The sequence below is a fragment of the Lissotriton vulgaris genome, chromosome 3_1, assembly GCF_964263255.1.
Source record: "Lissotriton vulgaris chromosome 3_1, aLisVul1.2, whole genome shotgun sequence".
NCBI lineage: Eukaryota > Metazoa > Chordata > Amphibia > Caudata > Salamandridae > Lissotriton > Lissotriton vulgaris.
In genome coordinates, this window is record NC_141689.1 from 1,849,194,912 (window position 1) to 1,849,267,000 (window position 72,089).

Here is a 72,089-nt window from a genome sequence, read left to right on the forward strand (position 1 = left end):
TCATATCATCAAAATAGATGACGGTCAATTACATTTTTCGTGGCGGCCATCTTGTAGTTTGTTAATACAAGGGTTTTCACAGTGTTAAAAAATTACGAAAGATAAAGTGCTAAGTGCAGAATTAAAAGTGTTTGACAACAACAAATATTATTACCATAGAGTGCACACTTTTGGTATTTCATATTAGGTACCATGTATTTACAAATAAGTTCAGTCCGTTTGGGTTCCTACCCATTCGTTGTGTGGGGGTGTATCCCCTAATTTTTATCACAGACGTCTGTGCAGATATTTTTTACATATATAGTATATTACATTATAGAGCCCTATAAGTCCTATACAAATATTTACAAGTATTATCTACACAGCAATAGAATAGTTCAATTACAGTCCTTACTTTGAAGCCCTGTATGGGCTCGTATCCAAAGAATGTATGGTACCACTTTTTACATATTCATATATTTACAAGGCATTCATGGGGAGCAAACATACATATTTACAAAGCTTCAATTGTTGGTTCTATTTACTTCCAGGATGTTATTGTAGCTTCCTGACAGAATATTATTGTCAGTGCTCTAGATCAGGATATTTCAAAGGTGTACCCACATTTCTGCATCATTATTAAGACCCCACGGTGTCATGGTTTTGAGGTCCATAATATATCTGGATTCCATGATGCGGAGGGCTTTCTCCCTATTCCCACCAGGTTCTGAATGTGAAATCTGAGCTATGCAGTAATAATTGAGTAGATCCCTGTTGCTACCGTGGTATTCAGCAAAATGACGGGCTATCGGATAGGTCTTGTCATTGTTCACGATAGCCCTCATGTGTTCCAGGATTCTCATCAAAATCTCATGAAAAAAATTATATATATATATATATATATATATATATATATATATATATATATATATATATATATATATATATATATATATATATATATATATATATATATATATATATATATATATATATATATATATATATATATATATATATATATATATATATATATATATATATATATATATATATATATATATATATATATATATATATATATATATATATATATATATTACCTACTGGCAGTCGCCAGTAGGTATATATAGTTAGGATTTTTTCCCTATGGGATTTCTGAAAATTCTATGTCTAATAACTTTGGCGTTTGTGGACGGAATCGGCTGAAATTTTCAGGAAAATGGCACATTTTGTTTCTGAGCAGCTCCTAGAAATTTGGGGGGGGTTCGTCAAGGGGGGCCGAGAAAAAAGGGGGGTCCCAAAACGCGTTTTTCTCATGTTAATTTCCATAGGGCGGTTGGACTCACTTTTAGCCCGAACGGCTGAATGGATTTCCACAAAACTTGGCAAAATTGTAGGGACTGTTAGCCCGATGTGCCTTTGCTAGGTCTCAATATATGTGCTTCAGTGGATTTTGAGAAATTAACGTTTAAATCAAGATATATATCTGTAACAGCGCTCCGGGCAGCGATCCCGTTCGCGTACTTTTCGCGTTTCGGAACTTTGCGCACGGAAAGCTGATTGGCTTTTCGGTGTCTGTCAACATTCTAAACAGTCCGGTGCGGCCGCCATCTTGTCTCTCGGTAGGATCGAGAGACAAGAGGAGGCCAAAACAAAGGGGGAAATTTCGATAAGGGGGCATAGTAGATCCTCCCTGACCCCCTAGGTTTTATGTGGAGGTTGTAAAAGGTCCCTGCAGGGCAAAAAAAAAAAAAATATATATATATTTTTGCGTGGTGAGCGCCTAATACGCGAACCGGGAAGCGTTCTGGGCAGCGTACTATAAGGATAAAAGAATGATAGACTTTTCTAATACTGTATGTTAATTATTTGTTGTTTTTGTTGGGTTTTTTTTGTTTTCTTTATTTTTAATTTTTTTTTTATTATGATTGTGTTTCATACTTTATTAAACTTTCTAACATTTCATTGTCAGAAATGTCAAAATTGAATATAGGGTGTAACTTTTTTTCATTTTGAAGCAGGTTGTCCACTGCTTCAACACATTGTAGAAGTTCGTGGTCTCTACTTTCATCCATAAAGTCATCAATTTTGTCTTGGCTGCTCTCCTTCAGTTCAATTGAAAATGTAACTTGTTGTTCGCCTTCCATTTTGCCTGAAATTTTGAATAAAAAAATATATATTAGTAGAGATAGGGCACTGTTGGGATTAATTTTAGATAGGCAGTTTTTATCAGTGAATTTTTCTTTTGGCAGTGTATAGTATCAGAGTGGAAATATGACTATAAAAAAGTGTATGTAATTTAACGAAGAGAAGCCTAACTCCATTCATAACTATAACAGAGAAGTCTATCTAAATCCATAACTACTACAGAGGGATAGTGTATATCTATCAGAAAAAGTCTACCATATCAAGTTATAGTGCACAATATACTTCAGTTTTAAAAATAACAACTTACCTTCAGAAACAAGTTGAAGTGTTAGGTAAGTATTGAAATGTGATGTACAACAAGAAGTAGTAGTCAAAATGGCTGTGTTTTCTTCTCTCCCTTTATATATATTCAGGTATATAACCAATCAAATATCAGGTAATAAAAGTAGAAAATGAAAGTAACATTTTCATTGGTTGTCAATTCCAACACTTCAGATGTGTTTTGTGAAGTAATTTACCTCAAGGTATTTAGAGAGGTCTACAGGCTTAATGGCTAAATGGAATTTCAATCAAATTTGTGAAAATGAAAGGGATTGTTATGTAGTATAAGCTAATCTATATTTGGTGAGAGTGTCTCCAGTCCTTTTTCTGTGAATTACTTTCCCACCTTTTTTTTTGGACCGCTTCCCGGGAAGCGGTTTAGTCCGCGAACTAGAAGCGTAACGGGAGTCCACCATTTTGTGTTTCGGTCGAATTAAGATATAAAATGGAGGGTAAATAATGTTCAGAAAGGGTAGAAGGGGACACAGTATAAGTATTTTGACTCCCCAGGTTTTCTGAGGGTGGCTGAGGAGGACCATATGTGCGGAGAAAAAACATTTTTTAAATAATTTTGGGCGGTTAGCTTCCAGTTCACGTACCGGGTAGCGCTCTTTGAGCGTAGTTTGTTGAAAATTACAGAAATAAGTTAGAGAAAAGTATTAATTGTGAGTGATCAGATGAAGGGTAGCTCTGAGAAGAGCTTTTGGGTTTATGGTACATTTAGGTACTTATAAGTAGGTACCAATGCACAGTCTTAAATTCAGAATGAAAATTCTGTTGCCCTCATCTGAGAAGTGAACTCCATCTCCTCTGTAGATATCTTGCATGTAGTAACGCAAGTTATTATTGTACAGGGAGCCCATTCCATGGTCTCTCATGAAAGCTGAAACAGATTTGTTTACATGCTTCCCCGCTTTCTCAATTTGTGGACCAAATTGGTTGGACCACCTCCATTTCTGTCTTTGGCATATATTGGAATATACCAAGGCAGTTTGAGGAAAAAGTGCCATTAATTGCTCAAAGGTGTCCTTTAAAAGCATTTCCAGACCTACTCCTGTTAAAGTGCCCAAATCATTACCTCCACAATGCACTATTAACAGGTCAGGTTTTGGCAAATGCATAAAGGTTTTCACCAATGGTATCAATTGGTGACATTTTAATCCTCTTTGGCCCAACCATTTAATTTCCACATCTTGTAAATTGAGGTTGTGTAAATTTCTGTTGTCAGCATACCTTTGAGCCCAGTGGATGTAACTATGTCCAACAATCCAGACCTTAAACATGGTGGGAGAAGGTTGGGCTGCAGTCAGATGAAGTGTGGTAATGAAAGGGCAGTTGAAACAGTAGGAGTTTGTAAAGAAAAAAAACTGTGGATTTCCAATGCTAATGATTAATTAGCAGTGATTGGTGCATTTCCATTTCTGAAAACAGAAAGTTAGGGTGCATGGATGTGTTCTTTGAAAGATGTAATTTGAATGGTCAAGGAAGAAACTTTTAATGAAAGATTGCACTGGATACGCAGGTGCACTGAGAGTTCAGAGTTCAATTGAAACATTGTTGTGTGAATTTGCACACATGAGAGGTCTTCCAGGAGGTCGTTGCTATGGAAAAAAGGCAGAGAGGGCAGAGGGGGGAAGGGTTTTGATTTGAAAAAAGTGAGGGAAGAGTTATGATTGGCTAATATGAGAGATATGTGAAATGAATATCTGTATTTCTGTGCTTTCAATAGCTGCAGCCTCTGGAGTGCATCCTTTTTCTTCTGCTGAAGACAATTTGGTGTATTTCTGAGACTGTTTTCAAAACTCAAAAAGTATTTGCTAAGGTGAGAAAAGATTTATTTATTTTAGATAGAGAATAGTATGATTTAAGGAGAAAATGATGAAGAAAGCTGTGTTTTAAAACTGTGGCTTTGTCTGTAGTGATATAGAAATAGATTTTGTTACTTTGAGAAATTGTAATTGCATATTCGGTGTAGCATTCTGGCATGCAGTAACTCAAGTTATTGTTGTATATGAAGCCCATTCCATGGTCTCTTATGTAAGCTGAAACAGATATGTTGGTTTTAAAAACCATTTTTGAAATCAATTACATTTCTGGATATGTACTGCTAGAGCTTCATAGGTTGTTTTGGGTCATATTTATAAGGCATTTGAGTGTCTTTGATGTTATTTTTTCCTTTTTAAATGGAAAGCATTCCTCATGGGGCAAGTGTCTTGTAAATATGCTCCCACCTGCGCTTGGCAAATTTAGATTTTGATTATGGGAGTTACATAGCCATGTTAATAATGTCGAAAAAATGGTGCTAGGGCATTCCAGAAAACGCTTTCATGTGTCTCAAGGACATTTTCAGTCATTTCCTCTTGAATGCAGGTATACAATTGATTTATATGCTGTGTTTAAAAACGATTCTTTTCTATGATGTTATTTTTTCCTTTTTAAATGGAAAGCGTTCCTCATGGGGCCCTGAGCAGTTCTTAGTCATGTTATTTAATGGGAGGTGGATAACATGGCTAAGAGCATTTGCTGCATAATGCATGAATATCGTTGACTTTTCAGCGATATTCATGCATTGCGGCCGTTTTTTTTCGCATTTGCGAGCAGTTCTTAGCTATGTTATCCAATGGGAGGTGGATAACATGGCTAAGAGCATTTGCTGGATAATGCATGAATATCGCTGACTTTTCAGCGTGATATTCATGCCTTGCGGCCGTTTTTTATCGCATTTGCGATAAACCTTGCTAAGGAGAAAATGATGAAGAAAGCTGTGTTTTTAAACTGTGGCTTTGTCTGTAGTGATATAGAAATAGATTTTGTTACTTTGCGAAATTGTAATTGCATATTCGGTGTAGCATTCTGGCATGCAGTAACACAAGTGTGCTTGGCAAATTTAGATTTTGATTATGGGAGTTACATAGCCATGTTAATAATGTCCAAAAAATGGTGCTGAGCAGTTCTTAGCCATGTTATCCAATGGGAGGTGGATAACATGGTTAAGAGCATTTGCTGGATAATGCATGAATATCGCTGACTTTTCAGCGATATTCATGCATTGTGGCCATTTTTTATCGCATTTGCGATAAACCTTGCTAATAGCAATGTTTATCTACGATAAAAATCGCAGATGTGCGGCGATAAATTTTGTCTCTAAACAAGTTATCGCTAGTTGTTGGTAATATGCCCCCGGGTTTTTGTTTGCAGGAATCGGGATGCGGGAGAGAAGCACTGAAATCTGTAGTCTGACGTCTGAATCGGGAGGGTTGGCATGTCTTGATTCTCTACAGCTAGGGCCATAAACTACGGGGCATATTATCAAGCCTGTGCGCTAAAATTATCGCCGCTTTATCGACCGAAAACGGCCGATAAAGCGGCGATAATGGGCTTGATAATATGCTCTATGGATTTCCAATCGAAGCACATGCTAGATGTGAAGACATCTAAAATGGGCTTCGATTGGAATTCCACAGAGCATATTATCAAGCCCATTATCGCCGCTTTATCGGCCGTTTTCGGCCGATAAAGCGGCGATAATTTTAGCGCACAGGCTTGATAATATGCCCCAAAATATTTTATCGCACTGAGAAATTGGTGGTCAACACTTCCTGATTTCCTTCGAATCGAACGTTAACAGACGTCACGCAGCAAAAAAAAAAAAAAAAAGCTCACGCACAGCCGCTGGAACACATGTATCAACATATATGAGACTCCTCAGCCACCCTCAGAAAATATAAGGGATTAGGATACGTCTCCCGCACCCCCTTATACATAGTAATTTAATTAAAACAAAGCACAAAATGGTCTCCCGCACCCCCGTATACCTAGTAATTTAATTAAAACGAAGCACAAAATGGCGTATTCCCGTGCAGTTTGCGGCCCAGTTCGGTGTTTGGGAAGCGCTTCTACCGTGAAAAATATATTTTTTTATTTTCCCCAGGGGACCCTTTAAAAATCCCAACAACATTCCTAGGGGGTCAACAGGGGTATACCTTGCCCCCTTTCATTAAATTCCCCCTTCGTTTTTCACCTCTTCTTCTCTCTCGATCCTACCGAGAGATAAGATGGCGGCCGCTCCGGACTGTTCAGAATGTTGACAGACACCGGGGACCCAATCAGCTTCGCATTGCAAAGTTCCGTTTCGCAGGTGGGAGCGTATTTACAAGAAACTTGCACCATGAAGAACGCTTTCCATTTAAAAAAGAAAAATAACATCATACACACTTATAAATATGTCTTATAAATATGACCAAAAACAACCTAAGAAGCTTTAGCAGTACATATCCAGAAATGTAATTGATTTCAAATAATGACTTACTTCATTGGTAGGCCTTCACATGTATTATTTCCTTTGTTTTCTTAAGTGAAAATCTTATCTGCAAACATGTGTTGGCCTTACCTCAAATAAACAAAACAGGCGATGGACTGAATGAGGATCAATGATACACTTTCACCCCAGTCAAAAGATCTGGGCCTAAATAAACCTGTAGATAGGCCACACCTTATCGTTATTCTGAATTAATCATTTAAAATATTAGGGAGAGATTTATGACTGTTGTATGCCTGTTTTGTAGCACTGTGTGTCATTTTTGTGATGCAGTGCTGGTGCAAAAGATTTGCTATGTTAAATAATAAGTAGGGCATTAAGTTTTTGATGACTGTTATTCATTTACTGTTTGGTAATAGTGGTTATTAACATTTTTTATTATATTTTTCAACAGATTCAACTGCAGATTCTTTCATAGTTTGGAAAATGCCTACAAAAAATAGAATTAGAAAGGCTAGAAAACGTCAAAGACAGCACGGTGATGTTTTATTGCAGCAGTCCTCTTCCCTAAATACTTATCAAAACACCAAGAAAGCTCCGGGTAAGAGCACAAAATCTTTCTTAAAAAATATTTGTAGTAAAAAAAGTATTTATCGCCAAAATGTTTCAGTTCAGAAAAAGAAGAGTAATTTAAATGGAAAGGAAAGACCCATGAAAAATGTTACTGGTAGAGGAAGAGATAACTCTGTGCATGATAGTAGAAGGAAAGAACAGTTTAGGGACATTCGAAAACGAATGTTCCGTAATAGGATAATAGTTAATTTAATAAAAAATATTAAGAAATGCAAACAGAAAGTGGCATTTTATAAGAAGAAGAAAAATGCAGAGAAAATTATTGATCATGCTTTTGAAATTAAGCGAAAGTTGTTTATTTTGGTAATCAATAGAATTAGGAAACTAAGCAAGGTAATTTCTGATTTCAAAACAAACAGTAGATGGAAGAGAGTAGTAAATCGTAGCAACTTTTGTGAAGTTTTTTCCGGAGAATGGATGCATAGTTCAAGTTCTGAGGCATTTTTTAATGAGGAGAGTTATTTTCAGGATAATGATTTGGTGCATGCAGTTGACACCAGTGGTCGAGCTTATGAAGTGAAGGATGGTTGTCCAGTTGAAAAAGAAAAACTTGTGACAACAGAGACAGAAGAGGCGCTAAGTGATGAGGTTTTAGGAAGACGTCCTAAGGGTCCTGTGTACATTTGGAAGTGTAGTTCTATTTGCAGTGTGCGACAGGTTTCCATCAATTTGCTTTGTGATTTTATACGGACATTTAATAAGAAAAGTTTGAAGCAGAAAATGAAGTTGTTGCAAGATTTAGATCCTTGCAGAGTGAGACAAATGACAGGTTTGCGTGGTCATTCACTGGCTTGTCTTTCCAGGAGAGTATGCCAGAGTGTTTTTCATCATTTCAGGATGCTAGCAGTGCATCATAATAAAGTGAGAAAATTAGTGAGAATGTTGTATTATGCAAAGAGTCCAGCAATTATGCTTAAACAATTATGTGCTGCTCTTTTGCATGGTTCTGAAATAGATGTGAAGAATATTTGTGAAGAAATTGAGTTTTGTTACTTTAGTAGTAAAGATGAGAATGTTCAAATTGACCCTGAAGTAGAGAGTAATGTTGAAGATAATGTACAGGTTTACAGTACAGATAATTTTCAGAAAGAAATTGCCACGTTTCAGATGAAATCAAGTGAGAGGCCTAATTTCACTTGTGTATGTTGTCGACGCACTTATTATAAGAATCAGACTAAGGTAGTGGATTTATATGCAAAAAGTGAAAGGGAAAATAATAGTGAATGGAAGGATTTTGCCACATACTTGATGGTAGAAAATTATTTTGATTTGGGATCGGATCAACGTGTGTGTACTTATTGTTGTAATAAATTAAACCAAAACCAGATGCCTGCTAGGGCAGTTCATAATAATCTGGAATTGGTTGAGATTCCTTCTGAATTAAAGGATTTAAATACTTATGAATCTATTTTGATTCAAAGTATCCATCCCTTTCAGGCTATTGTAAGAATGGAGCCAAAGACAGGGAAGTTGCCTCCAGCAGATTTACAGAGAGGATTAAAGGGAAGAGTTGTTTATTTGCCTCTAGATTTGAATAAAAACATTAACACAATTGGAGTAGAAGAAGTGGAAGAGGAACCTCTGGTTATCTTGGTTAATGGGGTTCCGACAAAGAATAAGAAAATATGGCAAGATTTAGTGGATGTTAGGAAAGTCAAAAAGGCAACAGTGTATTTGAAGAAAAATAATAAGTATTATAAGAATGTGTATGTTGCAGAAGAGGAAGTAAGTGATGAAGAGGATAGCGATTTGTGTGCTGGCCAAATTGAGAAAGTAGAGGCCTCTAAAAGTGAAGAAATATATGAACATTATAGTGTTCATCCTTTGCATTCCAAGGAAGTCATGGGGAATGCTATTGAGTTGTTTCAAATGAAACAAGCCAAAGGGAGTCCCATTAGTGTTTGGGAGGAAAGTTTGGAAGCTCGGTGTTTCCCACAGCTATTTCCCACAGGTCGAGGAGGAAGATATGATGAGCGATCTCATCAAATTCCTGCGTCTGAATACCGGACTTTACGATTGTATGCAGAAGATCCTAGGTTTCGTCAATGCATTCCCTATTTGTTTCATCTCCTGTTTGAAAGCGATCTGTCTGGACTGTCATATGCAGTGAACCACATCTTAAAAAGTGGTATACAGATGCGAAATATCTCGGCAAGGGACTTTATGCATAAAGTCAATGTCCAAGATAGTATTTTGGATTCTCACTTAATTAATCTCATGGCGTGTCAGCGTGGTACTAATGAGTACTGGTACCGTCGTCATGGTGATTTAAAATGTATGCTGAGGAACTTAGGAACTCCGACATGGTTCCTCACTCTGAGCTGTGCCGAGTATGGCTGGGAAGACTTACTTGAAGTTCTACGAGAAGCAAATGGAAATATTGAAAACATTGAATTCAAGACACCTGGAGAACTGTGTTCTTTGGATCCTGTGAATGTATGCAGGTACTTCAATCATAAATTTGAAGCTATGATGTCTTTCATCACAAATAAGAAGAATCCACCTCTTGGAGAGGTGTTGGATTTCTTCTGGAGAAAGGAGTACCAAGCAAGAGGTGCTCCTCATATACATATGTTATTGTGGATCAAGGATGCACCTAAATTTGGAACAGATCCGGATCACTTAGTGATGAATTTCATAGAACAGTATTCTACGTGTGCTGTTCCAAATGCAACGGAGAAGAAAAGCCTAAGAGAACAAGTTCTACGTTTCCAAAGCCATCGTTGTGGAAAGTACTGTCGTCGTAAATTCAGAAACAAGGACAAGTTCTACACCAAATGTCGTTTCAACTTTCCACGACCGGTGATTTCTAAAGGAAAAGTGAACAGTTTGATGTCTTCACTACGACATAATGTGACGAGGAAATCACCCAAAAATACATACAATTTGAAAAGGAACGAAGAGTCCAAGTACATCAATGACTACAACCCAGTGATTTTGTCCATGTGGAATGCTAACATGGATATACAGTTTGTGGGTGACAACTGTATGGCTGTGGCTCGGTATGTGACATCTTACATCACCAAAAAAGAAAAGACAGAACTGAAGGATATGTGGGAGGACATTTCCCATGAAAAGAGCCTCAGCAAGAAGTTGTACAGTTTCAGTCTGAAGATGTTGTCGCATCGAGAAATCGGAGCTTACGAATGTTCAGATCGATTGTCTTCAGCAAGTCTCTATGCCAAATCCAGGAGTATTGTTTGGGCGAGTCTTGGTCTTGCTGCAACGCGAAATCGGGTTCTAAAACCTGTCCGGGAAATTGAATATTTGGCAGAAAAGGAACCAAACAGTACCGACATTTTGAAGACCAACATGTTGGATACATATTATCCAAATCGAAGCAGTCACCTTGAGAATGTTTGTCTATATGAGGTTCTACAAAATTATATATTCAAGAGGAACATCAAAGAAGATATTGAGAAAGGAGTGTATGCTGTAATTGGAAGTGAGGGATGCCTGGTCAAGCAAAGAAAATGCCAATTAGTAAACCATCGAAAATTGAGTGGCGAATATCCAGAAAAAAAGGAGTTTTTCTATTTAGCACTTTTGCAACTTTTCAAGCCTTGGCGTGCAGAAGAGGAACTGCTTGGAGATTTCCTCTGTTACGAAGACTCTTTCACTGCTGCTAAGGAGACCATAGAATGTCCTGCTTTTCCCAAATATCAAGAAATGCTAACTTTGGAAATTGAGCAGGAAGCAACAATTGCAGCCGAGATTGCCAGAGACAGTTCTCAGGACAGTCAGAGTTCTGTTTCATTGAGTCAAGATCCACTTGGAGGACCTATTATCGAAAATGAAGCTGCCACTGCTATGAATGAAGTGGAAAGAGCCATGGCACATGCTCAGGAGGATTCAGTTAACTTAGAAGACTTGGAAAAACAACTCAACGTTGAGCAGAGGAAAATATATGATGAAATAACCAAGCAAATTGAGCATGGATTAAGTCATGAGAAGAAAGAGTGCTCATGTACATCGTTGAAGCCTGTCCGACTGTATGTGAGTGGAGAAGCGGGAACAGGAAAAAGTTTCCTCATTAAAGCAATTTCATGCTATCTGCAGGAAAGGACTGAGTCATCGCTGTCTTGTGTTGTCACCGCTCCTACTGGACTTGCAGCACATAACATTAAAGGTATTACTTTGCATCGTCTACTGATGCTGCCGGTTGAGCATGACAACAAATTACAATACCACAAGTTATCTGGGGATGCTTGCTGTGAAGTTTCAAGAGTCTTGAGGAAAATGAAACTACTTATCATTGACGAAGTAAGCATGGTTTCCAATGTCATGCTTGCCTTTGTGCATTTGAGAATGCAAGAAGTACTTAAAACTGAATATGATGTGTTATTTGGTGGCAAACACATCATTGTTTTCGGAGATCTTCTGCAGCTGACACCAGTAAAAGGACAACCTGTGTTCAAAATACTCACGCATGAAGATACCAGGAAGTGCCTAGGGAGCATTGGCAACGTCAATATATGGTTAAACTTCAATTATGCTGAACTGCATGAAAATATGCGTCAGGCAAAAGATGAAGATTACAAGAATATTCTACAAGATATTAGAATTGGAAAAGTGACCGAGCATGGGAAAGAAGCTTTAAAAGCACGATTACTTTCAAATTTATATCCCGAACAAGAGATTGTGGCTGAGAATATTTTTCAGAAAATTACTGAGAAGAAATCCGGAATATGTTTGATGCCAACTCTTGCAGAATGTGCCATCTTCAACAACAAAATGTTGAATTTAGAAAAGCAAGAGATTGTGAAACTTGAAGCTATTGACAAAATAGAGCATATGGGAGCAACAATTATTTTGTCAGAGAATTTGAAATCAAAAATGGATTCATTAGAGAAGACTATATCTAAAACAGCGGGTTTTGAAAAGACTCTGAATGTGTGTTTAAATTGCCGAATCATTTTGAGAAGGAATTTACATGTTGAAAGAGGTCTGGTAAATGGATCAATGGGTAATGTTGTTGATTTTGAGAAATACAAAAGTAGAGATGGAATTGAATTTTTAAAAACTAAATTTGATGGCATTGAGGAAGTACAGGTAATTGGTCGTTGTTCTGCTAGGTTTTTGCTTGTTAAAGACTTATATGTTCGCTGTAAACAGTTTCCTGTTTGCTTGGCATATGCGGTAACAATCCATAAATCGCAAGGTTTAAGTGTAGACAGTGCATTGGTGAATATTGGCAGTTCTCTGTTCAAGGAGGGTATGGCATATGTGGCATTGTCACGAGTTAGAACTTTATCGGGATTGTACTTGATTGACTGTGATGTCACAAACATTTGTGCGGATCTAGATTGTGTTAAGGAATACAATAGGTTAAGAAGAGAGTATGCGCCACATTTGCCTCAATATCCTTTGTTTGAGAAACGTGTGGTAGGCCGGAAACGTAGAAATATCAGTAATAGTAGGGAGGTTGTAGCAAAAAGACCAAAAGTCGATGAACCGAAAATTGTTAGCAGAAAGAAAGTGGATTCTGTTGAAGATGTTGTCGGTTTTCAATTTTAAAACAGTTCTGGAGTCAACTGCTATGCAAATGTAGTGGTTAATGTTCTCTTTTCACTAGAGAGTTTAAAAGAACAGATTCTGTTGAATTCAGAACAAATTTTATGCTGTTTGTTGAATTCTGTTTTCTAGAAATGTAGCACTGATCGTACAAAAGTAGAAAGTGTGTCTGAAGTTCGTTATCTGTTAGATGAATGTTCAGGTCAAACAGACTTCTCTGAAAATAATCAGCAAGATTGTCAGGAGTTTTTAATGTATATGCTTGATGTATTGCAAGATGAGGGTGTAGATGTAGATCACCTGTTTGGGCTTCAATGGCAGCATGACTGCGAGAACTGTAGGGTATCAAGTACTACTAGTGTAGACTCAGAAAGATTTATATATTTAACTTTGCCAGACAGTAAATCAGTCTCCTTTAATAAGCTAGTAAATGCAGCGGATCACAACATGGAGTGTAGCCAATGTAAATCTGAAATGATGTCAACATTATTTATACGTAGATATGGACAGTATGTCCTTTTAATGATCCAACGATGTAGGCCTGATGGATCAAAATTGTCAACTTTAATAAAAAAATTTGTGGCTTCTCAGCTTTCAATATCAGGAAGGACTTTTGTAACTGTAGCAATTATCTATCACGATGGTCCTTCAACAACATCAGGACATTATACAGCTTATTTAAAGGCTCGAAATGGCTGGTCATTCTGCTATGATTCCGTTGTAACTTTCAAAAAAAAATTGCCGTTTGACCTTAAAAATTCTTACCTGCTGTTTTTAAAACCAAAATTTTAATGAAAGAATCTCGGGATTTCCTGTGAAGAATTGCAAAAGGTTCATGAAGTAGAGGGAATGTAAGTCTGCAATGCTGTCTAGATTATTGGTGCAAAACTTTTAATTATAATGTCAATTTAAAAATCCAACTATATAAACCTGATGCAAGTAAGTCTGCTTCATAGTAAGCAGTATCAGTGTCATAGGAAAAGAAGAACATGAGTGACAAAGAAGGGTAAGATATTAGTAGTCCAGGATTGTGAAAATAATCTTAAATGTATTCTTTTTGAAAGTTGCGAAAATAGAAAATGTCGGGATTTGATTGGAAGAATTACAAGACTTGCGAATCGCGGCAACATGATTTGGCCTAGTGGAAACATGTGATAGAATGAGAGAAGTCTTTTCTTGTATGTAACATATTTTTCGAATCGATCGAGGTTTTCTTTCAGAAAGTGGCGGGCTGAAAATATTTATAGCACAACAGAGTGGAAGCTGTTCATAGGAGATCCTTCGACGTCATTGAAAGTAAGTTAATTTTAAGGAGTTTTGAATTCAGATTTCTTAGGTTGTATGGGTTTTTTAAACACAATCATTTTGATTGTGGTTTTTTTTCCCCGCTGTTACATGATGAATACCTTCAAGTCACTGATTTAAGTGAAATTTGATACATTCTGAGAACAGCAAAAATAAACCATTTAACATGTATAATTAATGTTCTGCTTTTTGTACTTATGAAATACATTTAGAAATGTGAGGTAGATATGGAGAAACTGAGTCTTCTGTAAGTGTCAATTTTAATGCTTACAGTGCTGTACTTCTGTGTACTGTTTTTTTTTGAAAACTGAATAGGCCTCACCTTAAAGAAACCTCTTGAAAGGACACATCTTATTTGCATCCTGAAACAATCATTTAAAATGTTAGACACAATTTTATGATAGCTTTACATCTCTTTTGTGCTGCTATTGCATCACTATTGTGAGACATCAGCAATGCAAAAGAAGCACCATGTTCCAAAATAGGCCTCATTTCTTCAGCATGAAGATACTGTTACTTTAAAATATATATCTTTAGGATTGTGCACGGGGCGTAGAGAAGCAGAGGCTTCTGTCAGTGTCAAAGTTGTTTAAAAACTGTTTCTTCTTGATCCTTTTCCCTTCTTTTTTCTAATTTTTAAATACATGTTCTAATATTTTTGGAAATGTTTGTTCTCTCTTTTACAGATTGAAAGTATGAAAAATTTTCTTTTAAAGTTAACAAGAATTATAAGGTAAATGTTTTGTACTTTTTTAACCCGCATTCCACTGCTGATGATGTCACTGACTATGTTATGAATGATGTAAGAAGTGGGCATGTTTTACTACAATGGTAGGTCTTGACATCTATTATCTCCTCTGTATTCTTCAACAAGCATTAATTTTGATATGCAACCCTGAGTACGGTTCACTTTAAACAAACTTTTAGAGAGGACACACCTTATCGTGACCCTCAATCAATCATTTAGTCTATCACATTTAACATCTATCAGTTCTCCTGCTTCATTTCTTTAATCTTTACTTTCCTGTGTTTGCTACTTCTCTCATTCCTTTCTCTATTACTTAATTATTCTACTCCTTCCAGTATTTTTTCACTCCCTCTCTTCTCATACTTCTTCATTATTATTCACTAATTCTGTCTCTATTAATGTTACTGTTTCTGAATGATCTCCAAAATTTTTTAAAACAAGAACAGTAAGTATAAGGATAGGAAACAGACATTTATGTTACAAGAAAGACAGCCATAGTAAGTAAACAAAAGATACTGTTACTCGCAATCCACTGCTGATGATGTCACTGACTATGTCAAAAATTATGTAATATATGACATGATCAGAAGTGAATTGCGGGTAACAGTATGTTTTCTTTACTCCCTATAGCTGTCTTTTTTGTAACATAACTGTCTGTTTCCTTTCCTTATACTTACTGTTCTTTTTTTAAAAAAATTTTTTTTGGTTCGCTCATAGTTCGCGTACCGGAGTGCGAACTAGGAGCGAACTAAAAGAAATAGAGCTTGGCAGAGTTCAAAGACTTCTACCAATTTTTTTTTATAATGGGAAGGTAGTTCTGAAAAGAACTTTTTTTTGGCTTTTTGTTATTTTAATTTTTTTTTATTATTTTTCTGAACATTTATTATATTTTTTTGATTTTTTCAGAACATTTTGTTTTTTTTTATTTTTTGGGGGGAGGGGGGAAACAAAAATGATTCATCGAAGAGGGCTCAACAGGAGCAACAAAAAAAAGAAGAATTTATTTTTGGGGGCGTTTTGGACATACATGATTTTTGATTGCTCTCAATCTAAGAGTTATGCTACTTTCTCGGTAGCATAATATTTGATTGCACCACACGCACAGTTGTTTCACTTCCCCCATGTCCATTTGAATATTCGGGATCAACTCCCTTGCTTCTGGTCCCGAAACTTCTGGCACGACTGATCTTCTGGCTATTGCTGGGGAATTTTGTTGTTCGTCCCGAAGCTGAGCAGCACTATAATTATTTGGGTGCCACCTACTCATGTGCCTGTGCATTGTAAAATTCCCAAAACTATATTTTTTGTCCGTCCCCCTTGAAAGGCGATCATCACAGATACGGCAGAAGACATATCTGGCGTTCACTTTCTTTTGCCCTGGTGGAATTTTAAAAAATTGCCAGATGAAATTTTCCTTCCTGTTGTACCTCCTGGGCTCCTCTGGCAAATATTCAGGCTCTTCCTCCTCTTCCTGATCTTCCTCTTCTTGAAAGATTGGTTGAGTAGGTGGTCCTTTTTTTCCATGAGGAGGTGGAGGTGGTGGTGGGGGAACACTACCAGAAGCAACAACTGAAGCCATTTCTCTGGAATGTAAAAGGGTCTTTCTCTCACCAAGATGAAAGTCACAGTGAGGAAAGAAGGAGGGGTTTTCATCATTTGGGAAAAGCCAAAGTTCTAAACCAATGAAAAGTGTTAATTTTAGATCACATGACCTAGTATTACATCATTAGGAAACCAAAAGTGAAATGAACTAATGAAAAGTGTTATTACCGAGTCACATGACCTGCTGTCTTTACGTTTCGCGCTTTACGCCGCTATCCATTCCGCTTCCGGGTCCGCTAACTTGGCGCGTCGGATAACGTATTACGCGACAACGCAAAACGTCATGATAACGTAACAGTTACGCTTAAGGAACAATTACCGGCTCGCGCACCAAGTCGCGGCTTTGAATTGAGCTAACGGGAAGCTGACCGGTTCGCGGACTAGGAGCGGAACAAATTTTTTTTTTTTTTTTAAAATGTATAAAAAACATGTACAATATATTTTATGATTTAAAGAAGAATACATTTTACAGATACAAATATTAGCTTTCAAAAAACCATTGAAATTCAATGAAAAAACCATAGGTTATAGTCCATATATAGTTAGGAATTTGCATTTACAAAACCTCATTTTACTCGCATAAAACCATTGAAATTCCATATATAGTTAGATGCGCTAACTATATATCGCGCACCCGCAATCCACTGCTGATGATGTCACATATTACATCATTCATGACATGGTCAGTGACATCACTGATGACATCACTGATGACAACATCCAGTGACTGTATGTTTCTGTAAAGTTTAAATATGTTTTACATATTGAAGAATGAGTGGATGTATAAGTGTCTGGATGAAGAATTTAGTAGGTGCATGACTGACTGTATGAAAGAGTGATTAAATGTGTCTCACTGAGTGCATGGGTTAGTGACTAAACTGTCTTAATTTGTGCATCAGTATGTCTGTTGTTGTGTAAGCTGCTGCATGTGTTGATCAGTAGCTATATGAGTAACTATGGGCCAGATGTAGGTAAGTAACATTTACCGAATCTTAATTACCGAAAATTACCGAATTTTACCGATTCGGTAATTAAGATTCGGTAAATGTGAGGGGTTGATATGTAGGAAATCCAGATGTTCCCTTTTACCGAATCGGTAAAATTCGGTATTTACCGATTCGGTAAATACCGAATCGGTAAAGCCTATTGATTCCTATGGGCTTCAAAGCCCATAGAAATCAATAGGCTTTACCGATTCGGTATTTACCGAATCGGTAAATACCAAATTTCACAAGGGTGCAGGGGGTGTCACTTTGACACCCCCTGGCACCCCCTAAACAGGATTGGGTGCCATGTGGCAGGCATACAAGCCCTAGGGGCAGGTCTGCCTGTCATATGGCACAGGTGTGCATGCACACATGTGCATGCACACCAGAATCGGAATTTTACCATCAAATAGTATTTGATGGTAAAATACCGATTCTGTAATGCTTGTGGGACTCAGAAGAGTCCCACCTACATATCAATTTTACCGAATCGGAAAAAATACCGATTCGGTATTTTACAGAATCGGTAAATTTACCGATCGGTAAATTTACCGATTCTGTAAAATACAGGGCCCTACATCTCAAATTGCATTTACCGGTCGGTAACGGCCGAATTCGGCCGTTACCGACCGGTAAATGCCTACCTACATCTGGCCCTATATGGGTTATTGATTGGTTGCCCAAGTATTTGTATGGGAGACTGAGTATGTGTGTGAGTGGCTGGGAGGTGTGTGACTCTGTGCATAGATGTGTGAGCAGCTGATTCACTAGATGTATGGGTTCAAAACTGCATGTGGAAACAGCTGTATGGGTAGTTGACTGTGTGCATGAGTGTATTGGTGAGTGAATGGATATCTCAGTGCTACATGTCAAAGTAAGTACATATGTAAAAGACAGTGCATGTGAGAGTTGACATATATAAATAACTGTGCATAAGAGCCAGTGATTGTGTGAGTGGCTGTATGGATCATTGTGAACTTGTATCAGGGATTGTATAAGAGAGAAAATATGTGTTAGTATATATTTGAATAAGTAAAGTTTGTATAACTGTATAGTTGAGGAAATGGAGGTGTGATTGATTGTTTGCATGACTGACTAGTTGTGTGAGTAACTCCATGGATGAGTGACAGTCTGTGAGTGTCTGTTTACACTGATTGTATCTAAGGTTATATTAGAGTCTGAAGAGGTTCATTGTATTATCACATGAATGATATCATGAGTGATGTCACCAGTGATGTCATTTGAGATGTCATCAGTGATGTCATCAGTGATGTCATTTGATATGTCATCAGTGATGTCATCAGTGATGTAATTTGAGATGTCATCAGTGATGTCATCAGTGATGTCACTGACCATGTCATGAATGATGTAATATGTGACATCATCAGCAGTGGATTGCGGGTGCGCGATATATAGTTAGCGCATCTAACTATATATGGAATTTCAATGGTTTTATGCGAGTAAAATAAGGTTTTGTAAATGCAAATTCCTAACTATATATGGACTATAACCTATGGTTTTTTCATTGAATATATATATATATATATATATATATATATATATATATATATATATATATATATATATATATATATATATATATTACCTACTGGCGATAGCCAGTAGGTATATATAGTTAGGATTTTTTCTCTATGGGACTTTTGAAAATTCTATGCCTAATAACTTTGGCGTTTGTGGACGGAATTGGCTGAAATTTTCAGGAAAATGGCACATTTTGTTTCTGAGCAGCTCCTGGAAATTTGGGGGGGGTTCGTCAAGGGGGGGCCGAGAAAAAAGGGGGGTCCCAAAACGCGTTTTTCCCATGTTATTTTCCATAGGGCGGTTGGACTCACTTTTAGCCCGAACGGCTGAATGGATTTTCACGAAACTTGGCAAAATTGTAGGGACTGTTAGCCTGATGTGCCTTTGCTAGGTCTCAATATATGTGCTTCAGTGGATTTTGAGAAATTAACGTTTAAATCAAGATATATATCTGTAACAGCGCTCCGGGCAGCTATCCGGTTAGCGAACCTTTCGCGTAACGGAACTTTGCGATGAGAAGCTGATTGGCCCTCCGGTGTCTGTCAACATTCTAAACAGTCCGGAGCGGCCGCCATCTTGTCTCTCGGTAGGATCGAGAGACAAGAGGAGGCCAAAACAAAGGGGGAAATTACCATAAGGGGGCATAGTAGATCCTCGTTGACCCCCTAGGTTTTATGTGGAGGTTTTAAAAGGGCCTAGGAGGGTCCAAAAAAAAAAACTTTTTTTTGCGTGGTAAGCGCCAAGTTCGCGAACCGGATAGCTTTCTGGGCAGCGAACTTTATGGATAAAAGAATGAAAGACTTTTCTAATACTGTATGTTAATTGTTTGTTGTTTTTCTTGTTTTTTTTTGTTTTCTTTGTTTATTTTTTTTTTTTATTATGATTGTGTTTCATACTTTATTAAATTTTCTAACATTTCATTGTCAGAAATGTCATAATTTATTATAGGGTGTAATTGTTTTTCATTTTGAAGCAAGTTGTCTACTGCTTCAACACATTGTAGAAGTTCGTGGTCTCTACTGTCATCCATAAAGTCATCAAGTTTGTCTTGGCTGCTCTCCTTCAGTTCAATCGAAAATGAAACTTGTTGTTCGCCTTCCATTTTGCCTGAAATTTTGAATAAGAAAATATATATTAGTAGAGATAGGGCACTGTTGGGATTAATTTTAGATAGGCAGTTTTTATCAGTGAATTTATCTTTTGGCAGTGTATAGTATGAGAGTGGAAATAGGACTATAAAAAAGTGTATGTGATTTAACCAAGACAAGCCTTACTCCATTGATAACTATAACAGAGAAGTCTATCTAAATACATTACTACTACAGAGGGATAGTGTATATCTAGCAGAAAAAGTCTACTATATTAAGTCATAGTGCACAATATATTAAATTATAACTTACCTTCACAAACAAGTTGAAGTTTTTTGAAGCTTTTGAAATAGGAGGTACAACAAGAAGTAGTAGTCAAAATGGCTGTGTTTCCTTCTCTCCCTTTATATATATACAGGTATATAACCAATCAAATGTCAGGTAATAAAAGTAGAAAATGAAAGTAACATTTTCATTGGTTGTCAATTCCAACAATTCAGATGTGTTTTGTGAAGTAATTTACCTCACGGTACTTGGAGAGGTCTACAGGCTAAATGGCTAAATGGAATTTCAATGAAATTTGTGAGAATGGAAGGGATTGTTATGTAGTATGAGCTAATCTATATTTGGTGAGAGTGTCTCTAGTCGTTTTTCTGTAAATTACTTTCCCGCCTTTTTTTAGGACCGCTTTCCGGGAAGCTGCCCGGTTAGCGAACCTTAAGCGTCACGGGAGTCCACCATTTTGTGTTTCGTTCGCATTAAGATACAAGATGGAGGTCTGGTAAATGGATCAATGGGTAATGTTGTTGATTTTGAGAAATACAGAAATAGAGATGGAATAGAATTTTTAAGAATTAAATTTGATGGCATTGAGGAAGTACAGCAAATTGGTCGTTGTTCTGCTAGGTTTTTGCTTGTTAAAGATTTATATGTTCGCCGTAAACAGTTTCCTGTTTGCTTGGCATATGCGGTGACAATCCATAAATCGCAAGGTTTAAGTGTAGACTGTGCATTGGTGAATATTGGCAGTTCTGTGTTCAAGGAGGGTATGGCATATGTGGCATTGTCACGAGTTAGAACTTTATCGGGATTGTACTTGATTGACTGTGATGTCACAAACATTTGTGCAGATCTAGATTGTGTTAAGGAATACAATAGGTTAAGAAGAGAGTATGCGCCACATTTGCCTCAATATCCTTTGTTTGAGAAACGTGTGGTATGCCGGAAACGTAGAAATAGCATTAATAGTAGGGAGGTTGTTGCAAAAAGACCAAAAGTCAATGAACCGAAAATTGTTAGCAGAAAGAAAGTGGATTCTGTTGAAGATGTTGTTGGTTTTCAATTTGAAAACAGTTCTGGTGTCAACTGCTATGCAAATGTAGTGGTTAATGTTCTCTTTTCACTAGAGAGTTTAAAAGAACAGATTGTGTTGAATTCAGAACAAATTTTATGCTGTTTGTTGAATTCTGTTTTCGAGAAATGTAGCAGTGATCGAACAAAAGTAGAAAGTGTGTCTGAAGTTCGTTATCTTTTAGATGAATGTTCAGGTCAAACAGACTTCTCTGAAAATAATCAGCAAGATTGTCAGGAGTTTTTAATGTATATGCTTGATATATTGCAAGTTGAGGGTGTAGATGTAGATCAACTGTTTGGGCTTTCTTATCAATGGCAGCATGACTGCGAGAACTGTATGGTATCAAGTACTACTAGTGTAGACTCAGAAAGATTTATATATTTAACTTTGCCAGACAGTAAATCAGTGTCCTTTAATAAGCTAGTAAATGCAGCGGATCACAACATGGAGTGTAGCCAATGTAAATGTGATATGATGTCAACATTATTTATACGTAGATATGGCCAGTATGTCATTTTAATGATTCAACGATGTAGGCCTGATGGATCAAAATTGTCCACTTTAATAAAAAATGTTGTGGCTTCTCAGCTGTCAATATCAGGGAGGACTTTTGTTACTGTAGCAATTATCTATCACGATGGTCCATCAACAACATCAGGACATTATACAGCTTACTTAAAGTCTGGAAACGGCTGGTCATTCTGTAATGATTCTGTTGTAACTTTCAAAAAAAAATTGCCGTTTGACCTTAAAAATTCTTACCTGGTGTTTTTAAAACCAAAATTTTAAGTAGAGGGAATGTAAGTCTGCAATGCTGTCTCGATTAAAAATCCAACTATATAAACCTGATGCAAGTAAGTCTGCTTCATAGTAAGCAGTATCAGTGTCATAGGAAAAGGAGAACATGAGTGACAAAGAAGACTAAGATATTAGTAGTCCAGGATTGTGAAAATAATCTCAAATATTTTATTTTTGAAAGTTGCGAAAATAGAAAATGTCGGGATTTGATTGGAAGAATTACAAGACTTGCGAATCACGGCAACATGATTTGGCCTAGTGGAAACATGTGATATAATGAGAGAAGTTTTTTTTCTATGTAACATATTTCACGTATCGATGGAGGTTTTCTTTCAGAAAGTGGCGGGCTGAAAATATTTAAAGCACAACAGAGTGGATGCTGTTTATAGGAGATCGTTTGACGTCATTGAAAGTAAGTTAATTTTAAGAAGTTTTGAAATCAGATTTCTTAGGTTGTATGGGTTTTTTAAACACAGTCATTTTGATTGTGTTTTTTTTTCCCCGCTGTTACATGATGAATACCTTCAAGTCACTGATTTAAGTGAAATTTGATACATTCTGAGAACAGCAAAAATAAACCATTTAACATGTATAATTAATGTTATGCTTTTTGTCCTTATGATATACATTTAGAAATGTGTGGTACATATGGGTAAGCTGAGTTCTGTAAATATCAATTTTAATGCTTAGAGTGCTGTACTTCTGGGTAGTGTTTTTTTTTTATAAAAAAAAGAGGCCTCACCTCAAAGAAAGCTCTTGAAAGCACACATCTTATTTGCATCCTAAAACAATCATTTACAATGTTAGACACAATTTTATTATGGCTTTACATCTTTTTTGCGCTGCTATTGCATCACTATTGTGAGACATTAGCAGTGCAAGAAAAACATCATGTTCCAAAATAGGCCTCAGTTCAGCAACATCAAGATACAGTTTCTTTCGAATATATATCTTTAGGATTGTGTAGGGGACGTAGAGAAGCAGAGACTTCTGTAAATGTCAAAGTTGTTGAAAAACTGTTTGTTTTTGAACCTTTTCCCTTGTCTTTTCTAATTTTTAAATACATGTTTTAATATTTTTTGAAATGTTTGTTCTTTGTTTTACAGATTGAAAGTATGAAAAAATATTTAAAAAAGGTAACAAGAATTATAAGGTAAATGTTTTCCACTCTTTTTACCCGCAATGCACTGCTGATGATGTCATTGACACTATCTCTCATTTACTCTCTCTAGCTGTCTTTCTTTTTACATTATTCTCTGATTACTTCCCTTATACTAACTCTTCTTTTTTTTAAAAAAATATTTTTTTAGTTCGCTTAAAGTTCGCGAACCAGTCAGCGAACTTGAAGCGAACCAAAAGAAATAGAGCTTGCCAGAGTGATAAACATTCTAGCAATTTTGTTTGAAAGGGGAGGTAGTTCTGAAAAGAACTGTTTTTTTTTGTTTTTGTTGTTTTATATTTTTTTTTTATTTTTTGAACATTTTTTGATTTTTTTGTATTTTTAGAACTGTTTTATGTTTTTTTTGTTTTTTTTATGGAGGGGAGACAACAAAAAACAGGCTTTCAAAACGGCTCAACTGGAGCAAAAAAAAGAAAATTACTTTTTGGGTGCATTAGGGCATTTATGATTTTCATATGCAATGTTCATGAGGTTGACACTCATGTTGCCATATGACAGCATATCACCACAGTAAACACAAGATAACTTTATGTGCTGGAAGTTAGGTTGGATGTTTGGCACAGTCTCTTGTGCCTCTCTTCCCGTCAAAGACAATGTAGATGTAGATCTTGCCACAGGAGTTGCCGTCGGATTGTCTACAAGATCCCTTAACTCAGCCCGGCTGTAGTTCAAGGGATGCCACCTGCTCATGTGACGATGCATTGTATAGTTCCCCATACTGTACTTCTTTTCTGTGCCTCTCGACAATCTGTAGTCACAGATGAGGCAGGTGGCATATTTTGCATTCACTTTCTTTGTTCCAGGAGGGATGGTGAAAAACTGCCAGATGAAACTGGATTTTCGTTTAGAAACCCGGGGCAACTCATCAACAAATTGTTGTTCCTCTCTCTCCTCTTCTTCTTCTTCCTCATCTTCCTCCTCTCTGTTAGTCATAATTTGACTAGGTGGTCCTCTCTTCTTATGAGGAGGTGGAGGTGGTGGTGGGGGTGCACCAGCTGCAGCAAGAATGGAAGCCATTGTGGATCTTCAGATAAATGGTCTTTCTCTCACCAAGATGAAAGTCAGAGTGAGGAAATAAGGAGGGGTTTACATGATTTGGGGAAAACAAAAGTTCTGAGCCAATGAAAAGTGTTATTTTTAGGTCACATGACCTAGTCATACATCATTTGGAAACCAAAAGTGAAATGAACCAATGAGAAGTTTGATAAACAAGTCACATGACCTGTTCCGCTTACGTTACGCGGCGTGCGCCGCGTACCACATCGCTTCCGGTTCGCGGTTCCGAGCACTTCTCGGAGCGCTAACGCGGCGCGTCATTAGACGCATTACGCGATAACGTGATACGTCGCGCTTCCGCGACGCGTCACAGTTCCGCTAACGTAACGTTGACCGGTTCGCGGACTAGATCGCGGCATCAAGATGAGCTAACGGAAAGCTTCCCGGTTCGCGAACTAGAAGCGAAGAAAAAAATATTTAAAAAAAATTATCAATAAATATCTATATATATTTTGGGATTTAAAGAATAATACATTTTACAGCTACAGATGTTAGCTTTTAAAAAAACAATGAAATTCACTGAAAAAACCATAGGTTATAGACCATATATAGTTAGAAATTTGCATTTAAAAAACCATTGAAATTCAATGAAAAAACCATAGGTTATAGACCATATATAGTTAGGAATTCGCATTTACAAAACCTTATTTTACTCGCACAAAACCATTGAAATTCCATATATAGTTAGTTGCACTAACTATATATCGCGCACCCGCAATCCACTGCTGATGATGTCACATATTACATCATTCATGACATGGTCAGTGACATCACTGATGACATCACTGATGACATCTCAAATGACATGACTGATGACATCACTGATGACAACATCCAGTGACTGTATGTTTCTGTAAAGTTAAAATATCTCTTACATATTGAAGAATGAGTGGATGTATAAGTGTCTGGATGAAGGATTTAGTAGGTGCATGACTGACTGTATGAGTGAGTGATTAAATGTGTCTCACTGAGTGCATGGGTTAGTGACTAAACTGTCTTAATTTGTGCATCATTATGTCTGTTGTTCTGTAAACTGTTGCATGTGTTGATAAGTAGCTATATGAGTAACTATATGGGTTATTGATTGGTTGCCCAAGTATTTGTATGGGAGACTGTGTGTGTTTGTGGGTGGCTGGGAGGTGTATGACTCTGTGCATAGATGTGTGAGCAGTTGATTCACTAGATGTATGGTTTCAAAAGTGCATGTGGAAACAGCTGTATGGGCGGTTGACTGTGTGCATGAGTGTATTGGTGAGTGAATGGATATCTCAGTGCTACATGTCAAAGTAAGTACATATGTAAAGCACAGTACATGTGAGAGTTGACATATATAAATAACTGTGCATAAGAGCCAGTGAATGTGTGAGTGGCTGTATGGATCATTGTGAACTTGTATCAGGGATTGTATAAGAGAGTAAATATGTGTTAGTATATGTTTGAATAAGTAAAGTTTGTCTAACTGTATAGTTGAGGAAATGGAGGTGTGATTGATTCTTTGCATGACTGACTAGGTGTGTGAGTAACTCCATGGATGAGTGACAGTCTGTGAGTGTCTGTTTACACTGATTGTATCTAAGGTTATATTAGAGTCTGAAGAGGTTCATCGTATTATCACATGAATGATATCATCAGTGATATGATCAGTAATGTCAAATGAGATGTCATCAGTGATGTCATCAGTCATGTCATTTGAGATGTCATCAGTGATGTCATCAGTGATGTCACTGACCATGTCATGAATGATGTAATATGTGACATCATCAGCAGTGGATTGCGGGTGCGCGATATATAGTTAGTGCAACTAACTATATATGGAATTTCAATGGTTTTGTGCGAGTAAAATAAGGTTTTGTAAATGCGAATTCCTAACTATATATGGTCTATAACCTATGGTTTTTTCATTGAATATATATATATATATATATCTATATATATATTCTGCAAAGTTCAGTACGAACACAGCAAAAACCACAGTTATGCCACGCCACGCCACACTGAAATAATCGAGTAAAGCCACAGACTCCGTTCTCCGTTGTTAGTGCATTTATTCGTGAAGAATAAACAGCCCACCAGTCGCCATGACGCGTTTCGCCTCAGCCGAGGCTTGATCACATGTCATGTGAAGGAGGAAGAAGGTACTATTTGAACAATATTTCAGTCACATGACTAATAGTACTTCCTGTCAACATTAAAGGGGTATGCATCAAAAAAAAAATATATATATATAGACAAAAAGGATCCCAACCGCTCTTGAAGGCGCAGACCTCATAGACCTCAAAGAGCAAGATACAATGTTAAATCATCCAGCCAGCACAATGGTCCAGTGTCAGCAGTGCATTTTAATGTGCAAAAAGTGCAAGAGCAAGTGCCCTCCCTGACGCGCGGACGGAGCTTGGTCACATGACGCGTCAGGAGTAGGCAGTGCGTTAAATTGAGATTAAAAGCCCAAGCGAACATCACAAAATTGCTTGTATGTATAAATGCAGATAATTAGACCAAAGAATAGAATGTTCAATACATGGAATAAACATAGCAACAGAAGACTCTCTTAAGAAAACTACCATAATTATCTCAAAAGGCAAGATATATGTATACAGAAAATACGTCGTATATACATATAGAACTATCTATATTTTAAAGACTGCTACTCATCTGTAATTCATCAGCAACTATTTCATTATTTACATCTATATCAAGAAGTATGAATCGCACAAACCATCAGAAATTTAAAGAAAAACATCAAAATACAAGGAGCATAATTCATTTCAATAAAGACCCTGACGAAAAACTACAAATTTCACAGATAATGATGTAATTCATCAAAAGCATTTAAACCATTGGGGGATCTGGTATCGAGCAGAAGAATAAAAAAGGCTTCTCTTTGGCGGAGAACTTTTTCTCGATCATATATATATATATATCTTCAGATAAAACAAAGGTTACTGCTACTTTATAGTTAGGCTCACGTTTCACTTGTACAAAATTATAGAAATTCAACAAGTATAGTTACCTGCGCTAATTATAACTCACCCCCCCCCCCCACAATACACTGCTTATGACCTCACATGGGACATCAGTCATGACATTGTCAGTGACATCCCTGTTGAAATCTCAAAGTTTTTCCTGAGAGTTAATGATTGATAAACACCTATACTAAGGCACTACAAAAGTTAAATTAGCATATTAGGTGCACCACTAATGGGCAATTCTACTTCTAACATATATTATGTGAGTGGCTGTGTGACTGTGTATTGGTGTGTGAGTGGGTGTCTGAGTGCCTGTATGGGTGAATAAGTGGGTGCATGAGCTGCAGATGGGTGAGTGAGTGGCTGTATTGGTGAGTAATTGGGTGTTTTATTGGCTTTATGGGTGAACAATTAGGTGGTTGTGTGAGTGCCTGTATTAGTGGGTGAGTGGATGTGTGAGTGGCTGTATGGGTGAGTGAGTGGCTGTTCAGTGGTTGTTTTCTCAAGTGAGTTGGTGTGTCAGTGGCTGTATTACATAGTGAGCATCTATGTAAATGGCTGTATGGTTGCGTGAATGGATGTGGGACTGCTTGTAGAGATGTGTGAATTGGTATGGAAGTGGTTGTGTGGATGTGTGGGTGAGTGTGTGAGTGCTTGTATGGGTGAGTGAGTTGTTGTGTTGAGAGACTGTATGGGTGAGTGAGTAGATGTGTGAGTGGCTGTATAGGTGAATACATCTGTGTGTGAGTAGCTGTATGGATGATTGTATGGCTGTGTAAGTTGTTGTATGGATGAGTAAGTGGTTGTGTGAATAGCTGTATGAGTGAGTGAGTGAGTGAGTGGTTGTCTCAGTGACTGTATGGGTGTGTAAGTGGCTATGTGAGTGATTGTGTGGATGAGGGAGTAGGTGTTTGATAAGTTATATGAATATGTGAAGAAGTTGCATATGGTTCTGTGGGTGTGAGTGTGGGTATATAAGAGGTTGTATGTGATGTGAGTGGGTGTGTGAGTGGTTCTGTGGATGGTGTCATCAGTAATGTTATTTGAGATGTCATCAGTGATATCATCAGTGATGTCACTTACCATGTCATCAGTGATGTAATGTAATATGTGAGTTCATAAGCAGTGCTCATGCAACTATAGTTAGCTCAGATAATTATAGTTGCTGAAGTTCTATGGTTTTGTACAAGTGAAATGTGAGCTTAGGTATAATGTGCATGTAACCTTTGTTTTTTTCCCAGGGAATTTCTATGTTTTTAAAAAGATTTACTTCCTAACTATAATGTCGCTGTTACATTTGGTTCTTTTCAGTGACTGATAAAAAAAGATTTCAATAACTGTAGTCTGTAACCTTTGATAGTGTGTGTTTGAGCACCTGTGTGGGTCTGCGAGTGGGTGTATGAGTGTCTGTGAGTGGGAGTGTCTCAGTGGCTGTGTGAGTGGGTTAAAAGAGTGCATGACTGGGTCTGTGAGTGGATGTTTGAATGGCTGTGTGGTTCTGTCAGTGCCTGTGTGTTTCTGTAAGTGTCTGTGTGAGTGCTGCTATGGGTTTGTCGGTAGCTGTGTGAGTGATTGTATCGGTCTGTGAGTGGATGTGTGAATGGTGCTATGGATTTGAGCATTTTCATGCTTAGGATAGTTAAAAGGGAGAACCATCCACTTTGCTTTCACTAATAGATGTCAAGAAAGAAACCACATGTCACAGTCACTGCAGTACCGAATGCGCTCCAGATGATTTCTGATGCATTCACTTCTATTATGGATTTCAGATCATTTTTCAATGTAGAATATTAAAGGGAAATGTATTTGGTTTGAATTTGCCACGCCCAAGAAGATAGGATTGTTTGTACTTTACTTAAGTGAAGGTTCACTTGGGGCACCTGCTATGTTTAGATTTGTAAGTGCTTCCTGTTGAGATTTAATTTATCTGAAATGAGCATCAGGGCCAGAATAGAACTTCATTTTAGTCTATAAGAGTCCCTAGTTTTGCCAAAAACACCTACCCAACTGCACTACTTTCTACTGGCAAGTGAGTAAATGCTTTCTCATTGTGTACAAATTTAAATATTTCTATGTCTCTCCTTCCCATTTGTTTCAGTGGTTTAATTACTGTGTACATTTGTTCTAAAATATTTATTCCTCGAAAATTCATTGCAAAATATTGTGGCACAAATGTACTGGTTTCGTGTAAAGTCTCGAAGATAGCGTGTTTATAAAAAAGTGTAAAACACATACATATACATTTTGTAATTAATGTTTGAGAATAGTTGTTTACTAATAGAGTGTCGAAAGTTGTATTTCTGTAATTCTTAATAATGTAAAGCACTTTTTTATTGTGTTTCATATCGCGGGTTTTCGCAATGACGTTGGATTTCATGAATATCATGTGACCGGATAACAAAGTGATGGGATTGGAGAAAACACTTTTCATGAACTTTCAAAGGACGTTCTGACCCATTTCTCCCTCCTTGAAGCTATCAGTTGGTATTTGGATCATTATAGGATGCATCATATACTTTAAGTGAAGAACTCTGTTTTTGGTACTTTTTTAGGTTTTGCACTGCGAACCGATCACGAAGCGATTGTCGCTGCGAAACACTATTGCAATCATTACTGCTTTCAAGGAGTCAAGGGAGACAGCGGACAAGCGATGTGCACGCGTGCGTAAACGGATCAGGATCAGGTCAGGCGAGCTTCCTGTCTACCATGGCTCCTTGGAAGCAGAAACACACACACACACATACAGACCCCAGCCCCGCCGTCGCCCGCATACACACACATAGAGAACGCCCCAACCCCCCCCGCCGTGCATACACACACATGGTGAACCCCCCAACCCTCCCTCTGCCACCGCGCATACACACACATAGACAACCCTCCCAACCCGCCGCCGCGCATACACACACATAGAGAACCCCCCAGGTGCGCAGTCATAGCAGAAGCCGGATGGACAGGGAGGGCCGCGCCGAGCCATAGCGGGAGCACCTTGGACCATTCTCAAACTGCACTCCGCCCCCGGCCTCATAACATGCCCCAGACACCTGTAACCCTGGGTCGGACACCGAGAGGATGGAACTGCGTGATGTAGAGACCGGGTGATATTTCTCCTTTCTTTTATTTTTTTATTTTACATCAAGGAACATTGGTCGAGTGTGTTTTTTAGACCAGTAGGGACCTACTTAATTTTAGGCCTGAGTCCAGGAGTGCGGGTGGCTTGCTTTGACTGAAAACAGACATAACGAGGCTCCCACAATCCCTTTACTCCAGACAGCCTTTAAATACAAATAAGAGAACCCCCCAATTCCCCCCCCACCGCCACGCATACACACACGCATGCACACACACACACTCACATAGAGAACCCCCCTCCCCCTGCCGCCGCCGCCGTGCATACACAGGCACACATAGAGAACTCCCCCACCGCATACACACACACACACACATACATACATACATACAGACCCCCCCGCTTACACACACACATCCCCTACCTCGGCTCGGCGTGTCTTCTCATCGCAGCTTGCGCAGGGACAGCCAACGTGCACGCGCAAGGCGACAGCATCTCCTGCGCTACAACCGTGGTTTCGGTTTCGCAGCCTTTTTGCATTTCCGTTGCATCGTCTCCCTGGCATTTTAATAGAACTCTGGGACATCGTCGCTCCTTGAGCCTTTAGTAAGGGCGGCACGGTAAGGCACAAATACCCCGCCGTGAGGGGGGGTGAGGGTCTGGGGTCTCTGTCTCTTTGCATTGTTCGCACAGGGTGTTGGTGAATGGGGAGAGTGCGGCGTGCAGGCTGAGAGATGGCGTATGTTGGCCGGGGCAGCTGCAGCGGGATGGGACAGGGGAGGTAAACAACTTTTTCAAGGTTTGCTGGGGGGACGTCATTAAAGACTGCGGTCGGAAAGGTAGTGGATGAAGAATTTGCGGCGCTATTGAAAAAGTAATTACGTATTATATAATAGTCGCCTCCTTGTTTCCTCCTTCCCGTAAAAAATAGCATTCCTGCCTGCATGCGCCATGTTTGGGTCTTAAAAGTGGACTTTTTAGCAAGTGTTGCTGAGTGGTTAATGCCGGTATACCTCCGCATCTCGCCCCAAATGTTACTTTTGTTAAAGTAAAGCACTACACCGAGTCACCCATCTCCTTAGCGCTCACACATCAACAAACCAAACCGCCCCATCTCTAACCACAGCGCTTCACATATTTCTAAAAATGCCTGCCCCCAAGCCACAGCATAGCCCGCCTCCTCTGCTATTCCACCCACACTGCGAGCTCCACCTTCTGCAAATGCATCGCAAGCCATTCACCACCCCCGAATATAACTGGCACTGGCAGGCCATCTCTCACACATTATGCCAGCATCCTTCTGCACAGTGCGCATACTTAAACAACGCATCTCCCTCAAGCCACAGCCTCTCTTTGCACCTACCGAGCCCTCCCACTTTCATACCATGCCACTGTCTTTTCCAGCCTCTTTACCCTCTTACCGTGCCTCCTATAGTGCGAGGCCCGCGATACTACTCGCTCACCTTGCATACACTCATCGGCCTAACAGCTGTGAGCCTGTGCCTGAGGTGCATCATCAGAGCTGTGTGAATAATAACTGCGTCAGCCCGGTACCTGAGGTGCATCATCAGAGCTGTATGGATAATAACAGCTGTGAGCCCCGTGCGTGAGGTGCATCATCAGAGCTGTGTGAATAATAACAGCTGTGAGCCTCATGCGTGAGGTGCATCATCAGAGCTGTGTGAATAATGACTGCGTCAGCCCCGTGCGTGAGGTGCATCATCAGAGCTGTGTGAATAATAACTGCGTCAGCCCCGTGCCTGAGGTGCATCATCAGAGCTGTGTGAATAATAACAGCTGTGAGCCCGTGCCTGAGGTGCATCATCAGAGCTGTGTGAATAATAGCTGTCAGCCTGTGCCTGAGGTGCATCATCAGAGCTGTGTGAATATTAACTGCGTCAGCCCCGTGCCTGAGGTGCATCATCAGAGCTGTGTGAATAATAACAGCATCAGCCCTGTGCCTGAGGTGCATAATCAGAGCTGTGTGAATAACTGTGTCACCCCTGTGCGTGAGGTGCATCATCAGAGCTGTGTGAATAATAACAGCTGTGAGCCCGTGCCTGAGGTGCATCATCAGCGCTGTGTGAATAATAACAGGTGTGAGCCCGTGCCTGAGGTGCATCATCAGAGCTGTGTGAATAATAACAGCTGTGAGCCCGTGCCTGAGGTGCATCATCAGAGCTGTGTGAATAATAACTGCGTCAGCCCCGTGCTCAGGTGCATCATCGGAGCTGTGTGAATAATAACTGCATCAGCCCGGTGCGTGAGTTGCATCAACAGCATACTCTTGCACACACTCTCACTGCTCACCAATTCAAAGTTTGCTAAAAAAATGTATGCAAAGCATTGACATACACAATGCCAATAACTCAAACTTTAATGCTGCGAAACCTATTGCATTGTAAATGCTTGTTTGTAATTTATTTTGATATGAAAATGGAAACAGGAGGAAGCAGGGAGCAGGACCTGCATCAGGGAGCTGAAGAACAGGAGTAACAGACACATCCAAACAACTCTTTAGATGAGGAACCAGTGCCAAAAAGGCAAAGAATTGCCTGAGATCTTTTCACTTTCCCATCCAGTGATTCAAGCACTGTTGCCAAATTTGAAAAAGTGCACCTTGTGCGACACAACCCGTCAAGGGGTACTGCCAAAAAACATTCTTGCGGCACAACAAGTATGTTGTACCATTTAAAAACATAGCACCAGAACCAACTGAAGAGAGCTAAGAATGGAGACAGCTGGAGAGGGCCCATCAACCTATAGGGCTACACAACCTGCTCTTGGAGAAAAAGTACTTGAGGAAGTGTAGAGGTGGCTGCCACATATATTTCCCAAATTACAGAGGATTGGTACCTTTGGTCTTGACTGACTTCAACACCCCCCTTGTAGCGGACTAATAGTCAGTTGATGTTATTTTGTAAATAGCGAAAAACAGCTGTTTTTTAAAATTATTTACAACAGTTTTTCCACAGATTTTGTGTTTATGTATAGAATGTTTTTCTTCCTCATTGGCATTTTATTTAAGAAGAATTACAACAGGTTAGAAAACAAAAAAAAAACAGTATCAGAAAAAAGAAGTAAAAGTGGTCTTGTCAGAAACGCCTTTCATGATTGAAAAAAAAGATAAACTATAAATCTGCGTGTGTCTGTATATAAAGAGGAGTGGTTGTTTAGGTGAGCAACTCAATGTGTTAGTGGCTGCATAGATGAGTTATTGGATGTGTTAGTGGCTACCTAATTGATTGACTGCCTCTGTAAGTGCATGTATGGGTGAGTGAAAGGCTGTGTAAGTGCCTGGATAATTGAGTGAGTGTCTGTGTTAGTGGCTGTATAGGTAAGTGACTGTGTATTAGTGCATGTATGAATGACTGACTGGGTGTGTGTGTCTGTACAACTAAGTGACTGGGTGTGTCAATGAGTGTGTGAGGGAGTGCCTGAGTGGGTGTGTGCTTGTAGTAGTGTCAAAATGACTGTAGGAGTGAGTGAATGGGTGGCGATATGAGTGAAGGAGTGGCTGCATGAGCTGCTGTATGAGTTAGACAGTGGGCATGTAAGTGGCAGTATGAGTGAGTGAGTGAGTGTGTAAGTGATGTTTAGAGCAAATTAGAGGGTATGTGTGAGAATGTATGAGTGATGAGTGAGTGAGTATGTATGTGTGGCTGTATGGGTGGGAGAATGGGTATGTAATTGGCTATAAAGGAGAGTGAACAGGTATCTGAGTGCTTGCATGAGGGAGTGATTAGGTGGGTGAGTGTCTATATAGGTATGTGACTAGATATGTTTGTGACTGAAGGGGTGAGTGACTGGGTATGAGTAGCTCTTTGATTGAGTGCCTGCATATGTGAGTGGCTATATGACTGAGGTACTGTCTGTATAAGTTGCTTTTTTAGTTAACATGTAGGAATGAAACCCACTGTAAGAGTGAAATGGTGGGTATATTAATGGCTGCATGATTTAGCAAGCCACAGTGTGAGTGGCTGTATGGGTAAGTGACTGGGTGTGTCGGTGTCTGCAAGATTGAATGACTGCACGTGTGACTGTTCATATGGGGGAATAAGTGGGTGTGTAACTGATAAACATTAATATAGTTTAGCTTTTCATTTTCAAAATTACAGAAACAAACGATGCCCATTGCTTATACTGTAACACTATATCACAATATAGTAAAAGTTTTCCTTTTTCCTTTTTTACTGTTCTCAGCTTTCATACTTCATCATAAACAATGGTCTGTATGAAGCTTTACCCTTGAAAAGTAGGGACAAAACAATGAATAGATTGCAAAAAGAAAAAACAAAGCTGCCCAGTATATCACTATCAATAAGTGACCCTATGCATTGCACTTACTACCATTCATTAATCAGTTGTATTTTACTGAAGGTACAACACTAATGTAAACAAACCTATGTAAGAAATATTTTTACAATTATCTGGTACAATACTACATATGCATTTACAATGCTCTTTAATTTTAGAGATCCTCTTGAAAGGCTAAATGATGTGCAAACTGCTCTTGATCCATATATACAAACTTCCATATTGTAGTTTTTTCCCACAAATACTACATAGAAGTTTAGTTGAAGAAACAGAAGGAGACATATTTTTTTGTTTCATAGGCGGTTTTCGGTTTCAACTTAAGTATGCTGTTATTGGATTGTGCCCATCCAGTTTCTAACTTTAATTAGAGAGTGTTGTACTTATATGTTCAATTAACTCTTCTCTGGAAGATAAACGAATTCTCGAATTTCGAAAACGTTTTAAAGACATCACCCCAATAGGCTGTATGATGTCTAAAACACGAATGATCTGCATAGAAAAAGCACTGTACAACACTTTTTCCAGAAAACCTCCCTAGAACTTTGGTTGAAGAAGCAAAAAATAACAGTTTAGGAGCTTGAAAGCAAGTTATATTTTTTATTTAATGTTGCTGTCATTGCAATCTTGTCCATCCAGTTTCACTTTTTAAATGCACAGTGTAATGTCTACATGCTATATTGAGTCCTTCATTAAAATAATAGCCAAAGTAGTATAAATCCTCCTAGAAATTGATGCTTGTACCGCCTTGACCTTTGCAATTTTAGTTTCCAGTTTCTATCCATCTGCTCTGCATCATTGTAACATTAATATATGGTATTTTCCAGTTCTTCATAGATTCAGCGTAAACATAAAATCTGATCTACAATTTGGGCAGGTCATATTTTGGTGTACATTTTTAACAAATCTGTCAAAAGGAATAGATGTGGAATCTGGTAGTGTTGAGTACAGAAATCGCTCAGAATTTAGAGTGGTAGATGTGAAAGAACAAACATCACAGTTATGATTATATTTGTAACTCAGTTCAAATAAATCATCAATATATAATTCTTCTTGTTCTAAAACTCCAAGGATACCCAAAACAAATTGGTGCATCTTATTAGTAATCTGATACATATATCTATAAGGTCTTTAATGCCTGTAGCAACATGTGTTACATTTTTGTCAATCAGTAAACTTTGTAGCAAATGATACAGTGCAGAACACAATCTCTTATCTGTTTTTTATTGAATTTGGTTTACTCTATGTGATGAATGAAACAGTACATTGAGAATGTTATTTGCCTAGCAGTTGAGACCTGAACTGTTTTCCAACTGATAGCCTACAATTTCTCCATCATTTTTCAGTTTTCTCTTCTTAACACCTTCTACAATGTCCTTGTGTCCTTTCTTTTCTTGGGCTCTGTACACTCTTTTGTAATCTTCCACTTTGGATAGATTATCCATTTCTAATAAATAGAATATTGGCCTAAATGAGAAGCGTATACACTTCTTAACCAATTGTACTCTCTTAAACAGCTTGTTTTACTACTAACTTTCTTATCATCAAAATCAAACAAAAACATACTGGACAATGGTCTAACTCACGACAATGCTACATATGACATTCCTTCTTTAAATATAGTACTTCCAATATTAATAAAAGCTGATGTTACATTTAAGCATTGTGATGTATGGATCGTTACTGCATACATTAGAGTGAGTGGGAACTGCCGGTGCCACACATATAAGTCTTTTACTAAGAATAATTTACAATGCATCGGCAATCTGTTTGACACCATCAATTTGATAACATTTTATGGCCATGTATTCTTCCTCATCTCTATTTTGGAAATTAGTTAAATGAATAACTTTACCCATTGCATAATTTATTAACCCTTCCTCAACATTTAAATTACAGGGCAAAAGTAATCGATAGTGTTTGAACACAGATTTATTCAAAGTATTCAATTTTGCTTGCAGTTTATCTGGGAATAGTATAGTGAGCCTCTGGTGTTTCATTTTAGCAATAATTTCCAAAATATCTTTCTCCAGTTTTAGTAATTGTTTGTTAAAGATGTAGCACTCTTGACGTGTAGGCATTAAACAAACTATAGATTTCTGATCTTCAAGGAAATTGAACATTAGATCTGCTGCTGTAATCTTGAATGTAATATTGATAAATTGACTTTCTAACGCACGTTCTCCATCATTTGTTAGAACTCCCATTCATAGCCTTTAATAATATTTCCATAATCCACATTAGATGCTTGACATATATTGTCACTAGTTTCTTGTACTCAAAGTGTAACCAAATATTTATAGCGCCAAAACTCCCCAAATAATTTCTTGTTTCATTATACAAAGATGTTTTGAAAACAGGTTTTCTTTTTACTGGGATAAGTTGCACTAGGTTACCAAACAAACGTAAGTGCTTTCCTCCAAAGAGTACATCGTAGTTTGTTCTTAAACTCTACTGCACTCTTAAGTGTATGAAGGCAAGTATTACATTTGATACCATGCTCACTTCATCAATGATTAGATATTTTAGCTGTTAAATACTCTTGATACCTCATGACAAGATTCACCAGATAATTTCTGGTATTGTAGTTTATTGTCATGTTCAACAGGTAGTGCTATTAGTCGATGTAGAGTAATTCCTTTAATGTTATGTGCATCATATCCTTTTGGTACTGTTTCTATGCATGACAAATTTGAATGAATCTGTAGTCGTCTGTAGATAACCTGTGAGAACTTTAAATACAAATATGTTTCCAGTGCCAGCTTCATCACTGATGTATAGTAATATTAGTTTATACAATGTTTCTTCTCATGGAGGAATCCATCCTCTATTTCATCTTTAACGTCATGGAATATGTATTTCTGTTCATTGTTCAGTTGTTTTACTAACTTTTGAAATCCACAGTTTCCTCTCTTGATGCTGCATTGCATTCTCCACCTCATTCATAGCTATAGCTGATTCCTTTTGAATTATTGGTTCTCCAAGAGGATCTTGACTCAGTGGTGCGGAACTTTGAATGTTTTGTGAACTCTCCTTGACTATCTCAACAATGGTATCTTTCTGTTCTGTCACATCTTTCAACATTTGCACAAAGGCTGGAAAGAGTGAACACTCAACTCTGTCTTTCACAGGGTTGAAAGAGTCTTCATTACAGTCGTAGTGTCCAAGTAAAATTGATTCAGCACAGCATAGCTTGAGCAACTTCAAAAGTGCCAAGTAGAAAAACTCTCTTCTCTGGCAACAACGCTTTCTGTGGTTAATTGTATTTCCTTTGTTGTGTCTCACCAAATAACTGTCACATCCAAGTACTGCATATCTCCCTTCTTCGGTTTACAGTTATGTTACTTCTCTATGTATAGTGTTGACGTACTTCATAGAGACACATGTTTTCAAGATGTGGACTCCTTCTTGGAGTGTGTTATCCAGAATATTAGATTTCAGAATGTCTCTACTTTCTGGGTCAAAATCTGCAGGGTACTGTATTTCTGGATAAGACCTTAATACTCTATTTCGACTGCCTGTAATTTCTAGGCTTACCCACACAATTTCTCTTGACTTTGAGAACAAACTAGCTGAGCTCAACGGGTCCGAGCACTAAAAGGGTCCTATTTCTCTTTGAAAGCATTTTCAAGCTGGAACTGTACAATTTCTTGTAAAGGCTCATTTCTGCAGAAATCTCCCACCACATCTCTTTCATTTCTGCTTTCTCTGATTTTATTATATATGAAGTCACGTAGCGAGCAAAAGCGATGGAGTTGTCTGCAACAAATTGTACATCCATATTTGCATTCCACATCTTTAGAATAACAAGGTTGTAGTCATTAATGTAATTCAAAATCTCCCCTCTTCTGAGATTGTATACATTTCTTGGTGATTTCTGTGTTAGTGTATGTCTGACTGCAGACAAAAAGCTGTTGACACTTCCTTCAGACATAATAGGTTGTGGGAATCCAAAACAGCTTCATTTTGTAAAATGTTCCTTTGCATCTGTATTTTTGATGACAATACTTCCCACATCAATGAGTTTGAAATCATAGAACTTGTTGTCTCAAGGTCTTTTCACCACCATGCTTTGGGATGGAGCATGTCACATACTGGTGTATGAAACTCAAAACAGACTCATCACTGTTTGTTCCAAACTTTGATGCATCTTTTATCCATAACAACATGTGAATATGAGGAGCACCTCTTTCTTGGAACTTTTTGCACCAAATGAGATCAGTAACTTTAATAATAGGGGGACTAGTTTTGTTGCAGATGAAAGACATCATGGCTTGAAAACTCTGGTTGAAATTTCTGCAAACATTTGCATGATCCAATGAGCAAGGTTCTCCAGCTGTCTTCACTTTGATGTCCTTTATATTTTAGTATGCTTCTTGCAAGAATTCAAGCAGGTCATCACACGCATACTCGGCACAACTGATTGTTAGAAACCAAGGGGGGTGCCCCTTGTTTCTCATCATGCATTTCAGCTCACCGTGACCATGATAGCAATACTCATTTGTTACACGTTAGAACGCAATGACATTAATTAAGTTTTATTTCAGATTTTTGTCTTTTCCTTGCACTTATTCAACAAACTCTTTTGCTGTGAGATTTTGCAGATTCACTCCAGTTTTAATAATGTCATTTACTGCATAAGATAGTCCTAAAAAAGTCCCTTTCAAGTAGTAAATGAAATATATAGGGAATACACTTGCGAAATCTAGGATCTTCCGAATATAGTCTAGTTGATCTGTACTTGGCTGCTGGTCATCATATCTACCACCTACTCCAGTAGGAAACAGATGTTGAAAACAGCAAGCTTCTAAACTTTTCTCCCATACACTCAAGGGAGCTTCTTTTGCTTCTTTCATTGAAAGAGATCAACAACATCACCAATAACCTCTTTAGAATAATGACAATGAATCCAATAGTGTTTATATAATTCTTCTGATCTGGATCAATTTACTTTTTCAATCTCTACCTTTTTATTATTTTGTACAATATATAATGTTGCTTTTTAGAGTTGAGTGAAATCTACTAACTTGGTCCATATTTTGTTGCTATTGGTACGGACACCAATGACTAGAATAACAGGTGCTTCTTCAAAATCTCTCAGCACCTCTACCATTCCAATCTTCTGCTTGAAATCCAATGGCAAGTACACAACATTATCTTTAAGGCCTTTCTGCAACTTTGATGGAGGTAATTTCCCATTGTTTGACTTCATACAAACTATAGCTTGGAATGTATGTATACATTCAATTAGAATTGATTCATAAACAAATATTGAAGTTCTTGTGGGATTGGATCTAATTCTAACTTGTTGTGGACCGCTCTAGCTGGGATTTTATTATCTTCCAACTTATAACAGTATTTACAAAATAATTTGTCGTGTGGATCAATCAAATCATTCCTCTACAAATGAATGAGCTGCAAATTCTTGCCACTTATCTCTGTTGTCTTTTTCAGTTTTTGAGGACACAGAAACATAACAAGTTTGACCTTTGAGGTGAGTGCGTCAACAACATATACAAACATAGTTTGGTTTCTCCGAACAAACTGTGTTGAACTTTGTGATGGCTTCTCGTAAGTTATCAACAGTGATACCTGTTTTCCTTTCCTCTACACATGCAGATACCATGCCCTCATTTTCCCTACACTCGTGTTCGGGACCGAAGAAATGAAACTGGACATCATCACAAACTCTTTCTACCTCTGTTACAGTGCCATGCATAAGAGCTCTATTCATTTCTTTTAAACATAGCGCAGGAGTTTTGAGCCTCCTAACTAAAGTTCTCATTTTTGAGCGGTGTACAGCTAACATTCTGAACTGATGAAAGCTGCTTCTGCACACTTTTTTCAATAGACATGCTAGCGAATGCCCTGGTAAATGAGTATATGTCCTTACTTTGTATAAATCTAATTCTGTTTCCGACTTTTACACAGAAACCAACGTACTAAAGCTCTTCCTGCCAAACACTACAAATGCTGCTACAGTTCCGTTTATATACAGGAGCTAGTCTACACCTTCACTGTACCTCTTCAGCTATCACTTCCTCTATATTTATGGGTAGCAACACCTCCTTTGGAATACAACTATCATCCTTCATCTCATCTCATTATTCCTCCAGATTCCTCAACTGCATGCATTAATGTGTTCTCTTGGAAGTAGCTTTCTTCGTTAAAGAAAGGTTCAGAACTAGAAGTATATCTCCATTCACCATTGAAAACTTAGCAAAAGTTACTTCTATTGACAAGTTTTTTCTTTTGGCATCTTTTCCCATAGAAAACACTTTTTTATCCAGTGTCCTCATTCTGTTTGGAATCAAAATAAATAGGTTGCTCTTGAGAGCAAAGGGCTTATCAACTACAGCCACAAGACACTCCTTTTGTCTGGCTGATCTCTTCTTCTTTTGCACTTCTTCAAAGTTTTGATCAGATTCTGAATTACTGTATTCCGAAACATTCTAACTCTTATTCCCATAAACTAACTCTGTCTTCTGGTTAACCTCCCTGCTGTTCCGTATGATTCTTTACACTTTGTATCCAGTACTTTTCTCCTTTCGTATTTGATCTCAAACTTTTCGCTAACTTTCTAGTTGTCCACATACTATTTCAAAAAATGTCATTGTTCTCTTACCAGCTCTTATCTATTTCACCACTTTCTCCGCATGTTGCCCTTTTTGTTTCTCGGTTGTGAGGAGATAGTATCTTTGCTTCTGTTTCTTTTTTCTCTGACTTTTTGATAGCATTTTCACTGTCTGTATGTAACTAGAAATTGATGCCTGAAAAGAGATCTACAGTTACCTTTTAATTGCATACTATCACATTACATATTTTCAGTTTTTAATAACCAAAAGAAACAGTTGTCTTATTATAATATAGCTATCAATATTCTAGTAAAGTTCATGTTTATATGTCTCTGTGTCTATTTTGTGTTACTGTATGCATTACTCTCTTTCTGGGTACATGACCATATCCATTACTGTGTTGCTTTGTATGTACCCATGTTTAAATTATGACATGTTTGGATAGGTTACTAGGGTGTGTCAGCAGTTGGTTAGAGATATGTGAATGAGTGTACTAGTCGAGCTGTTGAAGTGACATCAGATGTTTAAGTGAGTGTTCCAGTAGATAACTCTCTGTTTTAGCATACCCATGGTTCTGAAAATGTGTACATGAATGGCTGAACATATACCTTAGTGTCTGTGTTACTCAATAGAGGGGTATGTAAGTGTGTCTGCAACTACCTTTGATTCTGCTGCATATACAAGTAGTTTCTAACTGTGTGAGTGAATGTATAAGTCCCTCTGTCACTGTCTGACTAGATGAGTGAGAGTCTCTATGCTTCTGTGAACTTGTATGTAAGTTGCATTATTGGTGGTATACTCAATATAGTACTTGACATAGGGGTCTGCAAGTACACAAGTAACTTATTGAAACTCAAAAGGGCATCTCTCATCTTTTAAGCACAAGCACCATGCTTTATGGCAAACCTACAGCTTATCTCAAAGGTGAATTGTGAATACTAAAACAAAGGTTTAAGACTTGATGAAGGGCTTTTACATGCCAAGTCGGGCCTGCAGTGAAAGTGCACCGACAGGCTCTGCTTTAGTGGGTCTGACTCCTGCTTAAAGGACTATTTGCCTGAATAAATGACTAGTTTATGTCAGTACTTGCTACATATCTGAGTGAGTGCAGGCATCGACTTGCAGCAGTGCCATGAGGTGTTTAATTATGTGTGCCAGTATATGAATGTCTGTTTTACTAAGTCAAAGGCACTGTAAATGTGCATATAAATGGCTGAACGAATATCTTGCTCTATTAGGGAATATAGGGGTATGTAAGTTGTTGTTGTTGTAACTGCTTTTGATACTGCTGCATACACAAGTAGTTTATGAGTATGTAAGTGTCTGACTGGGTGAGTAAAAGTATCTATGCTTTTGTGAACATTTATATCAATTGCATTATGGGTGGTATACTCTATTCAGTACCTTGCATAAGGGTCTGCAGGTGCATAAGTAACTTATTGAAACACATAAGGACAACTCTCATCTTTTAAGCACAAAGCACCATGCTTTATGGCATACCTACAGCTTATCTCAGAGGAGAGTTCTCTATCCTAAAAAATGGGTTTAAGACTTGATGAAGGGTTTCTACATGGCACATCAAGCTGGCAGTTGGGGTGCAGATACAGGTTTTGCCATAGTAGTCCTGACCCATGTGTAAAGGACTATTTGTCTGAATGGATGACTAGGTTGTTTCTTGGCTACACATCTGAGTGAGTGTGCATGTCTACCTGTAGCAGTGCCATGCAATGTTTAAGTAAGTGTGCTGGTATATGACAGTCTATTTTACTAAGTCTATGGCTCTGTAAATGTGTAGGTAAGATCCAGAATGAATAACTCAGTGCCTCTGTTAGGGAATAGATGGTTATGTTAGTGTCTATGTAAGTGTGTTTGACACTGCTGCATACACAAGTAGTTTATGAATATGTGAGTGTCTGTATAAGTCCCTCTGTTGCTGTGTGACTGGGTGAATGAGAGTCTCTATGCTTTTGTGAATATGTATGCCAGTTGCATTATGGGTAGTATACTTTATGTAATACTTGGCATAGGGGTCTTCAGGTACATGACTAACAAATTAAAACTCAAAAGGGCACCTCTTGTCTTTTAAGCACAAAGCAACATGCTTTATGGCATACCTACAGCTTATATCATAGGTGAGTTATATATACTAAAACATGGGTTGAAGACTTTATGAAGGGCTTTTACATGCCAAGTCAAGCTTGCAGTTAGAGTGCAGATACTGATTTTGCACTAGTATGTTTGACCCATGTTTAAAGGACTATTTCTCTAAATAGATGACTAGGTTGTGTCAATACTTGGCTGCATATCAGAGTAAGTGTAGCAGTGTCATGAGACTTTTAAGTAAATGTGCCCGTATATGACTGTCTATTTTAATAAGTCTATGGCTCTATAAATGTATATGTAAGTGGCTGAACATATACCTCAATTCCTGTGTTGGTTAATAGAGCGGTATGTCCCTTTGATACTGAATGTGTAACTGCCTCTGGCTCTCTCTGACTGAGTAGGTTTATTTTTATCTTAATGAGTGAGTTAAAGCATGGGTCAGATACTGCATTTATAACTGGACATATATACATATATAACTACACAGAAGACTTAGTAAACTTAAAACTACATGCAAGTAAAAGCCACTGTGTCCTTTAGTCAACCGGCAGCCTACCATGGGAATCAGTTATATGTAACTACTGCTGCATATATACGTTCTGTATGGGCATGTCACTCAATATCTGCATACCTCTGACTCCCACTAGATGAGTAATAATGTTTCCTACATGTGTACAAACCTTTAGTATATGTGTACCACAGCTTATCTAACTATACCTAGAAGTCTCAAACTACACATGACTCAGTTTTATATAAAAGGGAATATTTTTCTATCTAAGCACACCCAAACCTACCCTATAGCTTACCAACACCCATTCTAAAGAGTCTCTAGTACCTAAGTGCCAGGTTTCACAGGTTCATGCATTATGTACTGCTCCAGCACATGCTTTTCCCTTTCAATTCTGTCACTTGTAGTGCTCTTTTAAAATGGAATACAAACCAGCGCATTAAGAAATCATAAGTATAGTACGATTCTATGCAACAGACTGGGTACTTCACTATCTCAATAACTCTATAAAACATGTATGAGTCTCTGAGTGTGTCTCTATTTGTAGTGTTTGAGAGGGTATGTAAGTGGGTGTGTGAGTCTCTGAGTGAGTGTGCTAGTGGGTGCATAAGTGTCTGAGTCAATCTGTGACTAACTGCATGAGTCTCTGAGTGGGTTGTGAGTGGGTGTGTGTCTATGAGTAGGTGTGTGAGTAAGTTCATGAGTCACTGAGTAAGTCTGTGAGTAGGTGCAAGAGTCTCTGAGTGGGTCTGGAATGGGTGCATGAGTCTTTAAGTAGATCTGTGAGTGGGTGCATAAGACTCTGTGTAGGTCTGTAACTGAGTGCATGAGTGAGATCTAAGTGAGTGTGTGAGTTGGTGCATGTTGTCTGAGTAAGTCTGTGACTGGGTGCATGAGTCACTAACTGGTTCTATGAGTGGGCATGAGTCTCTGAGTGACTGTGTGAGTAGGTGCATGAGTGTCTGAGTAAGTCTGTGACTGGGTGCATGAGTATCTGAGTGGCTCTGTGAGTGGGTGTATGAGTCTCAGGGTCGGTCTGTGACTGGGTGCATGAGTGTCTGAGTGGATCTGTGAGTGGGTGCATTAGTCTCTATGTGGGTTTATGAGTGGGTTCATTAGTCCCTGAGTGGTTGTGTGAGTGGATGCATGAGTATCTATGGTTGGTCTTTGAGTGGGTTCATGAGTGTCTGAATGGGTCTGTGAGTCGGAGATTGAGTCTCTGAGTGGGTATGTGAGTGGGTGTATGTGTCTCTGATTGGGTTTGTGACTGGGTGCATTAGTGTCATAAGTGAGGTATGAGTGGACGTGTGCATACCTGTGTGGGTGTGTGAGTGGGTGAATGAGTCTCTGAGTGGGTCTGTGATTGGGTGCATGAGTGTCTAAGTGGGGTATGTGAGTGGGTGTATGAATGTCTGAGTGGGTCTGTGAGTGAATGCATAAGTCTGTGAGTGGGCATGTGTGTCCCTGAGTATGTGTGTGAGTGGGTGCATGAGTTTCTGAGTTGATCTGTGAGAGGTTGCATGGGTCTCTGAGTGGGTCAGTGAGTGGGTGTCAGTATCTGAGTGGATAAATGAGTGAATACATGAATTTCTGGATAAGTCTGTAATTTTTCTTGGTAATATTTGTGAATTCATCATGACGTTACTAAGCATGGGCGGAATTCACAAAGTTCTGATATGAGGAACTCAACAAAGTGCTTGGTCACACCTGTTCTCGTTGATTTTCAATGCCGGGTGTTTGTCCTGCGCTGGTAACTCTACACAAAGGGAACCATGCATAGCGCATAGCTTCTTTTCTGCTGCTCAAGAATATTTTCTACTCCAGCTGCAACTTTGTCAATGTGAGCAGAAGGTTTCTCAACGTGAGCGGTCGCGACCACCCGTGACCGCCCACGTTTGTTTTGCTTGCACTCGCCATCTTTACTTTGGTGAGCATGAGTGAGGAAACCTCTCACTGGGAGGTGGATTTTCCTTGCTTGCGCTCACCAACTTGATATTTGGGAGCGCGAGCGTGGCATAAAGTCTGCTCCGAATTTTTCAGTACTCTGCATGCTCTGCGGAGCACAGAGTGCAGAAAACTCTGCAAACTCACGAACGGTGCGGAGTTCACTGCCCAGGCTTAGATGTTACATGGGGAGCCAAGTTGAGCACCACAACAAATTCATCACCTTTTCTTTGATGATGTTTTTTGCCCATACTGTGCTCCAGAAACACCCCTCTATCCAACCCATGGGGTCAGGGTACACCCAACTTGATACCTTATGGAAGTCTCTGCCATTTTATTTGAGCCCTGGGGACTGTTCTGATAAACTAAAATGCAATTCTCTGCTTAGGTTGCAACCAGCCAATCACATATTTCCTGCTGGCGCGCATTCGCGATTCATCACAGAATTGTTTGTGGTCATATTTATCCCAATTTTGATTTCCTTAAATTTCTCAACAACTACTGAACAGATTTACACCAAAAAACAAAAAACACAATCTGGGGAACGAAAGCTAGCTTTCTACCAAATTCAGTGTCATTTTCTTGATCCCGGCTTCACGGATAAACCCGAAACTTTACATGTATAACTAGAATTACCGGCACACTTTGTTTGAAAAGTTTTGTGCAGATTCAGATTCATCAAACGACTGCAAAGTTATAGGCAAGTCAACAAAAAGCTTTTTACAAGGAAAAATGGTCCTAACTATAACTACCTACTGGTGACTGCCAGTAGGTACCATGTATACATAAATATTTATATATATATATATATATATATATATATATATATATATATTTCCAAAAGCACCTCCGTTTGGGGAGCCCCCGACCCTTCAGGGCGGCCTCTGGCAGCCGGGCACGGAGAGCCCCGGCTAAATTCCACGCAGAGAAACACCAAAACAGAGGCCCTCTTCGGATTGCAGACAGCATTTAATGAAACAAAAGGCACAAATTCCTGTGTCCCAACTAGTTTCGGCCGGAAGCCTTGGTCACGGGCAGGAAGTGACATACATAGTGTAAGTGCCTGCATTTTATCGGCGTTTCCGTGGTCACCTGCTGGGTGTAGTCATCAAAGTCCCAGAATGCACCATTGCATACGAGTAAGTGATGGAAAGTTCGTTGTGTTTGCTGATAGTGTGATGCACTATTCAGCACTCTGGTGCATGCAAAGTGGTTAATATTCCTTAGTCCAAGTGGCGAACAAGCAGGATTCCAGATCAAAGGCAAGTGCTCGCATAACGTCCTGTTCCATGAAATGCCTCTGTCGTCCGAAGGATTGGAAGGGGAGTCATCCCCCACCCAAATCCCTTCCAGCGCTGCCGTTCGTGATTCATAGTGACACCTCAGTGGGTTGAATGGCAGCGTGTGGGTCATGCTCCTTCCATAAATATTTCCAAAAGCACCTCCGTTTGGGGAGCCCCCGACCCTTCAGGGCGGCCTCTGGCAGCCGGGCACGGAGAGCCCCGGCTAAATTCCACGCAGAGAAACACCAAAACAGAGGCCCTCTTCGGATTGCAGACAGCATTTAATGAAACAAAAGGCACAAATTCCTGTGTCCCAACTAGTTTCGGCCGGAAGCCTTGGTCACGGGCAGGAAGTGACATACATAGTGTAAGTGCCTGCATTTTATCGGCGTTTCCGTGGTCACCTGCTGGGTGTAGTCATCAAAGTCCCAGAATGCACCATTGCATACGAGTAAGTGATGGAAAGTTCGTTGTGTTTGCTGATAGTGTGATGCACTATTCAGCACTCTGGTGCATGCAAAGTGGTTAATATTCCTTAGTCCAAGTGGCGAACAAGCAGGATTCCAGATCAAAGGCAAGTGCTCGCATAACGTCCTGTTCCATGAAATGCCTCTGTCGTCCGAAGGATTGGAAGGGGAGTCATCCCCCACCCAAATCCCTTCCAGCGCTGCCGTTCGTGATTCATAGTGACACCTCAGTGGGTTGAATGGCAGCGTGTGGGTCATGCTCCTTCCATAAATATTTCCAAAAGCACCTCCGTTTGGGGAGCCCCTGACCCTTCAGGGCGGCCTCTGGCAGCCGGGCACGGAGAGCCCCGGCTAAATTCCACGCGGAGAAACACCAAAACAGAGGCCCTCTTCGGATTGCAGACAGCATTTAATGAAACAAAAGGCACAAATTCCTGTGTCCCAACTAGTTTCGGCCGGAAGCCTTGGTCACGGGCAGGAAGTGACATACATAGTGTAAGTGCCTGCATTTTATCGGCGTTTCCGTGGTCACCTGCTGGGTGTAGTCATCAAAGTCCCAGAATGCACCATTGCATACGAGTAAGTGATGGAAAGTTCGTTGTGTTTGCTGATAGTGTGATGCACTATTCAGCACTCTGGTGCATGCAAAGTGGTTAATATTCCTTAGTCCAAGTGGCGAACAAGCAGGATTCCAGATCAAAGGCAAGTGCTCGCATAACGTCCTGTTCCATGAAATGCCTCTGTCGTCCGAAGGATTGGAAGGGGAGTCATCCCCCACCCAAATCCCTTCCAGCGCTGCCGTTCGTGATTCATAGTGACATATATATATTCACTGAAAAAAACATAGGTTTCACACCAGTTATAGTTAGGAAATATGAGTGATGTCACTGACCATGTCATGAGTGATGTAATATGTGACGTCATCCGCAGTGCATTGCAGGCGCGCAAGTTATAGTGAGTCCAACTAACTATAACGTGGGAATTTCAATGGTTTTATGTAAGTAAAATTTCCAGCTAACTATTACTGGTGTGAAATCTATGGTTTTTTCAGTGAATTAAATAGGTTTTTTAAATGCTAATTCCTAACTATAACTGGTGTGAAACCTATGGTTTTTTCAGTGAATTTCATAGGTTTTTAAATGCTAATTCCTAACTATAACTGGTGTGAAACCTATGGTTTCTTCAGTGAATTTCAAAAGTTTTTTAAATGTTAATTCCTAACTATAAGTCTCACATTATAAGTAAGACTGTTAGCGCTCTAGTTGTTCTTTAGAACACTCTGGTTCATTCTGTCATTGGGCTACAGTTGGGCTACATCTGGCTGATATTTGGGCTACATTTGTTTTTTTTTTGTCTCTGGTGTCCATCTTTGGGCTACATTGGGCTACATTTGGGTTACATTTGGGCTCTAACATATATATAGCCCAATGTAGCCCAATATATATTTTTTCAAAGTTATTTTTCGTAAAAACCACTTGAGCAAATATCTTGAGACATATCAAAGGCACATCGGGCTACCAGTCCCTACAATTTTGCCAATTATTTTTTTTTTTTTTGCCTTGGAGCGCTCCCGATGCGCACCCCGGTGAGCGCCCCGGAAAGCGTAGTTTTATGAAGCGCCCCGGGGCGCGTACCGGGGAGCGTCCCGTTAGCGCCAATATCGCGAATGAAAATGAAAACATGATCGTGACGTATCGCGTAGCCGCGTCCTGCGTGATACGCACGGCGTATGCGCACCCGGAAACATGGGTGAAACCTATGGTTTTTTCAGTGAATTTCTAAGGTTTTTTAAATGCTAATTCCTAACTATAACGTGTGTGAAACCTATGTTTTTTTCAGTGAATTTCTAAGGTTTTTTAAATGCTTATTCCTAACTATAATGTGGCTGAAACCTATGTTTTTTTTCAGTGAATTTCTAAAGTTTTTTAAATGCTAATTCCTGACTATAACGTGCCTGAAACCTATGGTTTTTTCAGTGAATATATATATATATATATACACTGGAAAACTAAACACCCACTTCCTTTACAAAGAAATGGAAAGTTTGCAACTCTACAACCTCTCTAATTTTTCAAGATGTTCATCTTCCCCACAATGTGCACATCATCCACACATGCACACATCTAATTGCTGCATTCCTTAACTGTGATTATCAACTATTCTTCTATTTTATATTCATATTCAAAGTGCAAGCCCTTTATCTAGCCTTTTTGTTGTAACTACTGTTCCAGGAATTCTGCTCATACACAAAACAGTGCATAAAAACTTAGGACCTCAGTGTGTTACGGTGTTACAAAACCCACCTTGCTACACAAACAACCTACCAGACTAGCAATCAGTGACTCATTCGTTCTTCGCCTTAGAGCAGTGTTTCCCAAACTGTGGCCCGCAAACCCCCATGAGTCCCTCACACATTCCCAGGGGGTCCGCAGGCAGCAGTTTTAAAAGCACTACAAAGTATCTTGTTTAATTACCAGTTTTCAAAGAACAATAAAAATGTCAAGATAACGACAGTGATTGAGTTCATGGCTGGAGAGACATAAGAGTTTTGTCCAGGGACAGCTGTGACTGAACTAATGTAACACCGAGGGTTAATATGCCTACTGCAAAGAAGTGTACCATACATTTTAAAAAACAGAATTTGATATGCATCGGTCACTGGATTACTGCTTTTGTCACACAGATTCTTTTGTTACACTGCAGATCATAAGTGACAATCGTAATCTAGCACAGTGACCAAAAAACTGTCATCAAACAACTACTTGCAAACTGCAAGGTACAAGTTAGTGACATGCTTTTTTCCAGTCTTTTAGTATCCTGATGCTTCTAAAAAGGTTTCTTTGGGTGGAAATACATTTTCACTGTTAAAGTCAATGCTAACCACTGTGTTATGTTCTAAATCCTGAGTTTGTGCTTCTCCAGACCAGCACTCCTTAAGTTTATGCTTCTCCATACCAGCCTCCTTGGCTTAACAACACACTCTACTACATTAGAAACGCAAGGCTGCACCATATTTATAATAATATGGTGCAGACCTGCGTTTCCCCTGCACTGGTGCTATATTCGAGGAAGATTGTTTCTGTGCAGGAAGGTCCGGGAAACCCTGTTGGGTAGCTGTAGCGCTTAACAAGTTAAATAAATAAATATATATTGAAATGTCATTTTGTCACTTCTATGTGTACTGCTTAATGCATCACACATGGAAGTTACAAAATGTCTTTTTTTTTTAAAGATTATTTATGTGCAGGAAGGGTCCCCTTCCTGAACATAAACAATCTAAGGCGTTTTACAAAAACGAGGCGAAATGAAGCATTTCTCATTGTTTCGCCAAGTTAAGACCAGGTTTTCCCTGGCCTTAATTTTGGCGCTGCTTCCCATTTATGCTGCTCTTGTAAATAATTCAGAAAAGGGGGTAGTGATGAACGGAGTGTCTGAATTAAGCAGACCACTCTTACCCAGTCCAAAGATCAGGGCTTGATCCATCACCGTTTTTTAGCTCACTGCGCCATCCCAGCTCAGAACCTGGCTACATGCAAATTAGTCTGTTCCTGTCCCAGTGCATGATGGGAACAGGGCAAACCAAACTACCAAGCCAATTCTTATACTGGGAAGGAAACAAGCTATCTGGCTCTTGTAAATAGGCGGCAGCGTCAAAACCAATGGGTGTCGCAAAGGAAACACCCACCACAACACGCACTGCCCACCGCTTTCACGCTAAGCATTCTATCAAAGGGAGTCTTATTTACAAGGGACCGTTAAGCCACGTAAGTGGCTTAACGTTGCCTTGTAAATAAGGCAAATCCTCTATTGCCACAGAAAACTCTCAGAAAGTGATGTTCCTATGGTGATAGGGGCTTGTAAATATGCCACTAAAATCATTAGTAATTTGAGTATTTGTTTTGTGTGCACATATGTGTTAATGTTTTCCAAATTACAGTTTTAATGTTTGAAATTTAAATCCTACAAATTGCTTGGGGATCCCCAGCTTCCAGTGGTGACTCTATGGGGGGGTCCTCAGGAGTCAAAAATTTGGAAACCACTGCCCTACAACAAAAACACCAATGACTAGTCAACCCAGAACATGCCACTTAGATTGCATGAAGTAACATGGATAACAATAGCACTCTTTCATTATACTCTTACACCAGTCCAATACAATATGTAAATAAAGAACGTGCAACTTTGAAATGTTTATTTCTAATGCCAAAATCTCATGCACAGTACCTTAGATAATACAACCAAACATATTATCACAAACAAGGTTGTCACCATTGTTACTATTCTATAAGATACAAACGGAAAAAGCATCCTATAATACTAAAGGTAAATACATTTAAAATATACCTATATTTCACCCTCCCTACCTAGCAGATTAGTTTATAACTACAGAAAGTCTCATTGGATTACATGGTCAGACCTATACCTCTGGTACTCAGCAGTAATAGATCACATTCAGTGCTCCACAAACTATCAAGTTATGAATGTTCTCCAACTGTGTGTAACTTTGCCTCCACAATGCATTATTAAAAGCGCAAGTATCAAAGGTGGACACAACTACGTATGTATTATGGCTCAAACTTCCGAGGAGCATTCTGAACAGACACAGTATTCAAGATAACTTTGATGTTCCATGCTCTCACTATACACACAAAACTAGTGAGGCACTTTACAAATCTAGCATACCAAATTATTCTCATATAAAACAAAATACTCAGCCTTCTCTAAACAATATCACAAATATGTGTCACGTGCAAAGCAGAGCAGGAAAGCAAAAATAGCGTGTAAGCTTCTAATAAACCCATGCTAACTTAACAGGGTGTGAGTGAAAGCCTCAGCCCCACGGCACCTTTTCTTCATCATAGCACGTGATATAAACTTGTGCCACTTAGAAACGCACACTCCAAGACTAAAAACCAGAGTCAAGTTCACATTTCCAAAATAAAGTTATTCGCTCTTCGATAGAAAGCAGTAGCTAAAAATAAAGAATACGCAGAAAAATCAGAGTCTTAATCCAACAGCGTGTAAGCACAGTATGTAGCAACAGCCTCCAACAGGAAGTCATTGTTCTCATCTGAAAACATTTCAGCCATCCAATTCAATAGTGAGAATGAACATACATGTTCCTCAAGGACCGGAGCCTCTATCACCATCGGAAGAAAACACGGGTCATCTTCAATGTAACTGCGTGCCAAGAAGTCATGCGCCACTGCAAAAACATTCGAACGTCCCATTATTCCATGTGTCGCTGCTAAGGCCATAATCCCGCCGCCAGAACACAGCAAGTCATGAACCACTAAGGGGCTCATCAGCTGGTCATAATCCGCGTTGGGAGACACCATACTGCAAAGACACAAATCCAGAGCCCAGTCGAAATCACAGCTCAGGCAATGGAACACAGGTTGAACGCATGTGAAAAAGGAGAATCAAAACGATTATCCATGAGCTGCACTCAACGTTGCAAGAGGCAGTGCGCCATAGTAACTATGCATTCAGTTGCGGACCAGCAACAACCGAGAAATATTGTCGTCTGCTGCAAGATGTCCATCCATTTTTAAGTAAAAAAATTAATACAAGCACACTGGCAACTAATGTGACCATTAAGCACAATTCACCAAAGATGCTGCAAACAATACAATGAAAAAATACCGACAAGACACCAAATATACTTTCTACAGAAGTCACAAGACCAATTCTTAGGATTTAAAAAAAGTAAGCTAACCCCCTACTCGAGGACGAATTAAAGATAGTCTAAATTTACTCCCTAAAATTCCACGGCACGTCTGTATTTAACAAAGCATACACTTCTGTACGGGTGTTTGCTACATGAAGGACAAATGTTTCTCTAGCAGATGTAAGAGCGTCCTCTTTTTGACACAATAGCGCTCTTATACGACTCATTTGGTTGACTCTGCTTTCAAGGTCAAAATCGACAGCCAAATAGAAACATCCAGCTTCCCATGCAGTGGAGATAACACAACTTTTTTTTAATCAAACCACACGCTCAGTTACCGTAATCATGTAAGCATTGGCTAACATCGCACAATAAGTCACACAGCTGATTCGCATCTCCAATAAGTGACCACTTCTAACTATTCTCTTAGCGCGCCCTCTGCTCTGATTTGACAGTGAAAGAGGGATCGCGCCATAGTTTCTACTGCTAATCATTCTCAGCATACCCTATGAGTACGATAAAACTTCGATAATTTTAACACCGGTCCTTAATAATATGCCCCCAATTTCGTAACATGCCCTGCATCGCAAAATGCCATACAGGGCATGGAACGAAGCAGCATATTATGAACAACATAAGACAGAAAACTGTTGATAAAGCGGCAATATTGGGCTTGATAATAGGCCCTTGTAAATTCCCATAGCAGTCCAGGTTCTGGTGTTAACCTGGGCTGCTATGGAAATTCTCAAGGGCATACTATCAAGACCATTATCGACGCTTTATCGGCAGTTTCCTGCCGATAAAAGCGGCGAGAATATATCGCCTTATGTTGTTGATAATGTGGCCTGAAATTTGTTTTATTAATTTAATTGTTTACTTACCTACAATCATTCAGATTCTGTTCTTTATCACCCCCCACCCTGCCCCTCCCCCGCTTGGCCTGTCTCACCGCAACTCCCTCCAAGGGCCACGTCTGGGCTTGATAATACGCCCTTGTTAATTCCCATAGAAGCCCATGTTAACACCAACACATGGTCTTCTATGAGAATTAACATGGGCGTATTATCAAGACCATTTTCGCTGTTTTATCGTCAGTTTCCTGCCCATAAAATGTCGATAATTTTAACACCAGTCCTTCATAATATGCCCCTCAGTGCCATATTATCAGTAAAGGGCGATACATTATTGCCGCTTTTATCGGCAAGAAACTGCCGATAAAGCGACGATAATGCGCTTGATAATAGGCCCCTGTAAATTCTCGTAGCAGCCCAGGTTCTAGTATTAACCTGGGCTTCTATTGCAATTCACAAGGATATATTATCAAGCCCATTATCGCTGCTTTATCTGCAGTTTCCAATCGCCTTTTGTTGATAATATGGACTATTGCTCTTTTTTTGATCAGTAAACTTAGGTGCATATTATCAAGGACCGGTGTTAAAATTATCGCCGTTTTAGTGGCAAGAAACTGCTGATTAAAGGGCGATAATGAGCTTCATAATACAGCCTTGTTATTTCCCAAAGAACCCCATGATAGCACCAGAACTTAGGCTTCCACAGGACTTAACAAGGACGTATTATCAAGCCCACCCTCCCAAAATTTATAAAAAACTCCAGAGAATGCAGGTACCCGGAGCTGGAAGGTCATTTTACAAATCACTGTCCCAGAAAGGTGGCATTCCCCGCGACGTGTACGGTGAGAGAGGAAGGGACAGCTCAAAACATATTTTTTTTTAAAAGACCCGAGAGGTGCCGCTTCTCGAGACTGCAGGAAGTAGGACCGTAACCCCCCCCCCACGGATACTTCAAAATTAAACCAGAGAAGTGCCGTTCCCCAGTGCTCGGAGCACCTTACAAGCCCCCTTTATGCAGAAAAATTCCCCCTGTAATTTACCCCCCCGGGACCTAATGAATAAAACCGACTTCCTCTTTTTTTTCACCTTTTCCACCGCGTACAAGTACTGCACGAGTACCCCGCCATTTCTTTTTTTTTTAAATAAATATTGACCCTAAGGATCCATGTATTACCCCCTGACCAAGACTATAGGCTCAGAATGCTTCTACCCTGCCCCCTTTCCTTATTTCTCAACTTTCTTTTACTGTTTTCTTGTGACTCTGCTCTTCCGACAATCAACATGGCTGCCAATACTTCCTGGTTTGGAGTATTGACAGCCAATCAGCATGCAGCTTCTGCTTGTAATTGTAGGTATTTACATACGCAGCGATTTTTCTTTAAAAAGAAAACAATAAAAAATAGAGCCTAAACATCCATATACGCCCCCTTAAGCAAGCCTACAGGGTCAGAATATCTCTACCCTACCCCCTTCCCTTATTTCTAAACTTTGTTTTACTGTTTTCTTGTGACTCGGTTCTAGTGAGGCAGAAGATGGCCACCAACACTTCCTGGTTTCGAGTGTTGACAGACGGTTCACAGCATGCAGCTCGCACTCGTAATTGAACGTATTTCAGTACGCGTACTGTACTTCGACTCTAGATATCGCTATGATTTTACTTGCAATTTTCTCAGAAACTACTGAAGGGATTTACACCATTTAACAAAAAGCACAATCTGCGAACAGAACTCTACCTCTCTGCCAAATTTCGTGTAATTCCGTTCAGCTGTTCGGGCTGTAGCCCTGGCTAAAGGTCCCTATGGAAAATTGCATGGGGAAACACGTTTTGGGACCCCCCTATTTTCTCGGCCCCCACTTGAGGGATCACCCCCAGACTTTCAGCGAAGGAGCGGAACTGAGCAGGCCATTTTCTTGGAGAAATTCACAAAGATTCGTCTACTGGCGCCAAAGTTATTCCAAATAGAATGTTGTGGATTTCCTATGGAAACTAGGTCCTATATATACTAGGTCCTATATATACATTTCTGTTGTTCATTAAAAACAACTCTGCTGATGTGCTGTGGTCCGTCTCCTTCCTGTTTGCTGGTGTGCTGCGTGATTGCCGAGACACCGAGAGATCAGAGGAGTCACGTGTTTGATATATATATATCGGCAGAAGTCACAGCACAGCAGCAGTAAGTTTTTCAAACTTATTCTTTATTTACACACCATGTGGAGGATGCAGCTCATCAAAAAACGGACCATCATATGTATATATATATATATATATATATATATATATATATATATATAACCTACTGGCAGGCGCCAGTAGGTAGTTATAGTTAGGACCTATTATCCATACGAAATCCGCAACATTCTATTTGGAATAACTTTGGTGCCAATTGACGAATCTTCGTGAAATTTTCCAAACTTTTGGCGAGCTCTGGTCCAGTCCTATCCTGAAAGTTTCACGATGATGCATCAAGCAGGGGCTGAGAAAAATGGGGGGTCCAAAACGCATTGTCCCCATGCAATTTCCTATAGGACCTTTAGCCGCAGCTACAGCCCGAACTGCTGAACGGAATTACATCAAATTTGGCAAAGAGGGAGTCCTTGGTTCAGACTCGTTCCTTTTGCTTATTTGGTGTAAATCTGTACTTTAGTTCCTGAGAAAATGACAATTAAAAGTACATATATATCTATGGGCTAGGAGGGTCCGCGTATCCTAAGCAAAGCCTACGTGTACCCTGCCGTGCACGAGCTGTATTTTAATTGGCTGTCAACACTCCAAACCAGGAAGTGTTGGCAGCCATCTTGTGCCTCGGTAGAACCGAGGCACAAGAAACCAAAGAAAAAATGTCACAAACATGAAAAGGGAGCAGGGTAGACACACCCTGAACCCCTAGCCCTGCTCGGGCGGTCCACAAGGACCCCCAGGGCCCAAAAAATGTAATTACTTTTTTTAAATCAAGGGATGCGCGTAGGACCCGCGCATCCTAGCGATAAAAAAACGAAAGGCGGTCTCCCGCACAAAATATTTTAATTTGCCCCCGGGGGGCCAAATCCTGGGGGCATTATTAAAAAAAAGTGTGGGGGGTCCCAATCCCCCCCACACTACTCCGGGGACCGCCACCCCCTTGGGCTCAATTTTAATGTATGCGGGGGGCTCATGTGGTCCCCCGCAGCCCCAGAACCGCCACCCCCAGGGCTTCAAAGAAATGGATGTGGGGCTCCCAAGCCCCCCCCAGCCGCGGGGACTGCCACCCCCGGGGCTTAAAAACATTTGAAAAGGGGAGCTTTAAGGCCCCCCTAGCCTGGGGACCGCCACCCCCGGGGCTTCTGAGAAATGTGGGAAAGGGGGCTGCAGTGTCCCGGGGTGCCCACTCCCAGGACACTGCTGTTTGCAATGGTGGGCAGGAGCCTCGTGGCTACCACCCTGCCATTGCAAACTGCTTTCCTATTTGGAAGAGAGAGCAGGAAACCTGCTCTCTCTTCCAAATAGGAAGGCATATTGCTTTTCCATATGGGGAGCAGCATGTTAGCTACTCCCCATACGGAAAAGCAATGCCTACTCCCGCAGGATGCGGTGAGCCGGCTGAGACCGTGGAGGGATTGGGGACCCCCCCACAGTCTCCAACGGAGTGGGTCAGCCCCGGGGATGGGGTCTCTGGGGCTATTAGAGGCCCCAAATGTATTTTATTTTTTTTTAAATAAAAAAGGGCCGGCCCTGGGGGATGGGGTCCCTGAGGCCAAAAGTGGCCACAGGACGGGGGCAAGGCAGCCCCCCTCCAAATAAAAACAATGCTGGGGGATGGGCTCCCCAGGGCAGATTATTGCCTTAGGAGGGGGGCCACGTGGCACCCTTCCTTATTTTTAAATAGTTTAAAAAAAATTGAGGGCAGGCCCTGGAGGATGGGGCCCAAGGGCCCAAAAAATTGGAAAAAGAAGGAGGGGGCTAAACAGCCCCTCTTCTTCTTCCCAAAAAATTTGTTTAAAGGGATTGCGGCAGGAGACCACGCCCCCTTATTGCACCACTCTGCAAACGCACCCCCTGGCGCGCGTTTTCAGAGGGGGAAACAATTCCCCTTGAATACTGGGGGTCCCTGGGGGCCAACTTGTCCACAGGTACCTCGAGTATGTGACAGGGGGCTGCGTTGCAGAGAGGTGTTCTGAGGCCATGCCCCTTTTCACACCTCTCTGCACCACAGCTCTGTGGCGCTTACTGGAGGTAGCTGATGGGCTACTTGCACCCCAGGGGCCCTCAGTATTCAAGGGGAGTTAATCCCCTAACTTAAAACGCGCCATGGGGCGCATTTGCACAGTGGTGAAGGGAGGGGGCCGGGCCTGAGTTCACATGTGTGCAAACACGCCCTGTGGCGCGGTTTAAGTTCCTTCTCAATACTGAGGGTCCCTGGGGGCCAATTAGCCCACCGGGTACCTCTAGTTAGCGACACGGAGCTGCGTTGCAGAGTGTTGTAAAAAGGGGCTTGGCCTCTGAACACCTCTCTGCAATGCAGCCCCCTGGCGCATACTAGAGGTACCTGGTGGGCTAGTTGGCCCCCAGGGGACCTCAGGATTCAAGGGCACTTAATCCCGCAACTTAAAACAAGCCACAGGGCGTGTTTGCACACATGTCACCTCAGGCCCTGCCCCCTTCCTTCACCATTGTACAAGTATTACTCAAAAATCAGCCAAACTACGAATTCCGATTTACTCACCTGTTATCAAGAGAGAACCCAGTGCAGCATCTTTTAACCCAGCACTGACCCTGAAAAGTAATTCTAAGCGTACTTACAGTAACTTGTATTTCCTTCCATAGGAATCCATTGTGTCTTTTTCAGTAGAAATGTTTCTAAGTGTTGATTTTTGAAACGTACAAATATTCCTGTAAAATCAGCTGAACTACGAATTCCAATTCACTCACCTGTTTCACCAGAAAAGTTTCTAAGTGTCAATTTTCACAAACTAAAAATATTCCTTAAAAATTGCCTGTATGACTTTAACGCATTTTTTCGACTGTTTACAGGAGATGCACCTGTGCTGGAACCAGGATCCACCACTGAGTAAGAAAAAGTAACGTTAACACTACTTACCTGATAAGTGAATTTCCTCCCATAGGATAACATTGGTGATTGCATGTGAAAAAAGTTTCTGAGTGTCATCTTTTAAAATACAATAGAATTCCTTAAAAATCACTACTGTAACCAAAACGCTTTTACTCAACTGTTTACAGGTGATGTCTCAGGACTGAATTTAGGATCCAGTCCTGTGGTTAGAAATGTAATCCAAAAAGGAATTAATTGCATTTAACTAGAAATTCACATTGACCTCAATGTTGCATTGTGTTTGAAATTGAGTTGCCCATTGCAACAACTGTAACTACTGTACTTAAAAGTCTATTGCCTATTTGCAAAGTATTTAAACTAAAGTAATTCATTCTGAGAAAGTATATTGTGTAATGTAACGTATATTGTAATTATAATGTATTTAAAAAAAATATCTAAAAAGAAACTGTTTAAAAAATGTAGAAAATCAGTATAAATAAATAAAAATAACAATAAATACATTTAAAAATTGTCATTTACAAAACCTTTGAAATTCACTGAAAAAGCCATAGGTTTCAGACATGTTATAGTTAGGAATTAGCATTTAAACAACCTTTGAAATTCACTGAAAACACTATAGGTTTAAGACATGTCATAGTTAGGAATTTGCATTTAAAAAAGTGAAATGTCCAGCTAACTTTAACACCCCTAAAACCTATGGTTTTCTAGTGAATTTCTAAGGTTTTTTAAATGCTAATTCCTAACTATAACATATCTGAAAGCTATGTTTTTTCTGAGTGAATATATATATAGACACAGAGAGTGTCGAAACGCGTAGCGTGATAACTGTAAAATAAACTTCTATGCTGACATCGGATTCCTGAGTGCGCATTTATTGCAGTGAAGCAATGTTTTGGATTTTCAAACTTAATCGGCCCTTGCGGTCCGCCGATTTCTGTGCGCCACCTGACCCGGGAGGAAGAATCCCAGCAGGACCCTGCTTTGTGCCTTTGGATATATATATATATATATATATATATATATATATATATATATATATATATATATATATATATATATATATATATATATATATATATATATATATATATATATATATATTCATTCAAAAAAACATAGCTATATATATATATATATATATATGTTTTTTTTTTTCCTTTCACAAATCTCCCTTGCAGAACCACTGCCTTTTTTTCACTGGTTGCGTCGCCTCATTGGACCCCAGGGAGACGGTCCGTATTCATCAGACAAGTTTTCCTTATGCCAAAGGAAATAGCGACACCATGTGTGGTGTGATCAATAGTATTATTTGACCTCGGTCGAATGCATTTCGGAACTCCTTGCTCCTTGTTCACCAACCTACATAAACATAGGTTTCAGGGACGTTATAGTTAGGAATTAGCATTTAAAAAACCTTAGAAATTCAGAGTGGTGCAGAAAGTGGGCTGGACCTCCGACCAGCACTCAGGAATTCCGCTGTGTAGGACTTAAAGGAGGTACCAGGAGGGCTTCTTGGCCCCCAAAGTCCCTCAGGAGTAATGTGGACTTTATCCCCCAACCAGTACAGTGGCAGGAGGCTCATTTGCAGAGTGGTGGAGAAAGGGGGGCATAGCCTCCGAAGACCTCATAGCAATCCCACTGTGTGGGACTTAGTGGAGGTAATAAGGGGGGTCCCACAAGGACCCCCAAAGTCCCCCCAAAACTTTTTTTTGTTTAAATTGCAGGGTGCGCGTACCGTGCGTGCACGGGTCCGCGTACGGTACGATTACGTGCGGAAATAGGTAAGGATGTTTTATGATGGCCTAGGAGCATGAGCTCTGTCTTGGCTCCATTCAGTTTGAGTAGGGATCTATTCATCCATGAGTGGATTTCAGAGAGGCAAGAATGAAGGTTTTCAGTGCAGTGCTTCTCTTGGGAGAGCGAGACGACTAGTTGGGTGCCATCTGCGTAGGTGATTACCTTAATCCCAAAGGGACTAACCACATCCTCTAGTGGGGCCATATACACATTGAACAAGGTAGGGCTCAACGAAGAGCCCTGAGGGACCCCACACTGGAGGGGGGTTAGTTTGAAGCATGCATTGCCCTCCCCAACCTGAAAGGTTCTGTCCCTTAAAAAAGATGAGAGCCACAGCAAGGCCATGCCCGATACTCCCAGGTTAGTCAGGAGCTGGATAAAGATCTTATGGTCCACCGTGTCAAAGGCTGCACTTAAATCCAGGAGGATCACAACCGCTGATCCTCCCGAATCCAAGATACACCTTGCCTCTTCAGTCACTGCTATCAGGGCGGACTCTGTACCCTGACCTGGGCGGAAGCCCGTTTGGGAGTTGCGTAATAGCCTGTTACTTTCCAAGAAAGAGGAAAGCTGCTGGTTTGCAATTTTCTCCGCAATCTTGCCGATACCCGGTAGCAGCGAGATTGGACGAAAATTGGCCTGCTCCAGCGGGTCAAGCTCTGTTTTTTTTAATAACGCTTTTACAATGGCCTGCTTCCAGCTGGGAGGAACAATTCCCTGAGCGAAAGAGGCATTCACAAGGTCCGTGGCCAAGGGGCATATAGTGGCGGATACACGTTTCAAGATATACAGGGGTGCAGGGTCACTGGGGGATCCGGTCTTCATAGAGGTCAGAGCTTTTTGGAATTCCTCCCTTGATACCGGAGTAAAAGTGTCTAGGAAGGGGCCAGAAATATGGGCATTAGGTTGAACATGGTCAGATACTTGATCACTTTGTGGTAAGGTTTTTAATATATTTTGAATTTTCCTTTAAAAAAAGACCGCTAATTTGTTACATCTGACTTCCGACGCCTCCTGCACCATTGGAGGATTAGGTACCTTAAGGAGATCTTTCACTATCTTAAATGTCTCTCTGGAGGAGTTAGAGGACGTTCTAATATTCTCCTCAAGAAAAGCGGCCTAGGCCAGTTTCCGGGATGATTTGTAAGTCCTAATAGACGCTCTATACTCGGCTTTATTATGAGAGGCCCAGTCTTTTCTCCACGTACGTTCTGATTTTTTCACATTTTCCTAAGCTCTCTAAGTTCTGGCGTATACCATGGTGATTTAAAAATCCTGCTCTTCTTTACGATTTTTTTCTTGGGTAAAACCGAAACAAGGGAGCTATTCAGTCAGTTTGAGAAGTTTTTATCCGCCTCTAAAGGGTCCAGATCAGGGAGGGGAGCTGTCTGCACCAATCTATGGGTCCAGCTATCAAGAGGGAGCTTGGACCATGCTCTCTCTAGAATACGTGGAGCCTGTACCTTTGGGTAGTCGGTGCTAGTGTGCCTAGCAAATGGGACCAAAAAGTGGTTGGACCAGGGTAAGGGAAGGGGGACTTGATTCTAAGTGTAAAATATTCGTAAATAAACAGTCAAGAAGATGCCCTTTAGTAGGAGTGGCATCTTTGTTTTTAAGGTACAGCTCAAAAGATTGTAGCTCAAGCTTAGTATCAGTTGCCATCTTATCGCACGGGTCATTAAAGTGAAAATGTAAGTCCCCCAATAGAATAAAGTTAGGTGCAGCTGAGGCTAGAGCGATCGTAGTTTCTAATAAAGACCCCGCAAACTGACTGGGCTGCCCGGGGGGGCGATATACCAGGAAACCTGATAGAGATTTATTCGGGGTGATTTGCAAGGTGAAGTGAACGCTTTCACAATCAGTGATGCCACCCTCTAATATCCTGCAAACAAACTTGTCCCTATACACAATTGCTAGCCCACCCCCTTTTCCATGGGACCTATGTTGACACTGCATAAGAAATCCCGAAGGAAGCGTATCAACAATGTCCGACTCCGAGTTCAGGGACAGTCATGTCTCTGTTAAAAACAATATGTCCAGTTTAGCATCCTGGATCAAAAAGTTAATTTCTAAGGAGTGTTTTGGTAGGGACCTGCAATTTAGAAGTGCCATGCTAAGGTCAGTCGTGGCCTGTTCGGCGACTTTCTTCTCCTGAGTGGGATCAGAACATTGATTGCCTCTCAGAGGTGGGGCATCTGGTCTGAATCTCAGATGTTCTGGGGGGTTATTCTTAGGTTGAAGTTGGAAAAGCATTTCGCGCGAAAAGGTAATGCGGTACTTAGGTGAAACGGGCAGAATTTCTGGCCCTAGGCCCGGGCCGACACCCGCTGCACCCGCCCGGTGCGCAGACAGGAATTGAAGTTCATTCTATAGTGCCTGTGCCCAAATCGGCTGCAACACTAGAACGCTAACCTCGTCCTCCCCTAAGATGGCGCCCAAAGTCTGCGCCGGGGGAATTGAGGCCCGTAGGTAGCAGGAGCCCAAGATCGTCTCTCTGGTGGTGGAAAGATTCCCTGGGGGGAGACCACAAAGTTGGGAGAAGCGCAGCAAGGAGGCGGATTAAAAATAACAGAAAGCACAAAAGTACGTGAATTAAAACAATGCAGCGCTAATAGCACAGAATGAACAATTTAGCAAGGAAGGGTGCCCTGACTCCCGGCTTTTCGCCTCAGGAGTCCTAGTTCTATATGTAAAGTTATTTAAAAAATAAATATCTAAAAATAAATAATTTATAATAATGTAGTAAATCAGTATAAAAAATATAACAATTATAACATTTAAAAATTATCATTTACAAAACCATTGAAATTCACGGAAGAAACCATAGGTTTCAGCCACGTTATAGTTAGGAATTACTATTTAAAAACTTTTGAAATTCACTGAAAAAAACATAGGTTTCAGCCATGTCATAGTTAGGAATTAGCATTTTAAAAACCTTTGAAATTCACAAAAAAAACATAGGTTTCACACCAGTTATAGTTAGCTGGTCATTTTACTCATACAAAACGTTTGCAATTCCCCCGTTATAGTTAGTTCAGCTAACTATAACTCGGGTGCCCGCAATGCACTGCTGATGACGTCACATATTACATCACTCATGACATGGTCAGTGACATCACTCATGACAGCACTGATGACATCTCAAATGACATCACTGATGACATCATCCACGTGACAATCACATACACCTTTTCATACACTAGTAAAATCTTTCATCACTCTTTGTAAAATACAGAGTATTATATTTGAATCCATTGTCACAGCAATACAAGTATCTAAAAACCCACTCAGTGGTTCATAGATGTATACACACATCTAATCACTTACCTGTAGATTCACTCATACATGCTGTCAATGAACAATAGAACACTATCAAAAATACTTGTACACCTATTTCGACATTAAACAACAGCACACATCCTATTCACATATGAAGTCATCCTACTCACTTATGCAAACAATGGATCATACTTACATATTTACTTAGCTACACACTTATACAAACACCACTGCATCTATTCATTTAGATAGTAAGTCATACTTAGTGAATTATAAAATCATTATTACAACTATACAGTTATCTATACAGTCACTCACACAATCATTGAGTCTTATGTATACTTATTTATATACAACAACTGACACATACACTGCCTTTTATTTTTTTAGTTTGTTGGACATGTACCATTGAGAAATATATATTTGCTCATCACCACACCCATAAATAGATTCACTCACCCAAACTGTTAGAACATGTACTTTTAACTTCATATATCTAGTGAATCGACTATTCACACATCTTTGGACAGTCACACACCCCCCACCGAACCACACACACTTTCACTCTCCCATACAAATACTCAGTTAACTAATCAATAACTAATATAGACTTTCACATAGCTAGTAACCAACTGTAGAACCAGTTTACACAACAACTGACAAAGTGATACAGATATTCACGCAGTTTAGTCACTATCCACTATATTTAGTAAGACACTATAAATTGGTCAAGTAAACAGTCAATTACACTGCTACTAAATCCTCCATCCAAATATTTACTTATATATCCACTCATTCTTGAATGCAAATTGCTATGTATATAATGCATATTTAACTAACGAAGCAAACCACATTCACTGGATGATGTCATCAGTGATGTCATCAGTGATGTCATTTGAGATGTCATCAGTGATGTCACTGACCATGTCATGAATGATCTAATGTGTGACATCATCAGCAGTGGATTGCGGGTGCGCGAAATATAGTTAGTACAACTAACTATATAGGAGCAATTTCAGTGGTTTTGTATGAGTGAAATGTCCAGCTTACTCTAACACCCCTAAAACGTATAGTTTTTCGAGTGAATATACATATATATATATATATACATATATATATTTATATATATACATACATACATATATATATATATATATATATTCCTCACAAAGAACGTAATCCAGCACTCCGTTAGTTATCAACGTTTGATTTATTCAGTGCAAAAAGTACAAGCCTACGCGTTTCGAACCCACTGGTTCCTTCTCACGGCGGCATAAACCAGTGGGTTCGAAACGCGTAGGCTTGTACTTTTTGCACTGAATAAATCAAACGTTGATAACTAACGGAGTGCTGGATTACGTTCTTTGTGAGGAATTCAAACACGGAACCCGGTCCTGGTTCCGACTCCAGCACCAACCTGCCAAGCGCTCCCTCTGCGACAGGACAGCTAGCGTTGAATATATATATATATATATGTATATATATATATATATATATATATATATATATATATATATATATATATATATAGGAGTAAGACGGAACTTACTATAAGATAAAATAATTGGCTTGAATGAACTACAAGTCCCGACATGCAAGACCAATGACACGGCCCACTGAGGGTTCCAAAGCATGCAAATAATCAAAGCATCAAGAGTCTTTCCGTGCAGTTCCCAAGTTTCCTATGATTAAGAGGCTAAAGCCTTGAAACGCGCCAGGAAAAGAACAAAGAACCAATAAATGGATCCAAATAAGGAAGAGAAAAAAGAAATGGATCCAAAAATTGGACTGAAGCTGCTGGTGTCCTTTTAATAAATCGTAAGATTTCACCGACTGGGAGTGCGTCCTCAAATGTTTTTGGGCCATTGTTCATTGGAGGAACTTTGTGCTTATATATATATATATATATATATATATATATATATATATATATATATATATATATATATATATATATATAAGCGCACAAAGTTCCTCCTCTGTCTGCTTTGCGCTCGTGGTCCCAGCCTCCACGCCAACAACAAAAAGGATACGGACCACAAAAGTCAGCAAATGTTGTTATTTATTTAGCTACACAGAACCAAAACCAGCGACGCGTTTCGAGCACAAGTGCCCTTGTTCACGCTGCCGATATATATATATATATCCACATAAATAGTTTCCATAGAAAGAATATGTTTTTTAGTTTGCTAATAACTTTGGCCTTGTTTGATGATTCTTCAGAAAACTTTCCAAAAACAAATTTCATCCACCTCAGCTTCTTCTTGGAAAGTTTTAGGATGAGCCATCAAGCAGGGACTGGGAAAAAAGGACGTCCCAAAACACAAAATCCCATTGCATTTTCCACACACTTCTTTAGGCAGGGCTTGAGCAAAACCTGCTGTACATAATTACACCTAATTCAGTAGAGAGCTAGATCTTGGTTTGCAGATTCTGTTGTTTTTGATATGGTGTAAATCCATTCAACAGTTTTTACGAAAATAAGGGACAAAACAATTGTATATCTGGAATATTAGATATGGAAGAGTCTTGATAGACTCTCATGAGAGCCACAATTTAACAATAGAGCATTCTGATTGTCCCAGGGAGCTTTATTTCCCTTGGGCCACCTCAGTCCTGCGGGAGTTAGACTACTGTGGGAGCGAGCGCTCTGATTGGCTACCAGCAACATGAGAAAAATGTTGCTGGCAGCCATTACAGGACTCTAAGATGTAGTCCCTTGTCTAATCCCTTGTCCTGAAATTAAAGAAAATAATAATAAAAGGGGTCAGGGTAGGATTACCCTGACCCCATAGCGCCCGAGGGCAAAAAAGAAATCAGCAAAAGATGGTGTGATCATGCGTGACTCCCATGGGATCAAACAAATTAAAATATGATGACTGGACTGCCTTTATGAATATTATACCTCGTGGAGCCAACCCCAGGAGCAAAATGTGTTTGTATAGGGAGAGGGGCCACACAGCCCCCCCTCCCAGAGCCACCAAAGGCCGTGGGAGGCAATTTGTTTGTAGAGGGAGCGCGCCCCTTTTCTCCCCAAACCTCTAATGGCCCCGGTGACCCCTTTTCTCGGGCGGGCTCAGTAGCTATGCTGGCTCCCGCTGCATGCGGTGAGTTGAGTGGGGGTGAGTGGGTCTTGGGACTCACCCACAGCCTCCAACAATAGTATGGTGAGTGCCCTGGGCAGGCACCAAGACACTCACCTTTTACAAATGTGGGCCCGAGGGTACGGGGTCCCTGGGGCTGATAACAGCTTGAGGATGCGGAGCATGTCTCCCCCTACCCTTAATTTTTTTTAATGACCCTGGTGGATAGGGTCCCCAGGGCCTAACAAAAGTCGGGGAGGAAGCCATGCCCTATCTTTAAATAAAATAAATGCCCCTGAGGGATATGGTCCACAGGGTCTTATAAGGCTCAAGGAGGGAGGCCACATGGCCCCACCTCTGCCTTTATGAAAATAAACAGCCGAGGGTGATGGGTCCCCTAGCACCTAATAAGGCTCAGGGATGGTGGCTATGTGGCCCCACCACCCCTATAATTAAAATAAATGGTCCTGGGGACAGGGGACTCCAAAGCTCGGGGAGGAGGGCCATGTGGTCCCCCTGCTTTTAATTAATATAAACAGCCATGGGTTCGTAACGTTATGGTTAGATGAATTTGTCAGTGACAACATTAACATTTTGAACTAAAGGAAGAAACACCGAAATTCTCTGTTTATAGTTAGTATAGCTAATTATAATTTGTGCCCTGCATGCGCTGCTTATGACTTCACATATTACATCACTTATGACATGCTCTATACCATCATTTGTGACATCACTGATGACATCTTAAATGACACTGATCACAAGTCACTGATTGACAGTGGTGAGTGTCAATCATGGCCCACTGTGGTACAAAATCATGTTGATAACAAGGCTACTAACAATGGTGACTGACTCTAAAAATTGGCTTGATTAAAGTTTTTTAGTTTTCTCTGACCAAGCTCTCGCTACATGCATTACTGAAGGTAATGCCGCTGTGCTATTGGTGCCTCTGTGTGACTTCTCAAGGAGTGGACACTTTCTTCACCCTGCCCTGTTTGTAGGTGACCTCATTGTCCCTCTACATTCCACAACTTTTTCAATACAGGCAGCACGTTCAGAATTTATGAATACCACACTGCTATTCGTTAACATGGACTTGATATTCTACAACTGATATAATAATAATAATAATATGAAATTTATAATGCGCTCAGATTACCCAGGGGCGTCCCGGCGCAACAGGCCAGAAGGGGAGACTCAGCTAATCACTACTGTGGAAACAAGTGGGTCTTAAGAAGTTTCCTAAATGGTAGGATCTTGGGCTCTGAGCGAATCCTGAGGGGCAGAGAGTTCCAAAGAGACGCCACCTGCACCGAGAAACGCCTGCCCACAGAACGAGCTTTTCTTACTCTCGCTGACTGCAAAAGGTGTTTTTGGTCCGAGCGCAGCAGACGTGGGGGTTTGTAGGGACGGGCCATATTAGCAAGGATAGGGGGGCCTTTGCCATGTAAAATTTTATGGGCCACAGTCATATCGCCACAGTCATCTTTCAAGCAAAAAAGAGAATATTTTCACTGATGCTCCCACGAGCAGTGGTCTGCACTTGAAAGGAAGTCAGGAAATCCCTCTTTTCTCAAGTGCCTTTTTGCTGCCTTAATTTTCAAAACTAGTTTATGATCTCAGACCCTTTCCAGTAGCGTTCCGGGTAACCCAGAGGTTTATTTACAATCCTCCATTCTTTTATCTGCTGCCAGTGGCTTTCCCATCAATGATGCACACTGCTGCTATTCTTTCTCCTGGCCACTCCGCTGCTCCATCACACAATGCTAACCTTCTGTATGTGCTTTGCACAAAGCTGTAGGATTCTGCCAGGCTGCTGCATGCCGCATCAGAGGTCACAATTCTCTGGGGTGCTTGTATTAAGGTATTGCACGTGACACAATATGACTCAGAGCAGCTCATAACTGCACAGTCCATTGTCATCAGCAGAGCATTCCTCGGTATACGGTCTCTCTGATGCAGGAAAGACGCCCAACAGCAGCTTATTTCATGCTCACTGAAACGCAGGACTCTTCAGGGAGGTACTTCCAAAACAACATTTATAGCTTTTGGTAAACGCACGGAGAGTTAAAAATAAAGGGCCTCATTTATGAGAAGTGGCGCATCACTGTGTGAAAGCAATGATCTAACACTTCTCAGTGCGCCCTTCTTGCGACACCTAGAATGCGTCATATTTACTGTATGACGCATCATGACACAAGGAGTTATAGATACGTTAGTATTACTGACGTATCTGTTGGTTCAAAAGTGGCACATTGATGTGGTATGTCTGAAAACAGATGCAACTCCAGCAATGTGTCCTTTCAAATGGGGCAAGCCCCATGTGAAAGGGCATGCCTCACCCTTACACATGCCAAGAGGCAGGCGTAAGGTTTTGTAGATTTCACTGCACCACTCCTATGACCCTTTCTTGCAGGGGAACGCCCACCCTGCACTCTGCAGGGGTTTATGAAGTGACGCATCTGCCTAGATGCGTCACTTTGTAAATATGGCACAACATGGGGCATTATTTACACCTCCACTGTGTCACAAAAAGTGACGCAACAGCGGCGCATTAGTGACGCAGGGGCTCATAAATAAGCCACTAAATTTTGGGAGATCAAATTTAAATTGTATCGAAACAAAAGGACCGATTTTTAAGAGCAGTCTGGACTTAGAAGTCTGAACATTTTCGACTCATGCTGCAGTAGATAGAGCTGTGATTTTGCAAATCACAAGGTTTACTACAACAAAAGTTCTCAGTACATCTGTTACAAAGACAATAGTCGGGAATTTAGAGGATGCAAGCCTCATTTATGAGGTTTTGCCGTAGGGCAGCACAGCAGGCCTTTCCTGCTGCGCCTACCTATGGCGAAAGAAAAGGGCAGGAATGCGCCATATCTATAAGATGCAGTGCATTCCTGTTGTTTTCCCCTGCGCCAGCGCACTATGGGCGGCCGTGCGCGAATGCAGGCACCTTTGCACCATGGTGCCAGGGTGCCTGCGTTGCGGGGATGAATATTTTTGTACAGGAAGGGAAACCTTTCTGTACAAAAATAATCACAAGAGGCCTTTCCTCTTTCTGTGTAGAAAAAGGAAAAAAAGGAGAAATAAAGGTAATTCTCCTTGTTGTGCCTCCCTCACACCTCCCCTTTTCTCGTAAATCTGGAACAAAACACCATGGATGTTGCTTGGAACGCCACCAGCAACACCCATTGCATGCCCCTTTAATGCAGAACACTGCGTCAAAGGGACTGATATTTATCAGGCAGCATTAAGCCAAAAAAAGTGGCTCAGTGCTGCCTGATAAATATCACTCAGACGTCTGCGCCACCTAACGTCACAAAAAGTTATGTTCCGAAGGTGCAAGGAGTCTCATAAATGAGGCCCCAAATTTGTTTTTAATGTCATAATGCTAATTTGCCAATTAGTTATATCAGTTAAATTTATGTGTCCTGACATAATTGTTTATCTTTACAAACCATAAATACGTCAAGTGATATTTCACATAGCTATGACACAAGAGCACGCATGTACAGAGTAAGTGCATACCATGCAGGGCACCCAGATGGATATGCTGTGGCTAAGCCATTGTGAGGCAATAGAGAGGACAGCATTGCTTAGTAACCTTGATTGCAAGTACCCCAGAGGGGTAGGCGATCATTTATATTATACCATTATACCATTGCAATAATGGTCTATGAGGCTGAAATCAACTCTTGGATCTCCAAAAAAGAAGCTGAATACTTAATAACCAAAGAACCAAAAACACCGCTCTTTTACTCTCTTCCTAAGACTCATAAAAACAGAGGGGCATATTATCAAGGGGGTTTATCTCCGCTTTTTTGGCTTTGAAAGCCAAGAAAGCGGAGATAAAATTATCTCCCTATTACCAAGCTGTCGCTAACACCAGTTAGTGACAGCTAATAGGAGATAGCGACCAACTTGGGCCCCGCTTTGCATGTCAGTGATATTTATCACTAATGACATGCAAAGTGGGTGTGCCAAGATGTTAGCGACTGGAAACAGTCCCTAACATCGCTATCTCCTATTACCAACTTTTGGAGATATTCGCGTTAAGCGCGAATATCTCCAAAAGCTAACACCTGCCCTGAGCAGTTCTTAGCCATGTTATCCAATGGGAGGTGGATAACATGGCTAAGAGCATTTGCTCGATAATGCATGAATATCGCTGACTTTTCAGCGATATTCATGCATTGCGGCCGTTTTTTATCGCATTTGCGATAAACCTTGCTAATAGCAAGGTTTATCTGCGATAAAAATCGCCGATGTGCGGCGATAATTTTTGTCTCTAAACAAGTTAGAGACAAAAATTATCGCTAGTTGTTGGTAATATGCCCCAGAGTCCCCCCTCCTGGACGCCCCATAGTTTCGGGGATTGGCTCACTATTAGAACCATTATCCAAATTTGCTGACGAGTACCTGAAACCGATGGTGCAAAAAACACCCACCTATCTCAAAGACACCCGTGATCTACTCATCCAATTATCAGATAAAACATTCGATCCTGACACAATGGTATTAGTAGGACTGGATGTAGAACAACTGTACACCAGCCTCCCACAGAAAGAAACTCTCCAAATGTTGGAAGACCAACTGTTCATGGAAGAATGGACTT